We start from the raw sequence: 69013 nt of genomic DNA on the forward strand, positions 1-69013 counted from the left end.
ACCCAGAAAGCCTAGCTTTGGGTTGATGTCCCTGACGGTCCCCTTCCTCCCCAGCGCCCTCCCGAGTTACCCAGGCCTCCTGGTAATCAGGACTCCGAGGGAAGACAGAATGCTGGTGGGTCAGGTTCACGTCCGTTCTCTGCCCCTTCCCTCTCTCTACCCCAAGCAGGTAGCCAGACTCTACCCCCCCTTTGCCTCAGGGAACATTTGTCTTGTTAGCTGACTGTCTACGCCTGGCTGTTCTCCAGAATCCTGAGCATCTTGATGGGGTTATGCATAGGAGGGAGGGGGCAGTGCCTCGCAGGGCAGAAACGCAGGAGGGAAACTTCTGCTCAAGGGACCTCTGGGATACAGGGCCTCAGGGAAATGGCTTCTCGGTGCATGCAGGGAGGCTGGACACCAGGCATTAGGGCTCCCAGCCTAGGCAGAAACCCCCTCCTCACCTCACCTCTCGTGCCCCACGGGCCCAGGAGTAGTAGAGATGCCCACCTTCAAGGAACCGCGGGGACTGGACAGTGAGGGGAGCAGGGACAGTCACAATGGATTGAAGACCCTGTAGAAGGCCCTGCCCCTCCCATTCTTGAGTAACTCACAGGAAGAGGAGGGGCCCTTCAATAGCGAATGAGATTGGATTTTCCGTCACCTCAGTGGGATGGAGGGAAAAATGCAGATTCAAACTGCCGCTTCTGAGCAAACCTGCCCCGAGGTACACATTACACAGAAGACACAGCAAATAAGTGCACACTCTTTATTGCTAGTTAGAATCAGAAAACCTCTGACAAAGGTTGAGCTTGGTGAATGGGGATCTCCTGGGGGAACTCGAGGACACTTTTTGTTCAGCCTGGAGGCTGACCTAACTTCCCAGCCCCTGGGCTCAACCCTGGCTCCCCCTGGCTTGCAGCAGCTGCCTCAGGGGAGCAGAGAGCCTGCAGAGAACACACCAAGTGGAAGAGAAAGGCCCAGGGGCATTGTCAAGACTTAGGGTGCTTGTCCCAGTCCAGTTCTATTTTTAATCCAGTAGGTACTCCCAAGGGAAGCACCATCCATAGCACAATGCCTGTCCTTGGAATCCATTTTATTCTTCATTTACTCTTGACTGGAAAGGGGCTCGGGATGGGGGCAGCCTGAAGCTGAGGGTTCGAGTGTGTAGCCAACACTCTCCCAAAGCATTGTCTTTCTTAAAGACAACCCAGTGGTCTTTCAGACAACTGGGAAAATAGCTGTCCCTCTCAAGGGGGGAAATCCGCAGGAGTATGAGAAAAGTCCTGCCTATACTTTTGTGAGGCTACATTCCCAATATATGCCCCTGCTCATTCATTTCCACTGGGATTAATGTGATGAGCAGTTCAGTCATTCAAGTCCTTCCATGAAAGTCTCTTTGACATTGCCCCCAGAATCATAGAAATGGATCTTGACTTTATTTCAATTGTGTTTACCCAAAAGCCATACTATGTGTAAGGCAAAGAAGTCACTCCTGATATAATTTGTATGCCAAATTAGGCTCTCTCCTGTCATCTAACCAAACTTATCCAATTGAGTTAAAATGTGTGTACCAGATAATAACATACAATAGTAGTTCCTAGCACATAACAATCAATCACTATTTGTTCAATGAATTAATGAATGCAATTTGAAAAACTTTCTGTAACCCCTACAGTTTAATACTACCCTCCCACCCCACTCTTTGAAACTCTGCTATGTCTATCTCTTGTCCCCAACAGAAGCATTAAGTTTAACAAAATTTGTCTGCCCTCCCTTGTTGCAAGATGTGTGCCATAATGTTTACTTTTCTCTGATACTCTACCTCCAGCCAGTTGAGGTCTCACGGAGGTGAAGGTTGCTGAGAGCCAGAAGGATATTTCCTAAGGATTCACACACTGGGAGCTGGACCTCCTTCAGCTTCACACGAAGTTCCTGGAGTTTAGAGACACAAAGAACAGGCCCAAACCAATGAATGTTATAAAAACAAATCAAGAAACAAATATGAACACTGCTGCAGAATACAGCATAACAATAGCATTCTCAAGGAAAAGCAGTGTTCCTAGAATAAAGTGTATCTTATGTTCTAAGAGCATGGTTATTCTCAGCCAAAGACCTGGTATTATGGGAGAGAGGAGGTTAAAAGAATACAGAAAGGAGAAAAAGAGAATGTTTTTTATGGCCCACGGGCCCAGCCGCTCGGCGGCATGTGGGATCTTCCCGGACCGGGGCACGAACCCGCGTCCCCCTGCATCGGCAGGCGGACTCCCAACCACTGCACCACCAGGGAAGCCCAAAGAGAATGTTTAATCACATCAGCCTCTCGAGGGTATCAACCAATCGGTAGCAGCCATCCAAAGTCCACCAACCTGTGAACTTAAATGCAATTGAAGAAATTTTCCTTTAAAGGATTAATTAACATATGCAATAGAATCTCATCTTCTTTTAAAACAATGCACATTATATACACACATATACATATACATGTATAATATGAAAGTGGGAGAAAGAGATCCATATGTAGAAACAGATATATTATGTGTTAAAAATGGTTATTGCTTGATGGTAGGATAATGAAAATTTTTGTTTGATGGATTTTCAAATTTTTTTATGATGTAAATAAAAGAGTTAGTTTTTGATCAGAAGAGGGCCTTCAGAAATTGATTTCTCTTTAGACTATGTGTCCATTCCTTTTTCTACATCCCATCCCTGAATTTAATGAGGAGCTTGTTCTGGGCAAGACTTTCCACCTCACTTAGTATCTAGATTTTCTGGCATTTATTGCAAGGCAAGTATCAGGAAAAATTAATCCCACTCTATACCTTAGGCAGTCCCAATCCCTCCTCCTGAGGTCTGGGGCAGGTTTCTCCTCTTGCTGGGGTTTAAAGGCTTTCTTAACTCTGATGGCCTGGGCGTCTGTTCCTGAGGTTGTTGCTTCATTGGATCTTCTTGGCTCCAGCTGTGCTCCGAGGGAGGGGCCTCCGAAGTGGGGGCCTCACAGGACCTTCCTCTTGGCCTTGGATCCTCGGGTCCCACTGCAGGGCTACCTCCTCCTGGGACACGACTGCAGGCTGCATGCCAGGTGGGTAGATCCCCCCAGCAGGCATCCGGAGTGGGAATGCTGCTGCTGCGGCTGCTGCTTCTGCTTCTGAGACTACCCTAGGTGCGGGCGGCAATAGGCGTGGGAATGGCATGTGGAACGGCATGGGAGGAGGGGCTTGAACAACCTGGGGCCAGGAACTCGGGGGTGGTGGCACGTAAAGCACACCGCCTGCCGAGGCATTCTGGGCCTCCTCCATCTGCCCGCGCTGTGAAGTCGCGACCAGCAACGTGTTTCGCTCCTCTGGGGTCAGGAGCCACACGTCAGCCCGGAGCTGCTGGGCTTCAGACCGCGATACGAACTCCTGGGACTGCATCTCGGCCTGGAGCAGCTGCTTACGCAGGGCCTCGTGCTCTTTCAGCACCTGCTGCAGGTAGCTGCGGGTGCAAAGCAACTGCCTGACAATCTCCTCGCGCTCCTCGCGCAGGCGCTGCAGCTGCAAGGTCAGAGCCCAGGTGGCCATCTCCCGCTGCCCCACGGGCTCCTGCAGCCGCTGGACCTGGCGGACCTGCTGCTCCTGATGCCTCGTGGCCACACGCACGCTCAAGGCCAGCGCGCTCCAGGCACAGGCCCTCTTGATGGCCAGTGGCACCTGCGTGTTGGCCAGGATGGACTGCAGCTCGTCCTCGATCTCGTTCTAGGCCCGTGAGCGGAAGGTCAAGTAGAAGTCTGGGCCGCCTCCGTTACTGAGCACCTCTTCGTTGATGAACATAACTACCTCGTTGTGGCGGAAACCGCTGCTGGGGTCTCTGAAGTCCATGGCCATGGCCACCGGGGCCTCGTCGGCAGAGCCACTGCCTCTGTGGTGAGCGGTGGCCGCCAACCGATCCGCCTCTGCGCTACTCACGCAGTCCTCCTTCAGCCCTAGATCCGTCCTGGCCTCCTCCTCAGCCTCCTTCCCCTCTCACCCGTGCGTTCTCCTAACAAAGAGTGAAGCGACCCACTAGCCACACCAAACCCCCTCAGGGCGACGAGCTAGCACTTCCGAGATGTGGGCTCCGACTCACGCCGCAAAGCATGCTGGGAACCACCATACTCTACCCAGCGCCCCCTGTTGGGCAGACAAGTTGGGTGACTGCTCCAGGGTCCACCTGGGACGCGCTCTCCTTGGCACAGCACCTCCTACAGGGCAGGCTGGCTGGTGACTGTGCTCCCGGGGGCCGCAGTGCGCCTCACAATGATTTCTCGTTTCCAAGAGCTTCTGAAGGACGGCACCTGGATACGGCTCAACAAATTTCAAACCCGGGAGTCGGGTGAGTGGGCGTGGTGGTGGGGGGAGTCTTTTGGTTCAGCTCCCTCTCGCCTGTCAGCTGCTATCTCAAACTTTCTATACGGTCTCAAGCTGTCTGCTCTCTTCCCTCATCCTAAAGCAGACAACCTTGGAGTTCGTCTCATCAAGAAAATCGAGTGGCTGAGCCATGAAGCCCCTCGGTTTTCCTTGCGAAACCCTACCTTCATGCTCTAGGTCCCAGTCCCTCCTATTCCATTTCCTCAGGGACTTCACTACATCTTATTTCCCCTGTATTTCCTGCATCTCCGCCGCCCCTCCCCCCTCCTGTGCTACTGGATATTTTTTTTCTCCCAGAGGGTAAACCTGGGAGAAAGGTCCCAGAGCTGGTTCCTGACAGAGCTGGCAGCAGGGCCCAGGGTGCCCTGAAGCTTGTATTGACATGCTTGAGGCTGTTCCCTGGGCTAGAGCAGGCTTGCTGGTGGGCGGGGCCTGAGATTCTGAGGCTGGCGTCTGCCCACTGTTGGGTGGAGCTGGGTCCCAGGGTGTCTGGCCACAAGAACCTGGTGGTCCCAGATCTGCTGCATGCACTGGTGTGTGGAGCCTGCTTCTGGGCCCTCTAGTGGGCAGGGCCTTGTCTAGGGGTGGTTGTGGGCTTAGGGGATCTTAAGGCAACCTGTCTGCTAGTTGGTAGGGCTGCGTCCCCTCCCAGTTAGTTGCTTGGCCTGAGGTGTCCCAGTACTGGGCCTACAGGATGGTGGGCCTGGGCAGGACTGGGTCCTGAGGCTAATAAGCTCGAGGGAGGATTCCAAGATGGTGCTTGCCAGCACCAGTGTCCACATGGTAGAAAGAGCTCTCAGAAATGGCTGCCACCAGTGTCTATGTCCCCAGGGTTAACTGTAGTTGCCTCTTGCCTCTCCAGGAGATTCTTCAGATCAGCAGGTAGGTCTGACCCAGGCTCCTTTCAAATTACTGCTTCTGCCCCTGGGTCCTGGAGCATGTGAGATTTTGTGTGCACCCTTTAAGAGTGGAGTCTCTCTTTCCCACAGCCCTCTGGCTCTCCTGAAAGTAAGCCCCACTGGGCTTCAAAGCCAAATGTTCTGGGGGCTCATCTTCCTGGTGCAGGACCCCTGGGCTGGGGAGCCTAATTTTGGGCTCAGACCTCTCACTCCTTGGGGAGAACCTCTGCAGTTGTAATTATTCTCCCTTTTGTGTGTCGCCCACCCAAGGGTATGGGACTTGATTATATTGTGACTCTCCCCCTCCTACCCATCTTGTTGTCGTTTCTTATTTATATCTTTAATTGTAGAAGATGTTTTCTTGTAGGTTCTGGTCTTTTTCATTGATAAGTGTTCTGTAAATCATTGTAATTTTGATGTGCCCATGAGAGGAGGTGAGTTGGCCCGATCCCACTCCCGTAATTTTATTTTATTTTATTATTTTTGGCTGCGTTGGGTCTTCATTGCTGTGCACGGGCTTTCTCTAGTTGCAGCGAGTGGGGGCTACTCCTCATTGCAGTATGCGGGCTTCTCATTGCAGTGGCTTCTTTCGTTGTGGACCACAGGCTCTAGGCGCACAGGCTTCCATGGTTGTGGCACATGGGCTCAGTAGTTGTGGCTCGTGGGCTTAATTGCTCCATGGCATGTGGGATCTTCCTGGACCAGGGATCAAACCCACGTCCCCTGCATTGGCAGGTGGATTCTAACCATTGTGCCACCAGGGAAGTCCCCCACTCCTGTAATTTTAAATACTGCCTCTATCACAAGTCTAAGTATTTCCAACTTAGACATCTCTCATAAACATCAGATACATACATTTTTATTCCTTTCATATGTAGCTATTGAACACAGAGTAGAGTCATTTGACAAAAAGCAGTGAAAAAAATATTGAAAAGTATCCCATTGGTGAAATATTAAATGAAAAAAAGTAAATAAATAAGGTAATTATAAATTGTGATATGTGCTATCAAGTCAATACATAAGTTGATGTGGGAGGTAGGGACTACACAGGGGTTTCAGGTTGTCCCCTATAAATAAGGAATTAAGGGAAGGTCTCTATGAGAAAGTGACATTTGAACTGAGACCCAGAACTCCAGAGGCAAAAGGCTTGGTGTAGAAAAGCTTCAAATCTTCAAGGAATAGAAAAGATTCCAGTGTGGCGAGAGCATGATAAGTTAGGAAGGGAGTGAACGACATGATGCTGCAAACATAGACAAAAGTGTCATCTTGCATGACCTCAGAAGCAAGTATTAAGAAGACTGAATTTTATTATAGGTATGAGGAGGCAACACTGTAGTGTTTCTAGGGGCAGTAGCCTCAGTTCTGAAAAGTTTTACTCCAGATGTTGCATAGAATAGACTATAAGGCATCAAGTGTATAAACAGGGGTAACAATTTGGAAGCTGTTGCAGTTGACCAAGCAAGAAATGACTATGGGGGCTTCCCTGGCAGTGCAGTGGTGAAGAATCTGCCTGCCAAAGCAGGGGACACGGGTTCGAGCCCTGGTCCGGGAAGATCCCACATGCCACAGAGCAACTAAGCCCGTGCGCCACAACTACTGAGCCTGCGCTCTAGAGCCCGCAAGCCACACCTACTGAGCCCACGTGCCACAACTACTGAAGCCGCGTGCCTAGAGCCCGTGCTCACAAGAGAAGTCACTGCAATGAGAAGCCTGTGCACCGCAACGAAGAGTAGCCCCCGCTCACCACAATTAGAGAAAGCCCACGTGCAGCAACGAAGACCCAATGCAGCCAAAAATAAATAAATAAAATAAATTTAGTTTTAAAAAGGAATGAATTTTGAAGTGATTGGATAAGCCTCACAGAATCCAACTGAAGGAAGTACATCTGGGACTCAAAGGAGTAGAGTTAAATTATAAAGCTTCAACTGAGAATAAACAGGTGATAACTACCAAGAAAGTTTAGAAAAAAATAAATGAGTGATAACTTGTACTGCATTTATTAAGATGTGCTATAAAGCTAGGATCAAATGTTAGATGGATATAATAATAGACCAACAATTTAATGGACAACATACACACACACACTGTGTGTATTTGGTATTTAATAAAGATGTTCTTTATCCCCATAGACCCCGCTTGCCACAACTAGAGAAAGCCCGCATGCAGCAACGATGACCCAACACAGCCAGAAAGAAAGAAAGAATGAATGAATCATGATTTGGCTTAGTCTAAAGTGGTGTTAGTGGACATGGACACAGGGAGATAGATTGAGAATACATTTTGAAAGTAAAATTGACAGGTATTATAGATTGTTTGGATGGGGTTTGTAAAGATTGAGAGAAAGAAAGGAGACAAGGATGACCCCTAGTTTTTAGGCTTGAGCACTTGGGCAGATGGTGGTATCATTTCTGAGACAAAGAAGACTGGGGGAAGAAAGGAAAAGCAAGAGTACTGTTTCAGAGATGTGGTTTGTGATATCTTTTAGTGACCAGAGTAGAGATATCAAGCAGACCTTCTGGGATATACAGGTCTGGAGCACAGGGGAGAAATCAATGGCGTTTAACAACCATGGACTTGAATGAGATCCCCTAGGGAGAGGGGAGAGTAGGAAACAGAGGACTGAGTCTCAGTGCACTCTAATTTATAGACACATAGTTATAGTATAGTCAGTTATTAAAAGCACCAAAATGATTCTGTGCTAATTCCTGTTTAACCTTTAAAACCAGATAATTATGATGTATGCCATTCCAGCCATAGAAAAATATGAAAAGCTCCCCAGATCATTTTGTATAGCCTTTATAGTATCCAATGAGAAAAATATATTACCAAAAAGAATGCTATTGACCCATCTCATTTCTAAATATAGCTGCAAAGAGATTGTACCGACATCTATATGTTACTTTTGGTTAATATGTGAGAGCAATTCCTTGTTGTGAGATTCTTGTATTACATATGAAGGAGTATAATAACTCTTTTTAAAACATCTTTATTGGAGTATAACAGTTTTACAATAGTGTGTTAGTTTCTCCTTTACAACAAAGTGAATCAGTTATACATATACATATGTCCCCATATCTCTTCCCTCTTGCGTCACCCTCCCTCCCACCCTCCCTATCCCACCCCTCTAGGTGGTCATAAAGCACAGAGGTGATCTCCCTGTGCTATGCGGCAACTTCCCACTAGCTATCTAATTTACATTTGATAGTGTATATATGTCCCTGCCACTCTCTCACTTTGTCACATCTTACCCTTCCCCCTCCCCATATCCTCAAGTCCATGCTCTAGTAGGTCTGTGTTTTATTCCCGTCCTATCACTAATCTCTTCATGACATTTTTTTCCCTTAGATTCCATATATATGTGTTAGCGTACGGTATTTGTTTTTCTCCTTCTGACTTACTTCACTCTGTATGACAGACTCCAGGTCTATCCACCTCATTACAAATAACTCAATTTCATTTCTTTTTATGGCTAAGTAATATTCCATTGTATATATGTGCCACATCTTCTTTATCCATTCATCCGATGATGGACAATTAGGTTGCTTCCATTTCCTGGATATTGTAAATAGAGCTGCAATGAACATTTTGGTACATGACTCTTTTTGAATTATGGTTTTTCTCAGGGTATATGCCCAGTAGTGGGATTGCAGTGTCGTATGGTAGTTCTATTTGTAGTTTTTTAAGGAGCCTCCATACTGTTCTCCATAGTGGCTGTATCAATTTACATTCCCACCAGCAGTGCAAGAGTGTTCCCTTTTCTCCACACACTCTCCAGCATTTATTGTTTCTAGAGTTTTTGATGATGGCCAATCTGACCGGTGTGAGATGATATCTCATGGTAGTTTTGATTTGCATTTCTCTAATGATTAATGATGTTGAGCATTCTTTCATGTGTTTGTTGGCAATCTGTATATCTTCTTTGGAGAAATGTCTATTTAGTTCTTCTGCCCATTTTTGGATTGGGTTGTTCGTATTTTTGTTATTGAGCTGCATGAGTTGCTTATAAATTTTGGATATTAATCCTTTGTCAGTTGCTTCATTTGCAACTATTTTCTCCCATTCTGAGGGTTGTCTTTTGGTCTTGTTTATGGTATCCTTTGCTGTGCAAAAGCTTTTAAGTTTCATTAAGTCCCATTTGTCTATTTTTGTTTTTATTTCCATTTCTCTAGGAGATGGGTCAAAAAGGATCTTGCTGTGATTTATATCATAGAGTGTTCTGCCTATGTTTTCCTCTAAGAGATTTATAGTGTCTGGCCTTACATTTAGGTCTTTAATCCATTTTGAGTTTATTTTTGTGTGTGGTGTTAGGGAGTGTCCTAAATTCATACTTTTACATGTAGCTGTCCAGTTTTCCCAGCACCACTTATTGAAGAGGCTGTCTTTTCTCCACTGTATATCCTTCCCTCCTTTATCAAAGATAAGGTGACCATATGTGTGTGGGTTTATCTCTGGGCTTTCTATCCTGTTCCATTGATCTATATTTCTGTTTTTGTGCCAGTACCATACTGTCTTGATTACTGTAGCCTTGTGGTATAGTCTGAAGTCAGGGAGCCTGATTCCTCCAGCTCTGTTTTTCTTTTTCAAGATTGCTTTGGCTCTTTGGGATCTTTTGGGTTTCCATACAAATTGTGAAATTTTTTGTTTTAGTTTTGTGAAAAATGCCATTGGTAGTTTGATAGGGATTGCCTTGAATCTGTAGATTGCTTTGGGTGGTAGAGTCATTTTCACAATGTTGATTCTTCCAATCCAAGAACATGGTATATTTCTCCACCTATTTGTATCATCTTTAATTTCTTTCATCAGTGTCTTATAGTTTTCTGCATACAAGTCTTTTGTCTCCTTAGGTAGGTTTATTCCTAGATATTTTATTCTTTTTGTTGCAATGGTAAATGGGAGTGTTTTCTTAATTTCACTCTCAGATTTTTCATCATTAGTGTATAAGAATGCCAGAGATTTCTGTGCATTAATTTTGTATCCTGCTACTTTACCAAATTCATTGATCAGCTCTAGTAGTTTTCTGGTAGCATCTTTAGGAGTCTCTATGTATAGTATCATGTCATCTGCAAACAGTGACAGCTTTACTTCTTCTTTTCCTATTTGGATTCCTTTTATTTCTTTTTTTTCTCTGATTGCTGTGGCTAGAACTTCCAAAACTATGTTGAATAAGAGTGGTGAGAGAGGGCAACCTTGTCTTATTCCTGATCTTAGTGGAAATGGCTTCAGTTTTTTACCATTGAGAACAATGCTGGCTGTGGGTTTGTAGTATATGGCGTTTATTATGTTGAGGTAGGTTCCCTCTATGCCCACTTTCTGGAGATTTTTTATCATAAATGGGTGTTGAATTTTGTCAAAAGCTTTCTCTGCATCTATTGAGATGATCATATGGTTTTTGTCCTTCAGTTTGTTGATATGGTGTATCACGTTGATTGATTTGCATATATTGAAGAATCCTTGCATTCCTGGAATAAACCCCACTTGATCATGGTGTATGATCCTCTTAATGTGCTGTTGGATTCTGTTTGCTAGTATTTTGTTGAGGATTTTTGCATCTATGTTCATCAGTGATATTGGCCTGTAGTTTTCTTTCTTTGTGACATCTTTGTCTGGTTTTGGTGTCAGGATGATGGTGGCCTCATAGAATAAGTTTGGGAGTGTTCCTTTCTCTGCTATATTCTGGAAGAAGTTGAGAAGGATAGGTGTTAGCTCTTCTCTAAATGTTTGATAGAATTTGCCTCTGAAGCCATCTGGTCCTGGGCTTTTGTTTGTTGGAAGATTTTTAATCACAGTTTCAATTTCAGTGCTTGTGATTGGTCTGTTCATACTTTCTATTTCTTCCTGGTTCAGTCTCGGCAGCTTGTGCATTTCTAAGAATTTGTCCATTTCTTCCAGGTTGTCCATTTTATTGGCATTCAGTTGCTTGTAGTAATCTCTAATAATCTTTTGTATTTCTGCAGTGTCCGTTGTTACATCTCCTTTTTCATTTGTAATTCTATTGATTTGAGTCTTCTCCCTTTTCTTCTTGATGAGTTTGGCTAAAGGTTTATCAATTTTGTTTATGTTCTCAAAGAACCAGCTTTTAGTTTTATTGAGTGTTGCTATCATTTCCTTCATTTCTTTTTCATTTATTTCTGATCTGATCTTTATGATCTTTCCTTCTGCTAAATTTGGGGTTTTTTTGTTCTTCTTTCTCTAATTGCTTTAGGTGCAAAGTTAGGTTGTTTATTCGAGATGTTTCCTGTTTCTTAAGGTAGGATTGTATTGCTATAAACTTCCCTCTTAGAACTGCTTTTGCTGTATCCCATAGGTTTTGGGTCATCGTGTCTCCATTGTCATTTGTTTCTAAGTATTTTTTGATTTCCTCTTTGAATTCTTCAGTGATCTGTTGGTGTGTATTGTTTAGCCACCATGTGCTTGTATTTTTTACAGATTTTTTCCTGTAATTGATATCTAGTCTCATAGCATTGTGGTCGCAAAAGATACTTGATATGACTTCAGTTTTCTTAAATATACCAAGGCTTGATTTGTGACCCAAGACATGATCTATCCTGGAGAATGTTCCATAAGCACTTGAGAAGAATGTGTATTCTGTTGTTTTGGATGGAATGTCCTATAAATATCAATTAAGTCCATCTTGTGTAATGTATCACTTAAAGCTTGTGTTTCCTTATTTATTTTCATTTTGGATGATCTGTCCATTGGTGACAGTGGGGTGTTAAAGTCCCCTACTATGATTGTGTTACTGTCGATTTCCCCTTTTATGGCTGTTAGTATTTGCCTTATGTATTGAGGTGCGCCTATGTTGGGTGCATAAATATTTACAATTGTTATATCTTCTTCATGGATCGATCCCTTGATCATTATGTAGTGTCCTTCTTTGTCTCTTGTAATGGTTTTTATTTTAAAGTCTATTTTGTCTGATATGAGAATTGCTACTCCAGCTTTCTTCTGATTTCCATTTGCACGGAATATCTTTTTCCATCCCCTCACTTTCAGTCTGTATGTGTCCCTAGGTCTGAAGTGGGTCTCTTGTAGACAGCATATATATGGGTCTTGTTTTTGTATCTATTCAGCCAGTCTGTGTCTTTTGGTGGGAGCATTTAATCCATTTACATTTAAGGTAATTATCGATATGTATGTTCCTATTACCATTTACTTAATTGTTTCAGGTTGTTCTTGTAGGTCTTTTCCTTCTCTTGTGTTTCTTGCCTAGAGAAGTTCCTTTAGCATTTGTTGTAAAGCTGGTTTGGTGGTGCTGAACTCTCTCAGCTTTTGCTTGTCTGTAAAGGTTTTAATTTCTCCATCAAATCTGAATGAGATCCTTGCTGGGTAGAGTAATCTTTTTTTTTCTTTTTTTTTTTTTCTTGCGGTACGCGGGCCTCTCACTGTTGTGGCCTCTCCCGTTGAGGAGCACAGGCTCCGGACACGCAGGCTCAGCGGCCATGGCTCACGGGCCCAGCCGCTCCGCGGCATGTGGGATCTTCCCAGACCGGGGCACGAACCTGTATTCTCTGCATCAGCAGGCGGAGTCTCAACCACTGCGCCACCAGGGAAGCCCAAGAGTAATCTTTGTTGTAAGTTTTTTTCCTTCATCACTTTAAATATGTCCTGCCACTCCCTTCTGGCTTCATATTACATATGAAGGAGTATAATAACTTTTAAAAAAATTAATCTATTTAGTTTTGGCTGCATTGGTTGGGTCTTTGTTGCTGCGTGTGGGCTTTCTCTAGTTGCAGCGAGCGGGGGCTACTCTTCATTGTGGTGCACAGGCTTCTCATTGTGGTGGCTTCTCTTGTTGCGGAGCATGGGCTCTAGGTGCGCGGGCTTCAGTAGTTGTGGCTCGCGGGCTCTAGAGCGCCGGCTCAGTAGTTGTGGTGCACGGGCTTAGTTGCTCCACGGCATGTGGGATCTTCCTGGACCAGGGCTCGAACCCGTGTCCCCTATCATTGGCTGGCGGATTCTTAACCACTGCGCTACCAGGGAAGTCCTATAATAACTCTTAAAGGTGCAATGTTAAAGATGCATATTGTAATTTAAAGAGGTATATTCCACACCATAAAAAAGATGGACAGCTCCCCAGTTCATTTTGTGAAGCTAATAAATTTAATAGCCAATCAGAAAAATAGTGTACTAATTAATACTGCATAAATACACTGATCCATCTGCAAAAATTCTACACAAAATATCTGAAAAGGGACAGTATCACCATTCATATGACAGATGTTGCTGTTAATAACAGCAAATCCTACTTTCTTCCTTGCTAACAGAACCTCTACATTGCTTAGTCAGTGGTATGTGAAGCCCTGGGCAGAATCTCATGATTGGTTTAGGGGTGGGCATGTAACCCTGTGCTGGTCAGTGAGATGTATCAGGAAATTTGCTGGGGATTTCAGGGAAGGATTTTCCTTTGTGATTAGAGAGAGGACCACTGAAGTGAAAACCTTTCACCATGAGCCTACATCCTTGGGATGCCCGTATAAGGATGTGTTGTTTAGAGCTCAAGGTAACAGCAGTTACCGTGAGACCATGAATGACAGACATATGTTGTGACCATCATGTAGGGTGAACCAAATTTGGTTCTGATGTCAAGACTGATGACATCACATACACAGTAAGAGGGTATGAAAATATTTATTACTTATATAAGGGAGTTTTCTGAGGAGAACAGCCAGGCCTCCCAAGTTGGTCCAAAAATGGCTTGAGAGAGCAAGGAAAGGAGACTGGCTGGGGATTTTAACTGTAGTTAGGGTTGGGGCTGGGGTGACAGTTCCAATGTGTGGGTGGGGGCTTGTGGCTTGGAACTCTTGCCAGTACCGAAGGAGGAAGCACTGAGGCTTTCTTACTAGCTTTCCCAGATGAGGGGCACAAGGTGAGCATGAGGCTTGAAGCCTAAGGGATGTCAGCGGTAGTCAAACATCAAAAAGTGGAGTCAGACTCTTCATGATAATTCACCCCTGATGTTTGAGTGATGACAAAAGTGTACCATGCTTCATTTAAGTGAATTTGAGCTTGTTTAAATAAGCTATTATGGCACTCTGAAGCCTGAAGCCTGTAGCCTGTAAGGAAGGTGAAAGTTCCATTGAATGTCTTGTTCAAGGGCCCTGTATTGTGTATTCTGAGAAGCGAAATGAGTGTCTTAGTCACTGTCAGTAATGCCTGAATTCCAAAGGGGAAAAAGAGTGTCTTGGTAAGGTCTTCTATTGTGGTTTCAGTATATGTACAAGAATGTGTGACCTTGATTTATATTTAGGGTATCTATGAGGCAAGAATTCTTTACTCTAAAAGGGGAATCCTTGGACAAGAAATTATTGTTGCTGCCATAGGCTGGATCAGAGAGCCAGACCATTGGCAGCAGTCTTAAGAGTCTGTAAAATGGTGCAGATGGGGCTGATTTTTTTTTTTTTTTTTTTTTTTTTTTTTTTTTTTTTTTTTTGCGGTACGCATGCCTCTCACTTTTGTGGCCTCTCCCATTGCAGAGCACAGGCTCCGGATGCGCAGGCTCTGCGGCCATGGCTCACGGGCCCAGCCGCTCCGCGGCACGCGGGATCTTCCCGGACCGGGGCACGAACCCACGTCCCCTGCATCGGCAGGCGGACTCCCAAACACTGCTCCACCAGGGAAGCCCGGGGCTGATTTTTAGCCAGGGAAAACAGTGCCTAGATACATGCCTGAAGTTTGGCCAATTGTGTTGAGCCCTCTCTTATCCTTTATCAGGGGTGTCCTGGTTAAGGGATAAAAAGCAGTAGCTCTGGGCTTCCCTGGTGGCGCAGTGGTTGAGAATCCGCCTGCCGATGCAGGAGACACGGGTTCGTGCCCTGGTCCGGGAAGATCCCACATGCCGCGGAGCAACTAAGCCCGTGAGCCATGGCCGCTGAGCCTGTGCGTCCGGAGCCTGTGCTCCGCAACGGGAGAGGCCACAACAGTGAGAGGCCCGCATACCGCAAAAAAAAAAAAAAAAAAAAAAGCAGTAGCTCTCCAGTGAACTTCAGTTACATGTGGTGGTGGCAACAGCATGTGAAACGTGTACAAGCTCCCACTGCTGTTTACTCAGTTGATTCCAGGGGCTCCCCAGGTAGCAAAGGGGTCTAGTAGAGAGGCTGCCTCCTCCAGTGCCATGACATCTGGCAAGGAAATGAGGACAGGGCAGCCAGTCCTCCTGCAGATGGGATATGGAAGAGGGCCTCAGTCTGGTTCTGTCCTGCAGCAAAGGAGGTCTTGGTGGCCTTGGAAATCTTGTCGGTGCTGTTCCCATGACCCAATGCATAGTGGGCAGCTGGGTATGGAGGGTCATGGGCTCAGGGCCTGTGGGACCTCTGTTTCCAGGAAAGCCCAGGATGTAGTCAGCAATTGCAGCTCTAATGGCATACAGCACAGGGCTGAGGAGGGCAGTTTTTGCATCAGAAAGCCATAAGTGACTTGTGGCCAGTATGGGTGGTCCAGAGACTCCAGGAGGCATGAGAGAAGGTTGCTAAAGCTTCAACTGTGCAAGGAGTCTAGCTGAGGGGCACTAATGAGACTGGCTGTTGTATTGCAGTTTTGACAGAATCTAGAGCCTTTGTTGGAAGGGGCTCCATTCAAGGTGGGCTGATTTGCAAATAATTACGTTAATGGGCTAAAGTAAAATTTGTAAATGAGGAATATGTAACCTCCAGAACCCAAAAGGCCTAAAAGGTATTGGGCTTGTTTTAACATTGTGGAGGTTGAGAGGGTTAATAACTGTTTCTTGACAGTGTTAGGTACGGAGGGGCCCTCCGTTTGCCAAATAGTTTTCAGGAATTTACAGAGGTGGTGGGGTCTTGTACAACGTGTGAGGCAATGGCCCATCCCCTTTTTTGAGCTCCCTTGTGAATATTTGTATGTCCTGAATAAGTGTGCCTGGTGAATATCCTCAGAGGAAGATGTTATGAATATAAAGCCATACCTGTGCCCCTGGAGAAAGCTGGATGTAGTTAAGATCATGTTTGCAAAGACTGTGTGTGATGGCAAGACTGTTGAGGTGCTCCATAGATAGCCAGGTAAAGGTGTGTCACGTACCTTAGGAAGTGAAGGCAAACTGTGGGTGAGAGGCTTTTGAAATAGGGACTGAACCGAACGTATTAGTCAAATCTATTACAGAAAAATATTTACCATTTGCTAATTGGATGGAGTCAGTAATTTCAATAATTCTGAATATGGAGGCCTTAATGAATGGGACCACAGCATTGAAGCTGCTACAATCTACTGTGAGGCACCATTAATTCTTTCCAACTTTAAGAACAGGCCACATTTCATTTAAAGAAAGATGAAATCTTGCCATTTGCAACAACGAGGATGGACCTTGAGGGTACTATGCTGAGTGAAATAAGTCAGAAGGAAGAAAGACAAATACCATATGATTTCACTCATATGTGCAATATAACAAACAAGCAAACTAAATGAACAATCCAAAGAAAAACAAACATGTAGATACAGAGAACAGAGTAGTGGTTACTGGAGGGGAAGGGGCGAAGGTAGAGTGGGGAGGGCCGAATGGGTAAAGTGGATTAACTGTATGGTAATAGATGGAAACTAAATTTTTGGTGGTAAGCACACTGTAGGGTATATAGAAGTAGAAATATAATGTTGTACCCATGAACCTTATACAATGTTATAAGCCAATGTTACCTCAATTTTTAAAGAAACAGGCCAAATTGGATTTTTAAAGAGAGCAGCAGCGGTAACAATCACTCCTTTAAATAGGTCCTGTATAATGGCTTTCAATTCTTGAAGCCCCTATTTAAATTTACATTGGACCTTATTAGCTGTTTTAACAGGGATGGGGAGGGGAGAAGGTCCATGTGGTCCCATTTTTAAAAGCCAATTTGTAAGTGCCACAGATTTAGGTTTTTTTTACTTGAAGGATAGTTGATTTACAATGCTGTGTTAATTTCTGCTGTACAGCAAAGTGATTCAGTCATACATATACATATATTATTTTTAATATTCTCTTCCATTATGGTTTATCACAGGATATTGAATATAGTTTCCTGAGCTATGTAGTAGGACCTTGTTGTTTATCCATTCTACATATACCAGTTTGTATCCGCTAATCCCAAACTCCCAATCCTTCCCTCCCCCCTCCCTTGACAACCACAAGTATGTTCACAATGTCTGCCACAGATTTAGTTTTAACTTATTACCCATTGGGTCAGTGCATCCATGCCCCCACTATGGGATATTTTAGGGCAATGGGTGCTACCATCATGGGGAATTTAGGAAAGGCTATTTTTCTGATAGTTAAGGTGAGGCATAACTGTTCGTCTTCTATTTTATATTACAGTAACTCCCCTAAGATTAGTGGGGTTGTGTTGTTCAAATTTAGAAGGATCCTCAGGTATTACTGTAATTTGAGCCCAACTGTTGACTAAGGCCATCAAGGTTTGCCAATTGGTGCATTTCAGCAGATGTTAAAATTAATTCAGAAACTATGTTGTAGAGGTGCAAAAGCAAATCAGTATACTTTTATCTTCTTTTATTAAAATTTTTATTTATTTATTTATTTTCGGCTGCGTTGGGTCTTCATTGCTGCACGTGGGCTTTCTCTAGTTGCCTTGAGCGGGGCTACTCTTCCTTGTGGTGCACAGGCTTCTCATTGCGGTGGCTTCTCGTTGCAGAGCACGAGCTCTAGGCACGCGGGCTTCAGTAGTTGTGGCATGCAAGCTCAGTAGTTGTGGCTCGTGGGCTCTAGAGCACAGGCTCAGTAGCTGTGGCACATGGGCTTAGTTGCTCCATGGCATGTGGGATCTTCCCAGACCAGGGCTCGAACCCGTGTCCCCTGCCTTGGCAGGCAGATTCTTAACCACTGTGACACCAGGGAAGTCCCAATCTTTTTGTTTTATAAATACTTTTAGTGAATTTTGGATTTCCAATTGGCCCAAATTGTGGACCTCTGTTTCAGTATTTTATTTCCTCCCCTGTATCCAGATTCCTCCCTCCCTTCCTTCTTTCCTTCCTTCCTTGCTTCCTTGCTTTCTGTCTTTTCTTTCCTTTTTTTGTGATTACTGGATATACTTTGGCGAAGTTCTCTCTACCCTGTTTGTATTTATACATTTCTTCCTCCAGAGAGCCTCAGACAAGCATCATCAGTGTTAGGGTCTCTCCCATAGCAAGGGTTCCTTTATACAGCTTAAAGACCTCAGGCTTAAGTTGAGCTTTTTTTTTCTCAAACTGATGAGGATGATTATATTTTTTTTGGCCTGAAACATTACTGATTCTTTAAAATAATTTTTATTGAAGTATAATTGACTTACAATATTTGTTAGTTTCAGGTGTACAACACAGTGATTTGATGTTTTTATACATTACAAAATGATCACCATGGTAAGTCTAGTTAACATCTGTCACCATACAAAGTTATTACAGTATTATTGACTATATTCCCTATGTTGTACATTACATCCCCAAAGTTGACTTTGAATTTACCCTTTTGTTGTGTGCCATGAGGGTACGATGGGTGATTTTCCCTATAACCCTGAGGATCAGGATCTTTGTTGTGGCATAGGCAGCAGCAGCAACAGCAACAGCAACAGCAACAGCAAAAAAAAGCATCTTGCAGAGTCCTAGTGAGCCCTCTGCCTTTAGGTATGTGGATTCAATAATTAAAATATTCAAGTGGGACTTTCCTGGTGGTGCAGTGGTTAAGAATCCGCCTGCCAATACAGGGGACACGGGTTCGAGCCCTGGCCCGTGAGGCTCCCACATGCCGCGGAGCAACTAAGCCCGTGCGCCACAACTACTGAGCCTGCGCTCTAGAGCCCGCGAGCCACAACTACTGAGGCTGCGAGCCACAACTACTGAAGCCTGTGTGCCTAGAGCCCGTGCTCTGCAACAAGACAAGCCACTGCGATGAGAAGACTGCGCACTGCAACGAAGAGTAGCCCCCCGCTCGCCGCAACTAGAGAAAGCCCACGCATAGGAACGAAGACACAACGTAGACAAACATAAATAGATAAATCAATAAATAAAATCTTTTTAAAAAAATTCAGGTAGTAACTCCTTTTCAAATAGTGAATGATCTTCCTCCAGATGAGCAACCACCCAATGGGCCTGTATATTGCACATGACTGCTCTATAGAACAGTAGGTACTGCTGTTGAGACATACAACCAAATGACCTCTTTCCCCTGAGCCTAGCATTAGTCAAAGCTTATGCTAGAATCAAGACAGATGATTCATTCTAAGACGCACAGATAGGTCTGGGCCAAGACACAACCCAGGGTCACTTTAAGGAGGGTCCTGATCCTATACTTCTATTTCTAAATGCCAATTAATTACAGAAACTTCTGGCTTAAGCCAGTTAAGTCAATAACAGAGGCTCAGTAGGACTCAGCAAATGCAGCACAGCTCAAAGGGCAAGCTAGCCAGCAGGCATCAGAGTCAGTTAGCAAGTCAAAGCAAGAGGAGACAGACCCCTGGTGGTGGTGGTCATTGTCTCAGCATTCTGCTCACAGTACCAATTGTGGACGCCCTACAGAAACAGGATGGACCCCCACCCCAAATTTGGTTTTGATGTCAAGACTGACACATATCTAGAGGATATGAAAGGTTTATTGCTTACATAATGAGGCTTTCTGGGGCAACCAGGGCAGGCATCCCAAACTGATCTGAAATGACTTGAGAGAGCAAAGAAAGAAGACTGGCTGGGGGTTTTTATGGTGGTCAGAGGGTGGGCTGGAGTGAAGGTTCCTGTGCATGGGATGGGGCCTGGGGGGTTGAATCTATGGCTGGTGCCAAAGGAAGGAGAACCCAGGCTTTCTTATCATCTTGCCAAGATGTGAGACACAAAGGGAAGAGGGAGGGCGAAGCTTGAAAGCTGTCAGCCAGTCAAACATTGTAAAAGGGATTCGACTCTATTAGAGCATACTTCTGATGGCAGTATGGAAAAGTGAGATAACTGGGTCCTTGATGAGTTTATTCAGCCTCTCAAAAGACCTTGTAACCACCTGCTCCAGACTTCTAGTGTTGCTGAATAATTCAGTGTCTTTATGGTTGAGGCTATTTTTAATTAAGCTGTCTGTTACTTGCAGTCAAAATAATTCTGAACTGTTATAATGTCGAAGATATAATCCATTATTATCATTTTGGATATATTCAGGGAATACAAAGGTGTTTCAATATAAATAAAGCTATACTTGTAATTCATAACAATGAATTAAAGAAGAACATCATAGGGCATATTAATAATATACCTTAAATGCTTTCATAAAATCCAGTAATTGTCTCTAATAAAAACACAAGGTAAAAGAGGAATAGAAAGCACCTACTTAAAGTCTCCTTACTAAAAACTAACAACAAATATCATTCTAAAGAATGAAACACTAAAAGCATTTCCCAGATAACCAAGCATTACACAGAAATGCTATTATAATCATTATTCCACATATTCTTAGATATTCTAATAAATGCAATAAAGGAATAAAATGATTTAGCATAATAAATATTGAAAAAAGAACCGTAACTTTTTCTGGTGTGAGTATATACCCAGAAAATCCAAGAGACACTAATAAATACTAATACAATTAATAACATCATTAAGGTTGTTGGATACAAAGTAAATATTTAAAAGTTAAATTTTCTTTATAGTAGGAATAAATGGGTATAAATAGAAATGGAGGAAGTACTTCATTCACCAAAATGACTTAGATTATAAAATACTTCACGGTAGGTTTATAATGAGTTAATTTCTTTAGGTTCAGCTACATTTCCCAGAATTCCTTTTCCTTTATGTTTCCAGCTAGGGTGGGACACAAGAGAGATTATTGTGGGAGACTCGGAGAACAGAAGTGAAGCAGTAGCCATTTTGTAGCTTGATCACGTTGCTGTTTTTCTGCTGACTCACCTCATTGGCACAAGGCAGCAACTGGGTTTGGAACTGCCCCCATCTTCCCCTGGATTCTCCTTTAACTCCTCTGACTCTTGGGTCAGGTGTATAAGTTTAGTTTTGAGACAGTGTCTTGGCCTCTACTGGATGCCCATTCTATCAGGGTCGGAGGAAACGAGAAACTGACGCAGGTTTCAGTTTGTCCTTGGGAGCGCTAGCTCATGCTTGTGGGTTCCAGTTTGTTTTTGTTCTCTCTCACTTTACATCTATGTCCATCTTGCCTTCCTGACTATCTGCACCGTGGACTTCAAGTTCCAGCATCAGATGTGAAGATAACAGCCTTACAGAGATTTCTTAACTAGTTCCCACAATTCTGTAAGGTAAAATCTCTGTAACAAATCCCTTAAAAATTACACACATACACTCACATGCACACTCACATGTGTGCACATGTGCACACGTACACACACACGCACACACATACACAGTGTAGTCCTGCTACTTTGATTGAAGCCTGATTGGCATACTTTGAAATAAAATTTAACAAAAAAGGAGGTAGATTTCCGCTACTGGCCAAGGTGGTAATAGCAGGGACTGGATTTACTCTCTTATCAGAAAAAGAAAACTACACTTTTACAAATGGACAACAGATATGAAATAATAGTTTTCAAGTCACTGGACATCAAGAAATGAAGGACAGTGATCCCTAAGAAATGGGAAACAAATGAGGTGAGCCCCATGTTTGCTCAGCATGCTGTCTGGAGAGTTTCCAGGACATAGCATAAGGAGAGGGAACCAGGTGGAACCTGAAAAACTCTATGAGTTGAGGAGATGGAGTGAAGAATCTGTGGAGACTAAGGCAGCTATGGTTTGGAAGACAGAGTAAGATATATATCTATATCATCTATATATAGATATAGATACCTATCAATATATATATACATATATACATATATATAACTCCAGAGACCTGCAGAGGGTTCCCTCAAGTACTGATGTGCTCACACATGTGAAGAGACTACCCAAAGCTAAGGAATTAATCACACAAAAGGATTGGAACACAAATAGACGTGGAAATAGTGCCTGTTCCCTTTAGCCAGACTGATAAAACATGGAACATTGGATAGAATACTGAGGTTCTTGCCTAGGTAGTGGAGGATATTTAGACACAGACTGAACACTGCTCTCAATCCACCTAAAATATCATAAAAGCAAGATCCTAAAGGATTCGACTGTTTCCATGTAACTTAAGTGTTTCTGAGGAAAAAAGTTCAATAATATTTGTAGGATTACAGAAACAACTAGTACTCAACAAGTTAAAATTCTCAGTGTTGTGTAACCAATCAAAAATTTCTAGGTTGGGCTTCCCTGGTGGCACAGTGGTTGAGAGTCCACCTGCCGGTGCAGGGAACGCGCGTTCATGCCCCAGTCCAGGATGCCACGGAGCAGCTGGACTCGTGAGCCATGGCCGCTGGGCCTGCATGTCCAGAGCCTGTGCTCCGCAGTGGGAGAGGCCACGGCGGTGAGAGGCCCACATACCGAAAAAAAAAAAATTCTAGGCATGCAAGGAAGCAGGAAAACATAACTCATAATGAGATAAAAAAAATCAACCAATCAAAAGCAGCCCCCAAATAACACAGATGTTGGAATTAGCAGATAAAGGCATTAAAACAGTTACTATAACTATCAAAACAGTTATAACTCCATATCTTCAAAAGTTAAGACATGTATAATATAAAAAGACAGAAATCAAATATCTGGAGTTGAGAAATATGCAATTTGAAATAAAAATATACTGGATGGGACTAACAGTAAATTAGACATTGCACAAGAAAAAAATTAGTAAATTTGAAACTATAGCAATGGAAACTATCCAAAATGACACACTCAGAAGAAAAAACATCCAAAGAAATGAACAAAGCATCACTGAGCTGTGAGAAAACTGTATTTGTGTAATTGGAGTTCCCAAATGAAGGAGTTCCCAAATGAAGGGAGTACAGAAAATAGTTGAAAATTTCCCCAAATTTCATGAAAACTATAAACCCACAGATCTAAGAAGCTCAAAGAACCTCAAGCACACACAAAAAATTGAAGAACACTACACCAAGGCATGTATGATTTTTTTGTTTTGTTTTGTTTTTAATTTAAATAATTAATTTATTTATTTTGGCTGCACTGGGTCTTAGTTGCAGTATACGAGATCTTCATTGCAGCATGTTTTTTTAGTTGCAGCATGCATGTGGGATCTAGTTCCCCAACCAGGGATTGAACCAGGCCACCTGCATTGGAAGCACAGATTCTTACCCACTGGACCACCAGGAAAGTCCCTGTTTTGTTTTTAGTTCTTTAATATTTTATTGGACAAATATTGTGACTCTTTTGAAATATATGTTATCAACACGTCCTTTCAAATAAAGTTTTTAGATTTTGCTAACTAGAGACTCCAAGGTCTACCGTCCCTTCCTCTGCTGAGCATCATGAGGTCTCCTCTCCCTACCTGAATGTCACAAGACTTCCACCTGCTCTACCTCACATATATGATTAAAGGCATATATGATTAAGTTGCTCACAATGAGTGAGGAGAAAAAAAAAAAATATATATATATATATATATTGGCTGTGCTGCGTGGCATGTGGGAAGTGAGATCTTAGTTCCTCAACCAGGGTTTGAACCCGGGCCATGGCAGTGAAAGTGCCAAGTCCTAACCACTGGACCATCAGGGAATTCCCCAAGAAAATCTTAAAAGCAACCAGAACAAGACATAGGTTACATAAACTGATGATAGTAGATCTCATATCAGAAATAATGTAAGATGACAGAGGAGCAAAACCTTTAAAGTCTTGAAATTAAAAAATGATTATCAACCTAGAATTTTATACTGAGTGAAAATATTGTTAAAAACAAAATTCAACTGAGTAAAATTTAAAGATCTTATTGGCTTTATTCAATGATTCATGAATCGGGCAGCATCCCATCTAGTAGATAGAAAGGAGCTCTGAGGAGCTGTACAAAATGAAAGACTTTTATAAGCAGAAGGGAGCACGAACAAGGAAATTGGTTGTGGCAAGGTCACTTTCCTTTAGGGAAAGGCAGCGGTCTATCAGGAAGAAAGATGACCTCACTAGTGCTGATCAGGTAATTCCTGACTGACTGGCTTAAGATTCCATTTCTGGGAAAGCTGAAACTAATTAAGTCTCGGTTTGGTGATGCGGGGCTTAGCATAAGTGACTCCATTTGTGACCTGTTGTCTTGTTTTTAACAATATCAAGAAAGAAGGTGAAATACTTATTCAGCTATACAAAAGCTGAAATAATGCATCATTAGCTGACCCATACTATAAGAAGTGTTAAAGGAATTTCTTCAGGCAGAAGGAAAATGATAGATGGAAATATAGATTTATACAAAGGAATAAAGAGCACCGGAAATGGTTACAACAAGGAGATATACATATATATGATTTTTTATTATTTAAATATCTAAAATTTAATTGTTAAAATAATACTAACAATCTAGTGTAGGGTTTATAATATATGTAAAATAAAACGCATGACAAAAATAACATAAAGGCTAGGAGAGACGAAATGGAAATGTACTATTGTAAGGTTCTCATATAATATGTGAAATGGTATAATATCACATTAAGGTAGACTGTGATAACTTAAAAATGTATACTGTAAACTCTAAAGCAACCTTAAAATAACAAAAGAAAGCTAATGCTAATAAAAGCAACAAAAGTAAAAAAGTGAAACCATAAACAACATGGAATTAATTTAAAAAAGGAGAAAAAAGGGGCAAATACACCATTGAGGTTGCACCCCAATAAGTCAGAGATTCTCAGAGTGCATTTAAAACCAAGGCCCAGCTCTAAGTTGCCTACAAGAAACACACTTTAAATATAAAAACACAAATAGTTTAAAAGTAAAAGAATGGATTTAGCAATGATTTCTAGGATCTGACACCAAAACTGAAGGCAACAAAATTTTTAAAATATATATATTACACTATATTATATTATATTATTTGATTTTAAATCAAAATTTAAAACTTCTGTGCATGAAAGGACACAAAACAGATTGAAAAGGAATCCCCATGGAAAGGGAGAAATATTTGTAAATCATGTATCTGATAAGGGATTAATATGTAGAGGATATAATGAACTCCTACAACTGAATGATTTAAAAAAACCTGATTAAAAAATGGGCAGAAGGAGGGAGCTTCAAGAAGGCAGAAGAGTAAGACGTGGAGATCACCTTCCTCCCCACAAATACATCAGAAATACATCTACGTGTGGAACAACTCCTAAAGAACACCTACTGAACACTGGCAGAAGACCTCAGACCTCCCCAAAGGCAAGAAACTCCCCACATACCTGGGTAGGGCAAAAGAAAAAAGAATAAACAGAGACAAAAGAATAGGGACGGGACCTGAACCAGTGGGAGGGAGCTGTGAAGGAGGAAAGGTTTCCACACACTAGGAAGCCCCTTCGCGGGTAGAGACTGCGGGTGGCGGAGGGGGGAAGCTTCGGAGCCATGGAGGAGAGCGCAGTGACAGGGGTGCGGAGGGCAAAGTGGAGAGATTCCTGCACAGAGGATGGGTGCTGACCAGCACTCACCAGCTGGAGAGGCTTGTCTGCTGACCCACCGGGACGGGCGTGGGGCTGGGAGCTGAGGCTCAGGCTTCTGAGCTCAGATCCCAGGGAGAGGACTGGGGTTGGTGGCGTGAACACAGCCTGAAGGGGGCTAGTGCACCACAGCTAGCCAGGAGGGAGCTCTCACCACTCTTATTCAACATAGTTTTGGAAGTTTTAGCCACAGCAATCAGAGAAGAAAAAGAAATAAAAGGAATCCAAATTGGAAAAGAAGTAAAGCTGTCACTGTTTGCAGATAACATGATATTCCTCATAGAGAATCCTAAAGATGCTACCAGAAAACTACTAGAGCTAATCAATGAATTTGGTAAAGGAGCAGGATACAAAATTAATGCACAGAAATCTCTTGCATTCCTATACACTAATGATGAAAAATCTGAAAGTGAAATTAAGAAAACACTCTCATTTACTATTGCAACAAAAAGAATAAAATATCTAGGAATAAACCTACCTAAGGAGACAAAAGACCTGTCTGCAGAAAATTATAAGACACTGATGAAAGAAATTAAAGATGATACAAATAGATGGAGAAATATACCATGTTCTTGGATTGGAAGAATCAACATTGTGAAAATGACTCTACCACCCAAAGCAATCTACAGATTCAATGCAATCCCTATCAAACTACCACTGGCATTTTTCACAAAACTAGAACAAAAAGTTTCACAATTTGTATGGAAACACAAAAGATCCCAAAGAGCCAAAGCAATCTTGAGAAAGAAAAACAGAGCTGGAGGAATCAGGCTCCCTGACTTCAGACTATACTACAAAGCTACAGTAATCAAGACAGTATGGTACTGGCACAAAAACAGAAATATAGATCAATGGAACAGGATAGAAAGCCCAGAGATAAACCCACACACATATGGTCACCTTATCTTTGATAAAGGAGGCAAGAATATACAGTGGAGAAAAGACAGCCTCTTCAATAAGTGGTTCTGGGAAAATTGGACAGCTACATATAAAAAGAATGAAATGAGAACAATCCCTAACACCATACACAAAAATAAACTCAAAATGGATTAAAGACCTAAATGTAAGGCCAGACACCATCAAACTCTTAGACGAAAACATAGGCAGAACACTCTATGATATAAATCACAGCAAGATCCTTTTTGACCCACCTCCTAGAGAAATGGAAATAAAAACCAAAATAAACAAATGGGACCAAATGAAACTTCAAAGCTTTTGCACAGCAAAGGAAACCATAAACAAGATGAGAAGACAACTCTCAGAATGGGAGAAAATATTTGCAAATGAAGCGACTGACAAAGGATTTACCTCCAAAATTTACAAGCAGCTCATGCAGCTCTATATTAAAAAAACAAACAACCGGATCCACAAATGGGCAGAAGACCTAAATAGACATTTCTCCAAAGAAGATATACAGATTGCCAACAAACACATGAAAGAATGCTCAACATCATTAATCATTAGAGAAATGCAAGTCAAAAGTACAATGAGATGTCATCTCACACCGGTCAGAATGGCCATCATCAAAGAATCTACAAACAGTATTTGCTGGAGAGGGTGTGGAGAAAAGAGAACCCTCTTGCACTGTTGGTGGGAATGTAAATTGATACAGCCACTATGGAGAACAGTATGGAGATTCCTTAAAAAAGTAAAAATAGAACTACCGTACGACCCAGCAATCCCACTACTGGGCATATACCCTGAGAAAACCATAATTCAAAAAGAGTCATGTACCACAATGTTCATTGCAGCTCTATTTACAGTAGCCAGGACATGGAAGCAACCTAAGTGTTCATCAACAGATGAATAGATAAAGAAGATGTGGCACATATATACAATGGAATATTACGTAGCCATAAAAAGGAATGAAACTGAGTTATTTGTCGTGAGGTAGATGGACCTAGAGACTGTCATACAGAGTGAAGTCAGAAGGAGAAAAACAAATACCATATGCTGACACATATATATGGAATTTTAAAAAATGGTCATGAAGAACCTAGGGGCAAGACAGGAATAAAGATGCATACCTACTAGAGAATGGACTTGAGGATACGGGGAGGGGGAAGGGTAAAATGTGACAAAGTGAGAGAGTGGCATGGACATATATACATTACCAAACGTAGACTAGATAGCTAGTGGGAAGCAGCTGCATAGCACAGAGAGATCAGCTCGGTGCTTTGTGACCACCTAGAGGGGTGGGATAGGGAGGGTGCTAGGGAGAGAGATGCAAGAGGGAAGAGATATGGGGACATATGTATATGTATAACTGATTCACTTTGTTATACAGCAGAAACTAACACACCATTGTAAAGCAATTATACTCCAATAAAGTTGTTTTTAAAAAATGGGCAAAAGGGAACAAGGGGACCTCCCTGGTGGTCCAGTGGCTAAGCCTCCATGCTCCCAGTGCAGGGGGCCCAGGTTTGATCCCTGGTCAGGGGACTAGATCCCACATGCTGCAACTAAGAGTTCGCATGCCACAACTGAAGATCCCACATGCCACAGCTAAAGCTCCCACATGCCGCAACTAAGACCCACTGCAGCCATATAAATAAATAAATATTTAAAAAACCCCACCACAGTGATTGTCTCTGCAAAGGGGAACTGAAGGTCTGAGGCAGAAGGGGGACTCACACTTAAAAAAATTGGCAAAGGGAACAGGATGGTGGACAAGGAAGCCACAGACCCTCTTTTCCCCACAGAGACAGTGCGTTAACAATAGCACACAGACCAGAATACCTCTGTGAGAACTCTAGATACCAGTTGAGAAGCTACTAGGCCCTTATAAAACCAAGAGGGATTCCAGTGAAAGAGTAGGAAAATTCGTGGCATTTTTGTTTACTCATTCATGTCACTCCTCCTGTTCTGCATAGTACAGAGTAATCAGGAGGAAACCCTCCATATTGGAGCTCCTGCCTCCAGCAGGAATAAAAATGGACCATATGTCCAACATTCTGACTTGTCTGGGACTGCCAGAGGGACTAGTTTCTCTCTTTCCTGACTCAGAACACTAATGGGACCAGCACCAGAGTTTGGAAGCTTCTGAGAATAGAGAACAGCATATTAGGGCTGTAGTTCTGCAAGGAGACACGGGGGGGAGCAAGAGATCAGAAAAGCTTTGAGAGGTCCTAGAACCTCCAGCAGGGATGCTTGGTGAAGGTCTTCCCTTGCAAGAAGCTAGCACTTAAAGATAGGGAGAAGTGGTTGTTTTTCAAATGCCCAAAGCCCAGCAAAAAATTACAAGGTATACAGAGAAACAGGGAAACATGGCCCAATCAAAGGAACAAAATAAAATTCTAGACATCAACCCTAATGAAGCACAGATCTATGAGCTTCCTCACTCTCATTAGCATGGCTACTATCACAAAACAGAAAATAACAAGTGATGACAAGGATGTGGAGAAATTGGAACCCTTGTGCACTGTTGGTGGGATTGTAAAATGGTGCAACTGCTATGAAAAGCAATATGGAGGTTCCTTAAAAAATTAAAAATAGAACTACCATATTATCCAACAATCTCACTTCTGGGTATGTACCCTGAAAAATTGAAAGCAGGGCCTCAAAAAGATATTTGTTCATCCATGTTCATAGTAGCATTATTCATAATGGCCAAGAGGTGGAAACAACCCAACAGTTCATCAGCTTATGAATGGGTAAACAAAATGTGGAATATACATACAATGGAATATTTTTCAGCCTTAAAAAGGAAGGAAATTCTGTCACATGCTACAATGCGGATGAACCTTGAGGGCATTATGCTAAGTGAAATAAGCCAGCCACATGAAGACAAATACTGTATGATTTCACTTATATAAGATATCTAAATTCATAGAAACAGAAAGTACAATGGTTGTTACCAGAGGCTGGGGGAAATGGGAAAAGAAGAGTTGTTTCATGGGCACAAAGTTTCATATTTGTAAGATGAAATAGTTTTGGAGATCTGTTTCACAAGAATGTGAATTTACTGAACGGTACTGAACTATACACTTAAAAATGGTTAAGATGGTAAATTTTATGTTGTGTGTATTTTTTTGCCACAAAAAACTGTCCTAAAGAAATAATCAGAAGTGTGCAAAGAGATTTCAGTACATGAATTTTCATTGCTATATAATTTTTAATATCAAGGAAAAAACAGATAACTTTAATGCATAATTTGGAATTGATTAAATAAATTTTGATGCATCCATACTCTGGATAGTACCTAATACTATTTAGCTATTAAAAGTCATGTTAAGAACAGAAAAATGATAAGGGTTAAAGCAAACATAATAACAATGAAGTGTGGTGTTTATAACATACATAGAAGAAAAATGTATGATAAGACAAAGATGAAATGGAAGTTAATTGTTGTAAAGTTCCTATACTATACATGAAGTGGTGTAATATGACTTGAAGGTAGACAGTGATAAGTTAAAGATATCTACTATGAAACCCTAAAGCAATGTCTAAAACACACACACACACACACACACACACACACACACTCAAGAAATAAATGAAGCAATATAGCTAATAAGTCAATAAAGTAGAATCATTTTAAAAACTCAGTTAATTCCAATAGAAGACAGAATAAGGTACAATCATTTTAAAAACTCAATTAATTCCAATAGAAGACAGAAAAAGAAGAAAGGGGGAACAATGAACAGATGGGACCAACAGAAAACAAATAGCAAGATGGTAGATTTAAATACAACCAAATCAATAATCACATTGTATATAAATGGTCTAAACAACTCAATTAAATGGTAGAGATTGTCAGGATGAAAAATATGAAAGACCCAACTATGTGTGGTCTACAATAAACCCCCTGAAATATAAAGACACGAATAGGCTAAAGTATAAGAATAGGAAAAAATTACACCATGCTAACACTAATCAAATAAAGCTGAAATGGCTGCATTAATTTTAAGCAGAGTAGATAGCAGAGTAAATAATATTACCAGGGAAAAACAAAGTCATTTCATAATGATAAAGGGATCAATTCATCAAAAAAACATAACAATCCTCTCTACACCTGAAACTAACACAATATTATAAAGCAGCTACACTTCAATAAAAAATAAAGTAAAATAAAAGGGAAAAAAAAGACATAGCAATCCTATATCTTTATGTAACTAACATCAGAGGTTCAAAATACATGAAGCAAAAACTTAGAACTGAAAGGAAAAATAGACAAATCCAAACAAATTATTGTCAGAGATTTCAACACCACTCTCATAATAATTGAACAATTATTAAACAATTAGAAAATCAGTAAACATATAGATGTGAAAAATATGATTCATCAATTTGACTTAATTGATATTCATAGAACACTACACCCACAAACATCCAAATACATATTTCAAGTGATCATTTGCCAGGATAGACAATATTCTGAGTTATAAAACAAGTCTTAATATATTTTAAATTATTTATTTATTTATTTGCAGGTTTTTTTGTCAGGTATATTTAATTGAAATTAATTTATTCAACAGACTTTTATTAATACTTATAATATAAATTATTTAAATAATATAAAGTATGTTGTCTCACCACAGTGGAATTAAATTAGAAATCACAGTAAGATATCTGGAAATCCCTGAGTATCTGGAAACTCAATAATACACTTCTAAATAATTCATGAGCCAGGAAGATATCAAAAGGGAAATTAGAAAGTGTTTTGAAGGGAATGAAAATAAAAGCACAATATATTAGAATTTTTGAGGTGTGGCTAAAGCATAACTTACTTAGAGGGAAATGTAAACATGACATGTTTAAATCTAAATATCCTTGGACATTCATAGAACTAAGCACTTACATGAGAAAAGAATAAAGTTCCCAATTCAGTGATCTAAGCTTCCACTTTAAGAAACGAAAAACATAAGAGCAAATTAAACCCAAAATAATAAGAAAAAAAAACCCAATACAAATCAGAACAGAAATCAATGAAGTAGAAAACAGTAAAACAATAGAAGAAAATCAATGAAATTAAAAGCTAGTATTTAAGGAAATCAATGAAATTGATAAACCTCCAGCCAGATTCTAGGGGAAAAAAAAGCAATAAGACACAAGTTACTAATATCAGGAATGAGAGAAAGGGCATCACTATACTATGGATTCATGCAGACATTAAAAGGATTATAAAGAAATCTTATGAACATAAAAAGAGAGACATGGAAGATATAAAAAGAACCCAAATCAGACTTGTAGAAATGAAAACTACAATATCTGAGATGAAATAAGCACTGTATTAGCTTAACTATAGGTTACCAGTTGTAATGGAAAATATTAGTGAAGATATGAAAATAGAAAATATTCAAAATTAAACATGGATAGAAAAAGACTGAAAAAAAGATCAGAGTATCAGTGAGTTGTGGGAAATTTTTTTTTCAGTCCATATTTTTAAAAATAAATTTATTTATTTTATTTATTTTTGGCTGCATTGGGTCTTTGTTGCTGCATGAGGGCTTGCTCTAGTTGCAGCGAGTGGGAGCTGCTCTTCGTGTTGGTGTGCATGCTTCTCACTGCATTGGCTTCTCTTGTTGTGGAGCACAGGCTCTAGGTGTGTGGGCTTCAGTAGTTATGGCACATGGGCTCAGTAGTTGTGGCTCGTGAGCTCTAGAACACAGACTCAGTAGTTGTGGTTCGTGGGCTTAGTTGCTCTGTGGCATGTGGGATCTTCCTGGACCAGGGCTCGAACCCATGTCCCCTGCATTGACAGGTGGATTCTTAACCACTGCGCCAAGTTGTGGGAAAATTTTAAGTGACCCAATATATGGTGTATTTGGAGTCCCTGAAGGAGAGGATGGGCTGGGAGTGGTAGCTGAAAAAATATTTGAAGGAATAATGGCTGAGTTACTTCAAAATTTAATGAAAACTATAAGCTTACAGATCCAAGAATATCAATGAACTCCCAGCACAAGGCACATGGAAACTATGCCAAGCACATAATATCAAGTTGCTTAAAAATGGTGATACAGAGAAAATCTCACAAACAGCAGGGGAAAAAATACGTTATGTACAAAGGTTGACATCAGATTTCTTGGAGAAACAAGCCAAGGACTTCTCTGGTGGTGCAGTGGTTAAGAATCCACCTGCCAATGTAGGGTCATGAGTTCAAGCCCTGGTCTGGGAAGATCCCACATGCCGTGGAGAAACTAAACCCATGCACCACAACTATTGAACTTGCGCTCTAGAGCCCATGAGCCACAACTACTGAAGCCCTTGCTGAAGCCCGTGCTCCACAAGATAAGCCACCGCAATGGGAAGCCCGCGCACTGCAAAGAAGAGTAGCTCCCACTTGCTGCAACTAGAGAAAGCCCGTGTGCAGCAACGTAGACCCAACGCAGCCAAAAATAAATAAATAAATAAATAATAAATTTATAAAAGAAACAAGCCAGAAGACAGTGAAGCAACATCTTTAAAGTGAAAGCGAGCACGCTTAATCAAGAATTCTATATTCATCAAAATATTTTTCAAAAACAAAGGCAAGAATAAAGACTTTCAGGCATACAAAAGCTGAAACAAACCATCACCAGCAGTTCTGCACTATAAAACACATTAAAGAACATCCTTCAAGCAGCATGAAAATGGAAATCTGGTTCTACTCAAAGGAATAAAGAGAATTGGAAATGGTAACTACATAATTAAATATTAAGAATTTTTTCTTATTATTTAAATCTTTAAAAATAGTTTACTGTTTAAATAAAAATAATAGCAATGTGTTGTGGGGCTTATGATATATGAATAAGTAAAATGTATGATAACAATAGCAGAAAGGCCCAAAGGGGAGAAATGGAAGTATACTATGGTACGGTTCACATACAATATGTGAAGTAGTATAATATAACTTGAAGGTGGATTGTGATGTTAAAGATATATACCCTAAACCAGTGGTTCTCAATCAGGGGTGATTTTGACCCCTGGAAGACATTTAGGAATGTCTGGAGACATTTTTGGTTTCCCAGACTGAAGTGGGTACTACTGATATATATTAGATAGAGGCCAGAGATGCTGCCAAACATTCCAAAATGCACAGGACAGTCCCCAAAACAAAGAATAACCTGGCCCAAAAAGTTAACAATGCTGAGATTAAGAAAACCTGGTATAAACTCTAAAGCAACCATTGAAATATAACCTTTCTTGCAGAAATTGACAGGCAGATCAAAAAATTTATATGGAAATTAAAAGGATGCAGAAAAGCCAAAAAAAATCTTTAAAAAGAAGAACAAAGTTGGAAGACTTACACTTCCCGAGTTCACAACTTGCTACAAAGCTATAGTGATTAAGAGTGTGGTAACTCAAAATGGTCATAGATCTAAATGTAAAAGCTAGAGCTATAAAATGCTTAGAAAATATAGGAGTAAATTTTCATGACCTTCAGTTAGGAAAGAGTTTCTTAGATATGACACCAAAAACACAGGCAACAAAAGAAAAAATAGATAAATTGGACTTTATCAAAATTTAAAACTTTTGTACTTCGAAGGATTCTATCAAGAAATTGAAAAGACAGCCCGTAAAATGGGAGAAAATTTTTGCAAATCTTATATTTGATAAAGGTCGAGTATCCAGAATATATGAATAACTCTAAGAAATCAAGAGTAAAAAGACAACCAAACTAAAAATGAGCACAGAATCTAAATAGACATCTCTCCAAAGAAAATATACAAATGGCCAATGAGCACAAGAAAAAAAAATGCTCTATGTCATTAGTCATCAGGGAAATGCAAATCAAAACCACAATGAGATGCCACTGTACTCCCAGTGGGATGGCTCTAATAAAAAAAAATAGACAGTAAAAGTGTTACCAAGGGTGTAAAGAAATTGGAACCCTCATACATTGCTGGTGGGACTGTAAAATGGTGCAGCTGCTTTGGAAAACAGTCTGGCAGTTCCTCAGAGTTAAACATAAAATTACCATATGACCCAGAAATTTCTCTCCCTCTCTCTCTATATAGATGGATAGACGGACAGATAGATAGATATTCTCATGCCCATTAACAGTCACTGTCCATTCCCCCTCCTTCCAGCCCCTGGCAACCACGGATCTATTTTATGTCTTTATGGATTTGCCTATTCTGGACATGTCATACAAATGGAATCATACATGTGGCCTTTTGTGTTTGGCTCCTTTCACTTAACATAATGTTTTGAGATTCATCCATGCTGTAGCATGGATCAGTATTTCATTCCTTTTATGGCTGAATAATATTCCATTGTATGGATATGTCACACTTTGTTTATCCATTCATCAGTTGGTGGACATTTGGGTTCTTCCCATTTTGGGGTTATTATGAATAATGCTGCTATGAACATTTGTGTACATGTTTTTGAGTGGACATGTTTTTAATTATCTCTCATGTATATTTAGGAGTGGAATTGCTGGGTCATTTGGTAAACTCTATGTTTAACCTTTTGAAGAATTGCCAAACTGTTTTTCCAAAGTGGCTTCACCATTTTATAGTCTCTCCAACAGTGTATGAAGATTCTAACTTCTCCATATCCTCAACACTTCTTACTGTTCTTTTTTAAAGAAAAATTATTATAACCATTGTAGTGGATGTGAAATGGTATCTCATAGTAGTTTTGATTTGCATTTCCCTAATGACTAATGATATTTAACATCTTTTCATATGCTTTTTAGCCATTTGTATACCTCCTTTGGAGAAATATCTATTTAGATTCTTTGCACATTTTAAATTGGGTTGTCTTTTTACTGTTGCGTTGTAAGAGTTTTTTATATATTCTGGATACTAGTCCCTTATCACAGCGGTCCCCAACCTTTTTGGCACCAGGGACTGGTTTCTTGGAAGACAGTTTTTCCACGGACCACGGGTGGAAGCAGGGGTGGGGCGATCGTTCAGATAATAATGCAAGCGATGGGGAGCAGCAGATGAAGCTTTGCTCACTCGCCCACTGCTCACCTCCTGCTGTGCAGCCCAGTTCCTAACAGGCCAAGGACTGGTACCGGTCCACAGCCTGGAGGTTGCGGACCCCTACCTTATCAGATATGTAATTTACAAATATTTTCTCCTATTCAGTGAAATATATTCTGTGAAATATATTCTCCTATTCACTTTCTTGATAGTGTCCTTTGAAGCACGAAAGTTTTTAATTTTGATGAAGTCAAATTTATCTATTTTTCTTTTGTCACTTGTGCTTTTGGCATTATATTTAAGAAACCATTGTTTAATCCAAGGTCACAAAGATTTAAGTCTAGGTTTTCTTCTAAGAGTTTTATAGTTTTAGCTCTTACATTTATATCTTTGATCCATTTAGGGCCACATTCTATATATGGTGTGAGGTAAAGATCCAAATTCATTCTTTTGCATGTATATTGTCCCAGCACCATTTGTTGAGGAGACTATTATTTGACTATTGAATGGATGTAGCACCATTTTGAAAAATCGATTGGCCATAGATGTGTGGGTTTATTTCTGGACTCTCAATTCTATCCCAGTGATCTATATGCCTATCCTTATGACAATTACTCTAGCTTTGGAGTAAGTTTTGAAATTGGGATGTATGAGTCTTCCAGATTTTTCTTTTTCAAGATTACTTTGGTTTTTCTGGGCTCCTTACATTTCCGTATGAATTTTAGGATCACCTTGTTAATTTCTGAAGAAAAAAGGAAGTTGGAATTTTGAAAGGTTTGTATTGAATATGTAGATCAATTTGGGGTGTATGACCATTTTAGCACTATTAATTTTCTAATCCATGAACACCAGTGTTTTTCCATTTTTTTAGTTCTTTAATTTATTTCAACAATATTATGTAATTTTCAGTGTACAAGTCTTACACGTCTTTTGTTAATCTTTTTCTAAGTATTTTGTTCTTTTATTCTATCGTAAATGGAATTATTTTGTTAATTTCATTTTGAATTGTTCACTGCTAGTGTAGAGAAAGACAAAGACAACTGATTTTTTATTTTTAAATTTAAAAAAATTTATATTATTATTATTTTAAAATAAATTTATTTATTTATTTTTGGCTGCATTGTGTCTTTGTTGCTGTGTGCAGGCATTCTCTAGTTGTGGCTAGTGGGGGCTACTCTTCATTGTGGTGCACGGGCTTCTCATTGTGGTGGCTTGTCTTGTTGCAGAGCACGGGCTCTAGGCATGCGGGATTCAGTAGTTGTGGCACGAGGGCTCAGTAGTTGTGGCTCATGGGCTCTAAAGCACAGGCTCAGTAGTTGTGGCACATGGGCTTAGTTGCTCTGTGGCATGTGGGATTTTCCCAGACCAGGGATCGAACCCGTGTCCCCTGCATTGGCAGGCAGATTCTTAACCACTGTGCCACCAGGGAAGTCCCACAACTGATTTTTTTATACTGATGTTTTATCTTGAGACCTTAGTGAACTTGTTCTTTAGCTGTAATAGTCTTTTTTAAAAAACATCTTTATTGGAGTATAATTGCTTTACAATGTTGTGTTAGTTTCTGCTGTATAACAAAGTGAATCAGCTATACGTATACATATATCCCCACATCCCCTCCCTCTTGTGTCTCCCTCCCACCCTCTCTATCCCACCCCTCTAGGTGATCACACAGCACTGAGCTGATCTCCCTGTGCAATGCAGCTGCTTCCCAGTAGCTATTTATTTTACATTTGGTAGTGTATATATGTCAGTGCTACTCTCTCACTTCATCCCAGCTTACCCTTCCCCCTCTCCGTGTCCTCAAGTCCATTCTCTATGTCTGTGTCTTTATTCCTGTCCTGCCCCTAGGTTCTTCAGAACTTTTTATTTTAGATTCCATATATACGTGTTAGCATATGGTATTTGTTTTTCTCTTTCTGACTTACTTCACTCTGTATGACAGACTCTAGATCCATCCACCTCACTACAAATAACTCAATTTCATTTCTTTTTATGGCTGAGTAATATTCCATTGTATATATGTGCCACATCTTCTTTATCCATTCATCCGATGATGGACACTTAGGTTGCTTCCATGTCCTGGCTATTGTAAATAGAGCTGCAATGAACATTGTGGTACATGACTCTTTTTGAATTATGGTTTTCTCAGGGTATATGCCCAGTAGTGGGATTGCTGGGTCATATGGTAGTTCTATTTTTAGTTTTTTAAGGAACCTCCATATTGTTCTCCATAGTGACTGTATCAATTTACATTCCCACTAACAGTGCAAGAGAGTTCCCTTTCTCTACACCCTCTCCAGCAATTATTGTTTGTAGATTTTTTGATGATGGCCATTCTGACCGGTGTGAGATGATATCTCATTGTACTTTTGACTTGCATTTCTGTAATGGTTAATGATGTTGAGCATCCTTTCATGTGGTTGTTGGCAATCTGTATATCTTCTTGGGAGAAATGTCTACTTAGGTCTTCTGCCCATTTTTTTGATTGGGTTGTTTGTTCTTTTGATATTGAGCTGCATGAGCTGCTTGTATATTTTGGAGATTAATCCTTTGTCAGTTGCTTCATTTGCAACTATTTTCTCCCATTCTGAGGGTTGTCCTTTTGTTTTGTTTATGGTTTCCTTTGCTGTGCAAAAGCTTTTACGTTTCATTAGGTCCCGTTTGTTTATTTTGGTTTTTATTTCTATTTCTCTAGGAGGTTAGGATATTCTATATACAAGATGATATCATCAGCCAGAGGATTGGAGAGGAGGGAAAGGATGTGACCCTCCTCCTGCATCTCATTTGTGAACATGTTTGTTCTGATGGAAGTCAGATACTTTTATGATTCAAGTTAACTGTTTTATGAAGGTTATATCATTCTATTCTGGGAAGAAAATGTTTGGTGGAAGCCAGACTCTGAATGCAGATTTAAATTTTGGAATTCTCTTTGGTAAAGACAAAGTAGAATAAATCAAGACGGTTTCTTTCTCTCTCTTTCCACCTTCCTTTTCTTCCAAGCAAAAGGTGTTGACAAAATGCCAGAGTAGAGTGAAAGGACTGTTCTTTGGAGATCTTAATGTTAAAATTTTGAAAATATTTTAGTCTAAAAGTTCAGATACAACCATAAGTAGGTGTACGATTTGACAGGACACTGACGAAATGTAGTGGACATCTGTTCTATCTTCCACTTCCCATCCGCACACCCTTCTTTGGTAACAACACTTCAGTTTTCCTCAGGAGGATCACCTCTCCCTGATTTTCATTCCAGGCAGGTTGAGTGGTATTGATATCATCCCAAGATCCAGGGCTGGGCATGTGACTCAAACCTGGCCAACAAGAGAAGTTTCCCCCTGTGGCCACAGAGGCAGGTTCAGGGATGGACACAGAGTCCAATTCAAGCCAATGAGAGACTCAGAATTTTTATTTGACCTATCAAGAAGAGAAGCTCTCTTTTCAAAGGGGAATTAGCCTTTAAGGATGTCGGCCTGGCAATGCTGGCAGCCATCATGCATATCTTGATTTGTAGAGCCTGAGAATGAAGCCAATGTGATGGAAAGCAGAATAGAGAGATGGAGAGAGACTGGTTCCTAATGACATCTTAGAGTTCCTGGACTTTTCAGTTATGTGATTCAGTAAATTCCTTTTTATCCTTAAGTCAATTTGAGATTTTTAAAAATTCATTTGTTTATTTTGTCACTTACAAGCAAAAGAGTTCTAAATGATATACCAGATTAGGAAAGTATGAAGGAGGACATTTGAAAAGGAAATGAATATTAAAGAATAGAGAAAAGAGTTTCTGTAATGGGAAAGCCTACTGCCTCTGACCCCATAGCCATGGAGCAGAGTATGCATGAAGATAAAATTGCCCCAATCACTGGAGTCGGTTCAGTAGATAGTTCCAGCACTATATCAGGCTCTGAGGAGTCTGTCCTCAGAATCTCCAAATCTTGATGGCTGTGCTAGGTATTTCGTGTTTGCCCCTCCAAATGCACTTTCTACCCCTTTCCACCCTGCTTTCTTCCTTGGGAGGCTGACCTGTATGGACCACATCGGTGGGCTTCTGACTTTTGGTTGATTTGGAGCAATGGGAATTACCAGCAGGAGATCATAGGGAGGGAGGAAAATTAAGTCAAAGTATTTATTCTCCTATTTCCCCACCTACAAGGTCACCTAGAGCTAACTTAGTCCTCCAACAAGCTCGCCACTCCTCTCAAAGCAGTCAACTGGGCACAGCTCAGTCCTTTGGGGTTCTGGGAACCACTTGCTACCGTTGTCCCTTAGGGTCTGGGGAAGGCTAGAGTTTAGCTTATTCTAGCCTGGGTTATTGTGCTATTCTTTGTGGTTCCCTACATCTACACATTTATAAGTAATCTCTTTGTAAAGAAATCCTCTTCCAATTATTCCATTTTGTCAAGTGTGCTATCTACTTCTTGTTGGAACCCTAACTGAAGCTATGGCCATACAGGAGCCTGCCAAGAAGTATATCCTGGATACTGTGCTGTCAGACTGAGAGCCTATCACATCCTTCTTAAACCTTTTGGATCCCTCTATCAGCTTTTCTTCCCTCCTAGCCTGAAACTGCAGAACTTTGTGAAGTAGGCAGGGCTATTCAGCCTCTCAACTCCATTTTCCTTGCCCTTTGCCTCCATCCATCCTAGGCCCCCCCACATACCTCAACACACACACAAACCCCCCAAACCCTATTTTCTGCCTGGATAAAATCACAGTGTAAATCACACTTCTGTATGATTTGATTAAATTGCTTTATCATGTTTGAAGTCAGTAAGGAAAAATGACTCTAACAAAGAACCTAGATGGGGGAAAGACATTGGGATCACAGACCTCACTCCAAGTCAAACTATATCAATCTAGTAGAACTTAGCTCAGGGCAGCTTCCAAAGAAAGGGATTCCTACTGCAGCCTAGCCTCTGAGTCAAACAAGGGAGTGGAAATATTTCTGTCTTTAGTTGCAGTTACAACTAGAGATTTGCTCTGGGAGACAGTTTGGGGTCAAATGTGCCCCGAAGTCACTTAGCTAGACTTTCATCAAGCAATTGCAGCTTCTCTTTGAATTTTGCTTCCTTCTCCCCACCTCAAAGTTTCTCATAGTGTTCTTCTCCTACACAAAGAGAACAATTTATACTGGAACTCAACCTTGATGAAGAAAGGAAGTTTACTCTGACAAAGTAGTCTTCCGAGAAACTGGAGCGTGAAGACTGCAAAAGGAAAAATGCTCAGAAATGGAACAACTTTTAGTTTTCATCCTCCTGTGGCCAAATCCCAGGAGTTGGGGGGAAGAAAAAGGTGGGAGGGAGAAGAAAAAAAGTCTTAAACTAATAGGCTGTCAGTTGTCGAGTTTTCCACCCACACGTCTGCCCAGTGTTCCTATGGGAAAATCAGTGGTACAGTTTAGAAAGAGGAAATCATACGCTCCTTTTTTATTTTAATTTATTGCTGTCAACAACTCCCCAAGACAATATTAATGTCTTCTATATGAAGATTCCCAGCAAACAGATGCCTAAGAAAGGTAACTTCAGGATAATAATTTCAGAGGGATAAGAAGTAAAAAATCCTACGTCTAGCATGGACAAAATCATGAAGGCATTTGGAAGTAGTATTTCTCATTGACAATCAAGTAAAACCAAGTGCACTGCAACAGATGGTATACAAATCAAATCCTGGTACAGCACAGTTTGGGGGACTATTTAAATTGATCCATTAGAAGTTTATTGAATTGTTAGAATCCAATTTTAGTGACTATATTATAATATCCAGTTCTGTATAACAAAGTTATTTTTAAATGTCCTGGCTGACATCCCCAACTGCCCTAATACTATTCATTACTGCTTTGAAACTGTGGACACGATGGACTCCACTGAATGAGAAATACTGTATGACAAAAGATTCATAATTCCTTGTCTGTTTAATAGTCAACGTATTTAACAGGATAATGTATTATGTATAATATATAGCACCAGTTGAATTCCTGTGAAATGTTAACTATTCTAACTCAAATTTGACATATGTTTTAAAATGTTTGGGATATCATTCATTGATTTTTAAAAAGATGGTACTTCCTGGTAAGCAGCAGCTCAGAGTAGAAAGAGCACTGGACCTGGAGTCAGATGCAATGCAGGTTGTTTTCACTAAACGCTCTAATATCCTTTCCAGACCTAATGTTCTATTACCTTTTACTACTAAATCTCGAGAGTTTGGTTATTTGAGGTAATTTTTAGGTGGCTTTAAAGTTGTTATCTTCAAGTTTGTTTCTTTTTAAAGGTTAGCTTTGAAAATGGAATTTGGTAAGGAAAGGCGTTGGGAGGAGACAGTTTCATCGTTTTTTGTATTTTCCACAAATCTGCTGTCGCATGTCTTTTAATCACTTGTTAATAGCAGTCAACCCCCCAGTCACTAAAAGTTGGAAAGGTGTCTGGGAAGGAGATTCCAAAGAGCAGCAGCAGTCCTTTCTGCCATAAGCCAAGAGAGAAGCACTACCTGAGAGACTAGATTGCTGTGGTGTGTTTACATAAGTGGCTCAAATTCCCATGATTAAATAGCTTAGACTTTATTAAGAGAGTTCACTTAAGTGAATGCTGCTTTTGTTCTCAGGTTTCCTTCTTCCCAACCCCACTTATATTTACATCTCCACATCAGTGTCTGACCAATAGAAATCAAAAGCCTAAAGTGTCCAAAAGTGATCTCGACATCTTCCTCTCCAATCCTGCTTCACTCATGTATTTCCAGTCTTAATCAACAATATTGCTATCCCACTGGTTGTAGCCAAGCTCAAAACCTTGGCGTCATTCTTGACTCCTTCTTCCTCGCTGCCCGTTCCCCAGTCTTGCCCCTCTCCAATCCACCCTTCACATTGTGGCTGCCAAAGTGCTCTTTCTAAAGAGTAAATACGATCACAGAGCTTCCCTGCATAAAATGCTTTAATGACTCCTTTTCACCTACTCGATAAAACTCAGAGTCTTCTTTCGGTACCTGTATACATTTCCAGCCCAGTCCGCCGCTGCTTCCTGCCATTGCTCTGAGCCCTTTACACTCCAGCTACATGAACTGCTCACAGTTACCCAAACACACCATGGTCTTTCGTGATTGTGACTTTGCACGTGAAATTTCCTCTGCTACTTTCTCAGCTTACTTTTCCTCGTGTTCCCACAGCATTTCCACATACTAGTATTATAACTCTGGTCACACTATATTGTAGTTACTTCCTTACTTGTCTGTCTTCACTACCAGACCGTCAGTTCCCTGTTCTGGGAGAAGGTAAACATTGTAGAGGAGATTCAGACTCTGGATACTTCTAGGTGGCATTTAACCCTGCTTTGGACCCTGAGACACTATGCTCTTCTCTGATGCTTTCTTTTTCTCCTTGTCCCAGCCCTCCCCCTGGTGGAGGTGTTAAGGAGGAGTGGAATGGTCACATGGCCAAAGATAAGACAAAGCAGCCTGGCTGATCCACAACCTGGATAAACATCTGCCTCCTGTCATTTTTTAAGCAAGTGAAAAGCTGGCTAGTGGGCCTTGAATTTAGGGTGGCCTGGCAGGAGCTTTCTGTCTTACCACGTATCGGTTGGGAGACCCTGATTTCAATCCCCAGCTCTGTAGCGAGGTGTGGGCGGGGACAGTCAACACACCTATCCCTCATGGTCTCAAAGAACGTCACACTACTGTCAAACAAAGAGCTCAAGAAGAATTAGTTGGTGGAGATCTTCCTTGTTATCTTCCTGTGTCTGAAGCTGAGACAAACCTTTCTGCAGGAACATTTGCCTTTGGATGATTACACCATAAAGCAAGGAATCTAATACCAGTCACCTCCACATGGTAGGTGTTCTCCCCAGTTGCAATGGGCCTCACCTCCCAAAAAAAGTTATAGGGAAGGTCTATGTTCTGGTCTATCCCAGGACAATATCCAGTTATCACTGACTTCTGTCCCAGTTGAAGATAACCTAGTCTGTGAATCAGTATTTAGTTGTCCATGTGAGGCAGCCAGTTTCACAAGCACACCTGGATGTAGAGTTCCCTAGGTATGGTGGCCCTAGGTTGTATTCTGGATTGGTCTGGTTGGTGATTCTCAGGGAAGGCCCTTGCCAGGCAGGTTAACAAAAATGGTTAGTTATCAGCCTGGTTGGGAGGAATCTTACCTCTAAAAACAACAAATTTTTAGAAAACATGATGAACTTATAATCATTATGGAAATTCTCCTTCATGGCTACTGTGAATTTTATCAGATACTATGTTACACTACAATGAGACTTCTAGCAGCAAGAATGGGTTTTAGTTTTAAGTGGGAGAAAAGGAAATTAGTATAAGCTATTTGTCATCAGGAGAGACTACCTTTAAAAATCAAATAGCTCCCACAATGCCATTTCGAACATATGTCAAAGGCAAGGAAAGATGATCTGCTGTCTCAGGTGTCCACTTGGCTGTGTCCCAATTGAAGAAAAAGAATTCAGGTGCTACTAGGGTAACATGAAATAAAACAGAAACAGAACTGGTGGGAGTGGCCCCCCGAAGTTCTTAGGTTTCTATGTTCAGAGTAAAGATTACCCTACCCACAAAACGATCATTGATGACATCATTTATGATGCCTTTGCCCTTCAGTTGGCACTGCACAGGCACCGCTTGGTTCTTCACTACATCTGTAAAGTGCATTGCCACCAGCGGGGAGGTGTAGTTAACCTGTAGGTGGAAGAACAATGAATTCTAAGTGTGAGGAGGGGAGGGTATGTAGGGGAGGGCAATAGGATGGAAGTGATCAGATAATCAGTGCAGGAGGATGGAACAACCTCCACAAAAGGAACTGAGTAAATCCCATGATGCCAAGTCAGGTTTCTCTCCTAAGTCAGTGTCAGTTGTCTGATTGTCCTCTGGGGACAACCAATTCTAGCTCAGCGTGATATGATTTTCTAGATATCAGACCGTGACTCAAACCAGAACTAGTATTTATCAAGTCTCCATGCTGGAGATGAAGTTTTCACTGCCCCAAGGCTCTAAGTGGGAGAAACAGGAAAGTGATTATTTGGGCATAATTTAGTGCAATGGCAAGTGATTTGTCTGCTCCTGGCTCTGCCACTAATTAACTATGTGACCTTGGGCAAGTCACTTCCTCTCTCTGAACCTAATCTCTCCATCTGTAAACTGAAGGAGTTAGGCCAGACCGTGTCTGAGATTCCTTCAGATTTGGAAAGGAGCGGTTGGGATAGGAATTGGTAGAGGGAACTTCTAGTCTGGGCCAGCAGCTATTCACCCCTTCGCTACTACCTGCTGCTCCCTAATTCTCATAGATCCCAGCCAGCCCTTCCTTTGTCTCTGAGCCCTTTCTGACAGCAAAGACTGAAGGGAATACAGACTTACGTGAGTCAGTTTGCCATAGTAAGGGTAGTAGCGGAGGTCAAAAGAAGCCGACTCTGGGTAGTAATTGATGGATCGGATGTCGTTTTCGTCACCTCTCTGTAAGTAAAAGCAAGTACATATCAGGTGCTGGGTCACTCAGTGAGTTGGAGCCTGAGCTAAAGGGGCCTGTGTCCCAGGTGAAATCACTGTGTGACCCACAACTGTCTCAGGAAGACCACGAAAGCTATGACCAGGAGTGTTTCCAGGGAGAGACTGTGCTTTGGCTTTTCAGTGCAAAGAACACTGAATAGAAGGCCCAGACCACAGAGGCTGAAGGTTCTCAGTATGGCTCTGTGCTGGCTCCTAGGGGACCCAGGCAGAAGGGCTCCAAAGGGCTTGCAGTACCCAGTGTTGCTCTGGCAACAGGGCCAACCATGCCAGCCCCTCTCCAAAGAATCACACTGGTCCTGGTACCCAGGCTTGGACTTTGGAGCTGAGACAGGTGTAAGTTGGAACATGCCTAGTAAATCCTACTCCACAACAACGTGCACACGGTGTGCTCATTTCTGGTTGAGGTCAGACCCCCGGTGCACAGGGACCGGATGCATAGGGACACAGCCTGTAGTTGGCTCACCTAAATGCATGTCTCTGACCACATTCTCTGAGGTGCTTAATTACAGGAGGTGGGGTCAGGAGGATAAGCAAGGGGGGAAATGATCAAATAAACAAGTCTACCCTCATCATATCATGTCAGGTAGGGGATTGCCCATTCTGTCCATGTGTTAAGCTTGCCCTAAATAGCAGAGGTCTAGAGGTTACTAGGGGACAAATAGTGCATCACTACTAGCAAATCACTCACTCGGGTCATGTGATTACTTCTATCGATATAGTATAATGGCTCTTAGTATAAACTGAGCTCTCCTTAATTTATTCTAATAATTACCTCATCATGCTTGATTTCCACAAGTGGGTGTGGATTTGACCAGTGTTGATTATTATACAATGTATAATGACTCAGTGTTTCTTTTTTTTTTTTTTTAAAGGACAGTCCTCAGCAAGGTTCGATGTAAGCTGAAAAATGAATGGTTTCCACTAGGGAACTATAAGCAGGACTCAATCCAATTAATATGCTGGTTTAAGACTGAGTTCGTCTTTATGGTTTATTTATATATTCTTGTAAAAAGTAATGAAATTCATTTTTTTTGTGAATGGTGTGTGGAATCAATTCCACCGGTTTGCAGTCACACCTCACATGTGTGTATGTTTATACATGCTCACGTATATGTGACCAGAATGAATGTCCTTCCTACCTTGTTCACCTAGCAAGCACTGCCTGACCTTTCAAAGCTCAACTTCAGTGTCACCACCTCTCGTGTGGAACTAACCTTTCCCTCTTTAATGTCCCCACTGCACCTTTCATAGCACCTGTATTACTTGATGGCCCTGATTTCAGAGACGGAATCATATTTATCTTGGCACCCCCAACACCTAGCAAAGTACCTGGTACTTAATAAGTGATCCATAAATTCTTGCTGAATGTGAACTATTGACTGAATAAATGCTGCCTTTTGCTGCTTTCTGATCTGCCACAATCAAGACTGGAGTTTTGAGCGGCATTTCTGGTACTGAGAATGGGGTTACCCGCCTTCACACATTTGCAAGACAACCGTCCAGGACTGGGGGTGTAGTAGGTGTTACCAAATAGGAGGGAGCTACTGCCAGCTTTAAGAAGAAGCAAACCCCAGCAAACCCAAGATCTTTGTAGGCTTTTTCCTACAAAGGACCTAATTGGCACAGATGAGATAGGAGTTAATGGTCCCTTGAAGGACAGTTAATTAGCATATTAATGGGGTTCTGTTTATACTTCCCTTGTAGTCATTTGTTATTGCAACACCCAGTGCCACTGGTCATTGCTGCAAAAAGTGAAATCAGTTTAATTAATTAATTTATTTATTTTTGTATTGCTATATATGTTATATTGTAAAATATGTCAAAGAGTATGGAGGCTACACACACACACACGATTTAAAGAAGAAGAAAATTGACCCCTGAAGACCTCCACCCAAGTTAAGAAACAGATCAGAGCCTGTCTTTCCACAAACACTACCTAACTTTTGTGATATCATTCCCTTGCTTTTCTTTTGTGAAATCAGTTTTAAAAGCAGGGACTAATGACTCTAATGAAAGCTGCTTGTTTAGTTCAAAGAAACGAGTAATTAGAGCTAAAAGCAAAAGTGTAAACAGAATTCCCGTTAATGACTTGGCACATTGTTGTTTCCTGCTGTGGCCCTTAGCTGAGGTTCAGTCTTTGGCTTTCACAGGTATAAATCAGAACACACACACACACACACACACACACGCACACACGCAAACACTACACACACGAATACACATGAATGGAATGCTTTCTGGAAACAGGGAGGCCCGAAGGTATAAATGGAGGTGTAGTTATGAAACGATTAACCCTTTCCCTAATCCTTAGGCAACCATCCATAGTAAAGCCCTTGGAAGGGATGACCCACCCTTTTGCATGAAACAGGTGTGCTCACAGTACTTACTCAAAAGGGCACTTTACCTGAACTTTGCAGGAAACCTTCACAGGATCACCAGGCTCAGGACGAAAGCCAACAATCTAGCAAAAGAAAACCAGCGTTTTTTTTTTTTTTTAAAAAAAAACAAAAACCCAAACAGATTTGACAGTAAAAATACGGCTTTTCTAAATCCCCCTTGAGTTGTCCTTTCTTTAGGCATAAACTTGATCTATTTTGCCCTCTCAGAAATGTTACAGAAAGCAGAAAATGCAAAGTATCCTCAGAGCTGCTCAGCTCAGCTTACTTCTTATTTTATTTGTGCCTGATATTCATACAACGGTAACTGCAGCAGGATTACCCTGAAAATGTAAAGAACGTACTGGGTCAAGAGGAGTGTGCCTGGTAAGGCTCTGCCACACCTGAGGCATGGCAGGAGAGAAGGAAAATGCATTTCTTGTGATATAAGAATTGTCCCCCATGCCACCCCCATGTCAGTCCCCTGTTCCAAACAGCTCAAGATCTCATTCCTGACAGAGCATCAGAGGTTTAGGGGTGCTGGAGAAGAATCACAATAGAACGTGTTCAGGGAGAAAAGGTATTATTGCTTGGTAGGTTTGTCTGGTTGTTTGTACTAGTGATGCTCTCGGTAAAAATGGCCAAACGTACAGTGTATGAAGGCAGAGCCCAAGGGAAATGGAGCGGCCAGAGCCCTCCTACCCAACTCATCCACTTATCATAGCCGGAGTGACAAGGGCCAATATACCCGGTTCATCTTTAGAAGGATGCAGGGCTGTCCAGTAGAGTAGCCGAAAGTAGGGTCCTCCAGGCCAGAGCAGTTCTTCAGGAAGGAGCGCTTAAATTGGCAGGCCTTCTTGTCCTCATCCTCGTCACCATCTTGGATGAAGTATTGGCCCGGGGGGCAATCTACATTCATTTCCTCTTGAAGACTGTCATTATAACCTAAAGTGTGGGCGGCAAAGGGTCACGTTAGATAGGTACTACAGAGGAAGGCCATGTTTTCAGTAGTTCTCTTCCCTAGTTTCCTTTCTCCAGCTTGCTTGTGCCCCTCTGAAAGCCCACTCAATTTGTCCTAGGGCCTGTGACCTGGCATCAGGTGCCCAAGGCCCTTCATCAGCCACATCCCTCCAAGAAGCCTTCTGGGCTGGTCCCCTCAGCCCACTTTGATTGCCTGTCCCCTTGCTTTTCATTCCCTTGAACTTCTTCGATATCTGTCTCTGGATTGTATGTTGATCGCTTTATCATTTTTGTCTATTTTTCATTATTTCTTTTCTGATACGGTAAATTGTAAACTTGGAGGACTGCCTTCTCTACTTCTGGGAGAGTAATAGGCAACATAGTAGATGGATTTTGGAAGAAGGATTGAATCATATCAAGGCATGGCATATATAAGGAGGCAAAGCCCCTGGGTTAAATCTCTTTAAGTTCAGCCTAGGAAACATCTCTCTTTGAGGTCAATGAGAGGCACCCGATGCAAGACAGTGAAAACTGTGTGTTGTGGGACAGGAGGAAGGGGGAAGACGAAGAGGAGGAGATAAACCAGCTCCTCATTCTTTACAGAGGGAAGTTAGCACTGCAAAATAGAAGCTTAGGTTGAAAGACAGAAAACAAAGACAACCATAGGGGTCTCCACTGAGAGGGTGAGGGGGTGAGATCTTGTCTACTGAGACCCGAGGCACTCAGAGTTAGTGTCCCTTTACGCTGGATGGAACTTAACATGTGCCCAAGGTACATATATCAGGGAGAGAGCTGGAAAGGGCCATCTGTGAGCTGACTCTTTGGGCAACTAGATGCCAGAGAACTGGGCTTTAGAAATTACTGCATTATTTCCAGTTTGGTTCTAAATGATGGAATCCAGTTAGTCCTGTTAGATCCAACCCCCATGCATTCATGTTCCAGGTAGCTCAGTTTTTTAGAGGAGATTGTGCACCTGCGATCCACCAGCGTTAAAACTCCAAACGTATTGCTGGATCCTCATCTAAACAGATTGTGACTTGAGGTTGATATTAGAAGCAACTGGGAATTTAAAATCTATTCTAATTATGGCTAAGCCTTTATTTGTCCTTTGACAAAGCTACATTCAGTTCAAGGTTTTGTTTTAATCTCTCTCTCTCTCTCTCTTTTTTTAGAGTAAACTGTGTTCAAATAACAACTTTCTAAATAGAAGCTCTAATCATGTGCTCCTTGTTTCTCTCGAGGTAGTTCCATTAAAAATACTGTGACATGGACATGACCCTTATTGCAAAATCCCTGTCCTCATGGGAATGAAATTGATACTCTGGGATGTCTATTTCAGAGATGTGTTCCTTTTTAACAGGGCATATTACCTACACTTAGGAACTAAAAAAACCCAATGCTTTTCCTAATGTTCCCCACCTGTGTCATCAGGTCAGCATTGATATTTCTGAATCTACTACCTTCTCAGAGGAATTTCCTCAGCAGAGATTCTGGCAGTACATTTGCAATAGCTCACAAACATTTTTGAAAGAAAAGAAGATATTGTGCTGGCTGTGATGCCCGAAACGTTTTTGGCAGCCAAAAGTGGAACTACACGGATTCAAAAAGAACCCAGCCCCTCTAATTTTACAGACGAGGAATCTGAAGCCCCGACTTAACCAAGATGACACTGAGCATTACCAATACAAAGCTGGGTTTCTAACTCCTGGTCATATGGCAGCAACAAAGAATTATGAAAAGCAGAACTTCTCGAGCTTTAATGGACATACAGATCACCTGCGGATCCGCATTCAGCAGGTCTGGGGGGAGCCTGAGATTCTGCCTTTCCAACAAACTCCCAAGTGATGCTGATGTTGCTGGTCCCTGGGTCACACTTTGAGTAGCAAGGGTGTCGAGAACAGAAACAAGGGTTTAAATTTAAACACTACTGCTACTGGGAGACTTTGATCACATTTCTTCTCTTTCTGAGCCTTAGTTCCCCCGATGGGGACGATAGACTCTGCTATGCAGGGTTAAAGTTCAGTGACAACATTTACACATTTAAATAACACTTCCTATCCCACAAGAGAATCCTCTTAATTCAGTGCACATTCTGTTGGCCACCCCCATCTCCCCACGTCAGCCAGTCCAGGAAAACCAAACCTGGCTTTTTTCCACAAATAATAGGTGTGCAGTAAACCCATGGGGGCTCCTCTTTGATAGCTGGATAAATACAGAGACTGTGTGCTCTGTGTTTAACCTTAACCAAGCTGCTACCTCAGTTTTCACCCTGTGTAAGGGCTTCTCAGAAAGCCATTCATTCACCCCTGAAAATGTATCTGATGACGCTATAGAAAACACTTGCTGTCAAAATGTTGGAGTGAGTGCCACCCAGAGATTCTTCCTCTAACTCCCTTTGGGACTGCTATTTAAATGAAGACCCTTTTCCTCCTCCTTTAAGATGGATCATCTCCAAGAAATGAATTCTCTTACCTTGAGAAAACATAGGAGGCAAGAATCTTCCTGTTCTGGAGAACACTCTTCTTTTCTCACCACTACCTCCCCCCCCCAAATGATCTTTTATAATTGATCATTATTGAGCCATCTGGATGTGCCCAGGACATAACTAGGTGCTATAGGGTGTTCAGGAAGAGAAACCAAGTTCTCTGCCCCAATGAACTTATCATCTTACTGGCTTATATACTTTCGAGGCAACATACAATCACAAACCACAGCAGTTTTGATTGTATCTGCAGGTGCTGAGGGGAATGCATGGTAAGGAAAAACCAGAACGGGCAGTGCTAGTAAGACTGGGATTTCTGAGCCAAGTGAATTTTGAATTTTGAGTTCCCACCCATCACCTTTCCAAAGAGATTCTCACCATTCAGAGGAACTTACCCTGGAGAAAGCCATTTAGACTAATCACATAATGCTGCCAAGTGTCAGGTTCAGAAACGTTGAAGTTGAAGTTAAGGCTATGGGCGAAGGGTCTGATCATAACTCCTGGCAATGAAAACAGGTCTTGGATATATTAACCCATTCTTGGGATAATTTTTTTTTTTGTATCGATTCCCATGAAACCATTTCCCCCCAGGCAATCAAAATGAAAAGGACCATAATTTGCTAAGTACCATTTTACTTTTACTCTTAATAATTGAATCCCTAAGTCATTACCGGGAAGAGCCAAAGTTAATTGAAACTGAACCTGCCGTGCAAGCAGATTTCTGTCCAGCAAGTTCCGACAGCACAGGGTATCTGGGCACTCACCAGGAGGCTTCACCCTCTCCGTGAAGGTCGGCATGTAAGGACTGATGGTCAGAAATAGCGTGTACATGCAGAGCGTGATCACAGCGGCCAGGGAAGCGTAGAAGAAGAAGTAAATGACTAAGATCAGGCCTGCAGAACAATCACAGATGCGGGTGGTCAGTGCTGGCCAACAAGCCCTGCCTCTGCATTCGAACTCATGAACCAGAAACAACCCAAACACGTGGCATGGCTTTTAAAAAAGATTCCCCAGATTCAGTATGTCCTTGCTTATTCAGATTTCACCAATTTAAAATTGGTGAGAACTGCGTCAGAGGTCTGATTGCAGTTTACCTTTACGGCATCTCCGATGGAAGGGCTTGCTGAGCAAATGATGACCATGGACAAGATTACAGGGGAGTGGAGTTGAAAGTACTGCAGAGGGCAAATTGCTTGGGAGTCCTCTGGGCAATGGTTGATGTCCTAAGTACAAACCATTCTTCGCTATTCATTAAAGTAGGTGCCCTAAAGAGTCCTAGCAGCTTGGTTCCAGTGATGATATGTATTTGCAAGTGATGAAAACAGCATTTCTTTTCACATAGCCTATAATTCAAACCTTTGATTCGTTTCCACCGGATGTGCCTCTAATGAAGGCAAAGTGAGGTTTCACTTTAGGTATTTCAAATCTTCTTCATCTTTGGCAAAACTCTAAGTGACTGCTTTTCAAAAAGAACACTAAAGCAGGATGGGGAAGGGAAGAGGGGGAAACTGTACTTAACTACTGACACCTGCTACCTGTGAACTCAACCTGTGAGCTATAGGTTATAGAACCTCCTGGCATCCCCGATTCCTCGCAGGTAAAATGGGGATAAGTTCAGCACTCACCTCATATTCTGATCAATATCCCTAACAATATTTGAAATTCAGCCTTTCCTTACATCCTGTCCTGACTCTACCACTTCCTAACTGTTTAATCTTAGACATGCTATTTACCTCTCTGGGCTGCAATTTCCTCATCTGTAAGATGAGGATAATAATAGTACTTCTTAACATTGAATAATGCATATAAATAGCATAGCACAGAGCCTGGCGTATACTAAGTGCTCTGTAAGTGGCAGTCTTCATCATTGTTATTATTAATATTATTATTGCCATAGGACCAGAAGCACGGTTGTGCGAACTCTTCCTCTGTGGGCTGGATTAGCACTAGGTTTGCCCCAGGATTAGGCAGCACGGAATGAATGAATGAGCATGAGATTGCTGCTGAGAAGCTCTTTCAAGTCCTCCTTGGGGCTCTCTCAGAAAATAATATCTAGCTCTGCTCACAGCAGTGACATGATGTCGGAGCTACAGATTTGAACTGAATCATGAACCAGAAACTGGAACAAACCACATAACTTTGCTATACCCCAAACCAAATCCAAATATTAATTTTTTATAAGCAGATATTCATTTTTAATTATTATTTATTTATTAAATATTAATTTTAACTTTTTTTTTTTTTTTTTTGCAGTACGCAGGCCTCTCACTGCTGTGGCCTCTCCCACTGCGGAGCACAGGCTCCGGACGCGCTGGCCGGGCAGCCACGGCTCACGGGCCCAGCCACCCCGCGGCACGTGGGATCTTCCCGGACCGGGGCACGAACCCGCGTCCCCTGCATCGGCAGGCGGACTCTCAACCACTGCGCCACCGGGGAAGCCCTAAATATTAATTTTAAAGTTGAACCATGAACCAAATAAAATGAACCAAAAAAAAAAAGGAGAAAAAAATTCTTAGTAATCTAACTAGAAGCGAACCTTTATGTTTTATAAGATGAACTAAAGCAGAACTGGAATATGAACACATTGATTCAGTTGAAGTCCCTGGAGAAGAAACAGCAGCACCTCGTGTGCCTGTGATACTTGGCTGCTGCCCACCTGCTGTCCTGATGGGATGTGCCCTGTGACTCCTCCTCCATCCCTCTATACCCCCATCCCCGTCCTGGGAACCGATCAACAGCTGGAGCCATCCTGGGGGACCAGAAGGCTCAGTTTCATGGATGAGAGGAAACCAATAGAATACAGGTACATTCCCCTGGAGATATCTTCCTTCTTGCCCAGGAAGCTGTAGATGGGAGAAGGGCACTAGCAAGGAGTCCCCTCAGCTTTGCCCAGGAGTCTGTGCCCTGGAATCTGTGATAGGCTAACTGTCTCAGCTACACCACCCCCTGCCCCCGGCAAAACCAAGCACTGCACCCACCTGAACCCATTGATATTGCCAACCCTTTCTGCTCCAAATGTCCAAGTTTTACTTGGGCTGCTCCTCTAGGTAATCCAGGGTTTTCTGCTGAACGTCCCACCCAAGCTTGGATAGACCATTATATCTTGAATAGACTAGGTACCCACGATCCCAACTCTTCAGTCCTTCCACTAAAACACCCCATCAGGTCCTGAGGCCCTATCCATCAGGGCCTTGCTCATTGCTAGAGTTCATGAAGACAGCATGATGTTCTGGCAAGAGAATGAACTCCAGTGTTCATCCAACCTGGGTTTGAATCCCAGTACTGCCACTTTATTAACTGTGTGACTTTAGATAAGTTACTTACCCTCTCTAAGCCTCAGTTTCTGCATCTGTAAAATGGGGATAATAATATTACTACCTCATACAATTCTTGTCAGTACCCAATAAAATAACATAAAGCTCCTAAGAAAAGAAGTTGCCCGGCTATCAGAGGAAAAGCCCAGAATATAATAATAGGCTGGGTGAATATGTTGGTCATTTTGATGTCCAGGCTGGGCCAGTGTTAGTAAGTGCTTAAGAGGCACCTAGTTCTCAAGCAGGAGGGCAGCAAGGCATGTGGCGGCCTAGGCATTAACATCACTATTTGCCCTTTGCCCAGGGGTAGCCCGGGCTCTCCTTAGACCCGCTACCCCGAGGCCTGGATACGGCCTACCGTGCAGTGTCCCCACTGCCATATCTTCCCTGGGCACTTGAACCTTCCTCCCTCATCCCCACTTGTTGGCCTATGGATTGTTCTCCGCAGGCACAGTTGGGATCAGCTCATCTGGTTAAGTTCCAATGGCTGGCCGTTTAAGGGTTAACGTAGGGCTCCCTCTCCCAGAATCACACTTGCATTTCACAAGGCCTGTTTTTCCAGTCCTCTTTAGGCAAAGGAGAAACAGCTGTGCCCCCTTTTGGAGCCCCAGTGAGTGTCCAGCATTTGTCTGCAGCTTCCAGAACGTTGGAATGTTCCTTGAATGGTACATTTGTTCCAGTTGAGAGTTCGAGGGATGGGCAGGGGTGGGGCTGGGAACTGAAGAGGGGTGAAGGGAGGTGGGTGTTGTTCAGAGCCCCACACCTGCTATTGCTAAATTCCAGGCAGCAGGGCTGGCTGTTTCACCCTGACTGAGCTGAATTAGAAACATAAACTACAAAGGAGAGAATTCTCAGCCAAAGGGGCCTTTTGAAGGCATGACCATCGACTTTAGCAACCTGGACCCTTGGCACTGGGGGACTCTTATTTTATCCATAGAGTTATCTATTTTTTTCTTCTGTGGGTTAAGTGAATTCAAACCAGCAGCTGCTCTTTTCCTGGGATGTTCAGAGACAATGGCGAGTGTGAATTTTACCACAAGCTAAATCTCCTGAGAAGGATCAGCATTAATAGTTCAAGAGGTGAGTAGGACCCTGGGAGAAGCATGCTGAGGAAGCTGTGAAGTAAAGGTGGGGGCAGCATGTGGTACAAAGAGGAAATGCTGGGGACCGCAGTTCTGTCATTGATCAAGCAATATGGGGACTCAGCCTTAAATTGCTAGAAATGATCCCTTTAACCCATTTCTCTCTATACACCATGGGATCGATCGCAAAGCACCTGCAAGCTGGGGCCAGGGGCAGCCGTAGCTCTCCTTCACTGATATTACGAGGTGAAATGATGAGGCTGTACAAACCCTTGGTCAGGTTAGCAGGGACTTGGGTCTCGTATCCTGGGAATAGTCTTCTGCATAGTACTTTGTACTTTACAATTTTAACATCTTATTGGAGCCTCGGGCTGATCCTGTGAGAGAGGTAAGGCAGATACTGTTTCCTTCATTAAGCAGGTGAGGAAACTGAGGCTCAGAGAAGATAAACGATGAGCCCGAAGTTACAGATCGAAAGTGACAGGGCTGGGGCTTCAAAGAAATCTGCACTTCTCCAACTCATTCTTACTGTCTCTCTGCACTGCAAATGTGATTGAGTCCAGTGTATTTCAGCTATACAGTCAAGTTTGCTCACCCACTTGGGAGTTTGTTCTGATGAGATCTGCCCATTATTTCTATAGGCAGTGATCCTGTTACATGAAGTGCTAGAGAACTTTGCAGACAAGCCCATCCAACGTACGGTAAAGGAGTCCTGGACACCAAGCCAAAAGCAAAGGACACCCGACTGGGGCATTGGGACAACTGGGACTTACTCCAACTCTGACCTGTTCGGGCCAGAGACATCCTTTTCTCCGGATCCCACAGGTATTCGTTCACGATCTGCCATTTCCGCCACCAGGCACTGCCTGTTTCCTGAGCCTGACTCTCTGCCTCCTCCTTTTCCTCTTCTTCTTTCTCCTCCTCTTCTTCCTCCTCTTCCTCCTCCAAATCAGGTACCACCATCACCCGAGCCTCTTCTTCTGCTTCTTCCTCTTCATCTGCTAAGTAGTTCTGGTTCACTTCATCCTGATCATCCTGAAACAGTGACAAAACACAATCCCCTTTTTGGAGAAGAAAATTTCCAATAGCACATCCCACCAGCCAAAATAAATGGAAAACGACTCAATATTTGGAGATGCTTCAGATGTCCACTTACCCATAAACATACCTGTTGTTACAAGAGGCAGATTTCTTTCTCTCTGTTCTTTTGCAGGAAATATCCTTTCTATAACCCATTTTGACCCAATATTCTTTCCATAGAGGTGCAAGTTTTATTCTCAGCTTCAGGCATTTGGGCGCTTCCCCTAGGACTGCTCATGTCATTACTCTGTCCTGGGGCCTTGGCTTCCCTCTTAACTTTGTCTGGCCTTGTCAGGGCAGAGCTGAGCTCAACACTGGAGGATGGAGTAGTTTTAGACACTTATGTCCGTGATGGCAAATTCTCAGTCCAAGCCAGCTTTGTCCTAACACCCTGTACACTTTCAGCTGCTCAACCTCACCATCCTAAGTTGTGGCTAAAAATAGCCTGGGACAGACATCAGGAGGAGAGGCCAGCTGCTCTACCCCTCCTCAAAACTTAGACTGCCTTCCCAACAGAAACAAGAGATGGGGGCATTACTTGCTGCTTCTCTGACTTTTGCCCACACTGGAACCTCCTCCTGCCTTAAGCAGGTTGGACAGACCACCTGAGGGCTGGCACGGCAACGGATACTTCCTTCATCTTCCCCCCCACCAGCCCCATACCCTAGGCAGCAATCTGGGCACGCAGTAAATGCTCAGCACATATTTGTTGATTGACTGATTGCAGCCATTACTTGAGATCTGAAACTGTAATCTTCTTCGAGTGGTTCTAAGAAAATTAAACAAACAAACAAAAAACAACAACAACAACAAAGAAAAACCCAGACTTCACCAAATGGCATTTCCAATGCCTCCCAGCCACGGGCTGGAGGGTTGGAGCTTTGCTCTTTGTGGGTCTGAGGCCACTGTCCCTTCTCTCCACTGTCCAAATCTGAAGAGTGGCGGGGCCTGTGCACCTGTTGGGGTTGGATGTGTCAAATGATAGAGGCCAGGAGGCTCTGTGCTGCACCCTCCCTGCCTGATTCCTCAAAGGCCATTTAGAGGACACTCAGCTAAAAGGGCTTCCATGGCCGGGGGGAGGGTCAGAAAACTGGATTGTTCAGAATCAGTAAAAGTGATACAGCGTGACAAGGCTATCCTCTCAGCGTTCAGTCTGCCCGGCGCTATCTAGCTCTTGATTATAAGCACTCTTGAATTGCTCTCTAGTTTGTTCAAATGTACAGCTTTGTGTCACGTGCCATATCAGCGCTGACAGGGACCTTGAAGATTCACTTCTCCTTGTGAGGCCCAGAGAGGGGACAGGATCTAGCCAAAATCACTCAGCAAGGTCATGATAGAGCCGACAGTCTCAGAACCATGCTTCCTGATACCCTGGACACTGATGCTTCTCACACTGAGCACAGGTGCCTAGAGGCGGTTTAGCAGAGGTTGTTTATGGAGCTCGACCGATGTGTTAGATTCTGTGTTCCCAAGAGACTGGAGGTGCTTGTAATCAAAGATTTCTAACTCTGACAAGGACTCACAGAGTAAGGCTTAGGAAAATAAAACCTCATCACTCAATGTTGAATGGATTAATAAATGTTCTTAAATCTCTTTCCTTTGTGTGAACCTCCAGAATGACATTCTGAGCACCCGCGGGCAGGGTCCATATTTTCTCACTCCTTGATGGCTCTCCACAGTGTGGAGCCCGCAGCTGGGTAACTAGCGGGTACTGAACAAACGTCAGTGATAACTGCCTGACTGAAAGCTCCTGAACCAGAGTTCTGGGGGAGTGCTCTCACAGAGCTTGCTGCTCTAGCCTCAGCACTCATTTGGACTGTAGTGGGTGGTCATCATGGCCCCCAGAGAATCTAATGCAACTGAGAATCTCAGAGAATTTGAAGTATAACATTTCAACGTGGAGACATTTATATTCCCTTTATATTTTCTGTAAAACTTCCTTTTCTCTCCTTGTTGCCTCTTTGCCCGCCCTCCACCGAGGAGGCAGCTGGCTTTGGCCTCAGCCTGATCTTATTTGTAGATACGAGCTCTCACGATAATCCCATTAAAGATGGCTTGTCATTAAACTTTACCCTCCCAGGAAGAATTAACCTTCTCAGAGCTAATTTCCCCACGGCTCTCACGCTGCCTGAGCTTCAGGAACCGCAGATATCTTTTCCCTTCTCCCCTGCTTCCAGGTATAGGAGGACCTCACGTTGTACAAGAGAGGCACTTTTGTGCAACTACCTGTTTAACGGAATCCAGCAGGGAATCCTTTGGTAATGAGAGGGTCTGTTTTTGTCAGTTTCCTAAAGTGGCACTGCCCTCATGTGATAGTGTGTGTGAGTGTGCTGGGGCCATCGTGTTGCCCTAAAAGGAGAGTCTGAAGGGCAGAAGGTGGCTCCATTTTGAGCCCTCGAATTATATAAGCATATAAACAAATATATAAACAAACAGTATGACCTGAAAGATCAATTTGCGCCCTGCATTAAGTAACACCCTGTAAACATTCGAACAGTTGGTTAATTGTCAAAGAGACATTAGCACCCAATTATTCACCGCATCAAATAATTTCTTTTTAAATTTGATCAAGTAGCCCCTATAAAGAGCAAGATCCCCTGATGCACTTAAAATCCAAACCAGTTGACAAATAATTGAAATTATACGCAACGCTTTAGCAGCATTATAGAGAAAAGATGCCAAGTAAGGAATCGTTATGTATGCCCTATAGACTGTGACTGCTCTGAGACGTGGTAGGGACTTCGGGGATGTCAAAAGAGAGATTCTACAAACTGTGGCTGGAAAGTTACGAGAAGCCCTCCGCAGGTTGATACGGGGTTGGAAGAATTCGTGTCTTCCTCTGCTGGCTGTTGACAGTGTCCACTTAGCTCCCCGGTTATATAAGTGGACATTCCCCAAGAAAAATGGATTAAGCTTTGTTTCTTCCTGGGGCCCAGATCACAACCCTCTCTGGGGGAGATTTCAGAATATACCTCCCCGCAAAAAAAAAAAACTACTGCATGCGGCATATATTCACGATTTCTAGCAGAGTAAATGCAAAGAAACTTTGGGTTCAAAAAAATGTCTAATGCACCCTGGAGATAAATGGTGACATTGAAGGTGGGGTGCGTGAGTGTTGGGCATCAGAGGGCTAAGGAGTGGCATGCTGCAAATATGATGGAAAGAGCACAAGATTCGAAGTCAGGAAACTTACATTCTCGCTTTGGCTCTTCCAGCAACTTGCAAGTCACTCCTGTGCTCTGAGCCCCAGCAGCCTCCTTTACATAATGAGGGGTTCTGGAGAGATGATGCCTAGGACTGTTCCCAACTTCTATCTAGGATTCCATGCTTTTAGCCATCGTTTGGGATTTCTGCTTTAGAAAAGAGCAGCTGGGTTCCTAAGAAGCTACCACCCAAAGCGACTGAGACAGCTGGGTAGGCAGCGCCTTTCATTTCCTCTTCCCCTTCCCTTCTCTCTTGGCTAAATTTCTTGCTGTCGGAATGAAACCTCTCTACCCAGACTCCAAAAGGTCTGTTCAAATTCTAGACTCCCACGAAAAAATTTTAGGAGCCCCCCTTATTCTCTGGCATCTTCCCCTTCCCTTATGTGTGTTGCCCAGGAAGAGGGGCTTCCTCTTTCAATCCAGCAATTTAGGGTGCAGTGGGGTACTGGGAGTCACTGCTCGAGCTTGAAACAATGGGCTTCCTTAAACTTCACTGTTCCTGCCCATCTTAAGGAGAAGCAGCCCTAAGCCACCACCTACACAACCCCCAACCCACCCCACTAAAAAGGGACAGCAAAATATTCTGCTCCCTGGGACTCACAAGTCTGTAGCGATAACCGTAAGGAAAGGCCGGAGCCCTTCTGGACCGGAGCTGCCTTCTCATGGCTGTTCAGTGGGCAAAGACGTGGCAGAGGCAGGCAAGTGGCTGAGAGCTCTGGAGCTTCTGCTGGTACAGGAGACACTGGTTGCTGGGGATACTTGGCGCCTAGTAAAAGTGAACACTCCTGGCATGAGCCCTTCCCCAAAATAATCTAACATGCCCCTCTCTCATTGGTTGGCCCCTTCCCTGAATCAAAGGAAAGCCCTTATGGAAAAGCAAGCTCATCATTACAGGGAGGGGGAGATATTCTGGGTCACGAGGATGAGCGACTCACCCCCCCCCCCCGCCCCGTACTTCATGTCTCTTCCCACTCCCTGCTCTTCTCTAGCGCCTGAGCTACTATGGGCCCAATGGAAATCTTAAGTTGTGTTCTTCTCAACTGAGAGTTGGATATCAGTGTGTGCAGGGGGTGGGGCGTGGGTGGGAGTTGGGGGTGAGGGGAGTTGGCCAAGAATAACTTTCTTTTTTCATAAGGCTGATCTCATGCAAAAGGATCTAGGGTGTCAGGAAAGATTCCATCTTTGCTCTCCCCACCTCCCCACAAACACACACCAAGCCACCTACGATATTCCTTATTTGTGTCAATCAACCAGCCCCTTAAAGGTGGATTATGTGTTCTGATTTTAGAGGCCAGGCTCCTGCTTTGTCCCTCCCTGCCCAAAGAGGATCTTGGACATAAGAAGCCTTTTTCTAGCCTACATGTCAGAATGACCCCATAAGCACTAGCCCTCTCACACACACCCCTTGGAATCCTGGCCAAATTTCTGTAGTGGTTGAGATCTATATTTATCCCTTAGCATCAGGGCAGGGAACAAGCCAGAACTTTGCAGTGTCAGTTTCCCAGACATATATAACTCCTGAAGCCAATGTGGGATCCAACAAAAGAAAAATTAGTAAAAACAGCCAAGAACATTGTATAGCATTTTTGGTTTGTTTGGTTCACCCCACTGGAGACTGGGTGGCTAAAAGGCCTAGGAGGAATACGAGATCCTTCACAAATCTCCTCCCCCCCATTACACCCAGGTGACTGATAATGTTGCAGGTACTGAGATTCTGGGCATATTCATAACCAAGAAAGCCAACCCATCCTCTTAGATAGACAGGTTTATTCATAATGCCAAGCCTAGGCTATTCTGGTGAAGACAGCTTCAATAGTGGTTAATTTAAAATATAGACTCCATTTATTAGAACGTTATTACTCAGGATTCTTTCTTACAGTCTCCCTCGATACCCTCATTTGAAGAGAAAGAGAACACTGACAAAGAAAAGAGAAACTCATTCCTCTTTCTGGATTTTAATAAAAGCACAATATATTCCAGGGGATAACCTGGTCTCAGTAGACATTGAGCTTTATCTTTACACTTTCTCCACTCGAGATTTTTGTGTGATTCCTGATGTTAAGTATATGAGTAACCTGAAGCCCTTGGGAGCCTCAAAAACCAGACAGAAGATAGGTAAATTGGTCTTGTCTTACTAAGGCAGAAAAGACAGTACAGTCATGTTAGCAAGATTTAAAAAACTAGGAGTAGGAGGTAGCATTATTCACAATAGCCAAGATACGAATGCGTGTCTTGTCAACAGATGAATGGACGAGGAAGGTGTGGTATATATGCATACAACAGAATATTATTCAGCCATGAGAAAGAAGGAAATCCTGCCATTAATGACAATATAGATGGACCTTGAGGGCATTGTGCTAAGTGAAATAAGTCAGACGGAGAAAGACAAATACTGTATGATCTCATTTATATGCGGAATCTTAAAAAGCCAAGTTCATAGAAATAGAGAGTAGAATGGTGGTTACCAGAGGCTGGGGGGTGGTGGGGGAATTGGGGAGATGTTGGTCAAAGAGTACAAACTTCTAGTTATGAAATGAATAAGCTCTAGGGAACTAATGTATGGCTTGGTAATTGTGGTTAATAATACTGTACTACATACTTGAAAGTTGCTAAGAGAGTAGATCTTAAGTGTTTTCACCATAAAAAATAAATGGTAATTATGTGACATGCTAGAGGTGTTAGCTAGCACTATGGTGGTAATCATTTTGCAATATATATGTGTATCATATATATTGCACATATATACACATATATATGTGTATAAAATCACATTGTACACCTTAAACTTACATAATGTTGTATGTCAATTATATCTCAATAAAGCTGGGAGAAAAAACTAAGAGTGGGAGATAAAAGAGGATTTGGAGCAATGTGAGCTCAGGTAACAAAATGTTCCATTCTCCAGAATCTCTCATTCCCTAGCATTCTGGGTAATTTGGGGTTTGCCATATCCTTAATATATTTGCAGTGTATTATGACTATAGCCCAGGCTGCCTTCTGGAATGCCAGCTGTTGGGTGGGGTAAAATAACAAAATCCCATAGGATCTCAAAGACAGAAATCTGTATGAGCTCACACTCAAAAGACTAAAGGAGAAACCATTCCTGCCAACTTTGGAAAAAAGCAATCTGCTTAACAGTGTAGCAGACTGGAGCCAGAAGTGGCCAATGGGGCTGCAAATGAAGCAGTGGCTACAGAGGCAAGAGAGGAGGAAGAAAGGAGAGGCTTTGAACTTGATAGCAAGTTCAAAGGCAGATGATTCAAGTCCCTAAAACTATATGGCCAGTCCTTGTGCACAGATGTTAGCAGCTGCTTCTATAAGCCCCTTTTCCTGGTTGCCTGCCTCAGGAAAACCACATGGTGGCTGATAGGGAACAGAAACAGTCTTAGGGGCTGGGTTCCCAAAGGAAGGAAGAGAAGGTAGCACTTTTGAGAGATTCTTTGCTTCTGAGAGGGGCTAGTTTAAGGCATCTATTCCTGTGGTCTATTTACACAATCGTGTGTGTGTGTGTGTGTGAGGGGGAGTGTCCCAGAGCCATGAAAGAGTGCTTATGTACTTTCCCTGCCTAGGGATTGGCCAAGTCTTCAGGGAGTCTCTAGGAGGTCATGTGCAGTGGAGCTTAAGAGTTGTTTGCCCTTGGAGTCACCCAAGCATTGCTGAGTGCTCTCTAGAACCCCAGTCCCTTCCAGCAGTAGTGACCTTGAGGTCTCTGAAGTCACTGGTAAGGAAACTCCAGGATGGCCTAGGACCTGAGGCTGCCCATGAATGCTTCCCAGCATAGGGTGTCATCTTCAAAATTTGTGGAGGAGGGGAAACTCATTTGGGACTGCAAAGATCAGGGAAGGCTTCCCAGAATAGGCGGGGTTTGGGCTGGACCTTGAAGGGCAGTCCTTCGAGCTGGAACAGCTACTGCTCGACTTTGATGATGCCAGTATGGTCCCCAGTGCCCAAAGTTCCCCTCCTGAACAGCTAGCCTCTGAGCAGTGGCCAGCAAGCGTGGCCAGCAGGCTCACTGGCTAAGGCCAGAGGGTTTCTTTGACCTGAATGGTCCAGATAATGGCCCCAGATCCTTATTTCGCTGAGTTCCAGGAAGAACCCTTAGCACATCACATTCCTGAACAGAGTTTCCATCTGTCGAGTACAGTTGTACAGTGAGCGATGCTTTCATTTCGAGGGACTGAGGGCTCTAAGTTGGTGACTATATAAGCTTAGACCCCTAGGGAAACAATGAAGGCTTGGGAAATAGTGAGGTCCTTGTGGAGTTTCAAGCCTATTTCCAGTGGCTAAAAGGCACTAATGAGTATAATGCAGGCAAGAGACGTTGGTTCAAACAAACAACTAATTGGAATTAAGAGAAGAAGTGTGCAGAGGCCCCTAATGAATGGATATGCTAATTGGTCTTCTTTGCTAGCCCCTTGGGCTTCGGCTGTGACATAGACTAGCCTATTAGATGCCTGCTCTGTAATAGCTGCTGAATGCTGGGGCCCTTTATTGCCATGGTAACATTGATGTCGAGAGTCTAGCTGAGCCCCGGATCTCTTAATTTACTACTCAGGCGGCTACAATTCTTTGGGTTTTATTATACTTCATGCCCCGGGTGCCAGAGTGGCAGTGAATCATGCTTATTCATCCTCTGCACCACCCACGGTGTCTTTGAATAAGTCAGGGTGTCTCTTACTGTGTGTGATGAGCAGATTATTAAGTTCGAGCCTGTTTATGCCTTAGCTAGACTAGTGCCTCTCAGAAACCCCATGTACCTTTCTAACCACTTGCTTACCTGATGCATCAGGTGGCTTTTGGCAAGTGGGCTGGCAGAGGCCCAGCCTCCCAGGGGCTTTGTGCTTGCTTGGTGGGCAGGGAGAAGCAGAGCAATACAGGTGGGACAGCAGTCAGAAGGGGAGAAGAGTCACTGCAGAGAAGGTCCTGGCTGGGAACTGTGGTGCTGGAAGTTTCAGTCTCTCTAGGGTCGCGGGGGAAGGGCCTGGGTAGAAAAGGCGATCCCTTGTTCTTCGTGACTCCAGAGGAAGGGAGCAGCCCCCCAAAGCTAGAAGTTACTAAGAGGATGGATTTCACTCTATTTTCTCAAAGACCCTTGTTTTTTGTTTTTTTTTTTTTTAAAAAAAGCTGGTCACAGAGACCAGCTGCCTCTGAAATTTAGTAAGTAACTTGTCGCATGAGCTGCCCAAACTTTGGTCTCTCAGTATAGAGATGTTCTAAGATGTTCTAAGCGTGCACAGCCAGGGGGTGAAGAGTAGGATGGAGGGTTTGCTAGATGACCTCTTAGGACTCTTCCAATTTTGAAATCTTTTGTGTCTATATATGAGGTTGTTTAATTTATCAGGACATATGCTAAACTTGGGTGATACTTTATATGCACATGTGCTTGCTTTAACGGCGCAAATGCTAAAATTGGGATGATACTCTATATGTGTTTGTCTGTGTCTATCTCCAGCCATAGATGAAACCTTGCAACAGGTGCAGAGGTATTTTCCTGACACCCCTGTTGCTAAGAAATGGGCAACCTGAAACTAAAGATAAATCGGTCAGTAACCCCCCAAATTACAAATGACTCTTGCTAGCAGGAGAGTCTTGGTTTGTTTGTTTTTTTTTCCATTTCACTGCAGCGTTTGACTGGGCATCCTCATGGGAGAACTGGCAGACTAGAGAAAACTGTGGGCTACACAAATTCAGAGCACCTTTACAAGGTTTTTCTTTCTGTTTATTGGGAATGGAGGGTGTAGGGTGAGGGGAAGAGGTTTTCTTGAGCTAACTAGAATCTAAGAGGTAGCATTTTCCCCTGTGACAGGCTGGACAGAGAGCTGTAAACATAAAGACAGTCAATCAAGTGTGCAAAGCACAGAAAGGGGCTGTTAGGCAACACCGGTCTTTTCCACCAAAGCCTGCAAGCCTGTTTATTATCAAGCAGCAGCATTTCCCCACACAAAGGACAATGATATTAATCCAACCTGAACCCACTCTGGATTCAGCAAGCACCAGTCAGAAATCACAGTGGCTCTCAGCTGCCTCTTAAATCAAAATCAAATTCATAAGCAAGAGCTTAAGGTCTCTCCATCAACATCCCTGCTTGGTTACACACTTGCTGTAAGACCACAGGAATGCCAATTGATTTCTCTATTAAACCATCTCTCCACCTTTAAAGATAATAAGTCCAGTGTCCCTGCTTCCTCACTCTCAGGAAGGCTGTGGGCCTAGAACTCTTCAGAAGAAAATGGCAAGAGAATTCTGAAGTTGGGTGGAATTATTGCTCATTAGGGAGTATATAGCTTAGTGTTTAAAAGCATGGGCTTTATAAGTGGTACTGGATTTGAATCCAGTTCCCACTCTTAATAGCTGTGTAAACTTAGAGAAGTTACTTCACTTCTCTGAGCCTCAGTTTTCCCATCTGTAAAATCATCAGATTGGCATAGGATCAAATGATGTAGTTTATGTACAGTGCTTGGCTTAGTTCACTCAATTATTATTATTATTGATAATAATACAAACCAACCAAACAAAAATACCTTGTCCGTTTCAAGGGCGCTTCCTCACAAGGCCAATGACCAGAGTAGGGGAGAAAGCTCCGTCGGGTTATAGGCAATGCCCCCATCTGGCCTACTAATGCCTCTCATGCTAGGGATTTGGGGCCAGGCAAGAGGGAGAGGGTATTTGGAGGTGGAGTGAGAGGTGAAATGTGAAGGCAGATATGCTAAGCCTGAGGTATTTTGGAGGCAGATAAGGCCTTTGAGGACCCTCTTTCACATCACACCATGTAAAACAGCAGTTCAAACTGCAGTGCACTTAAGAATCACCATAAGAGCTTGTTAAATGTGCTCATTCCCGATTACTCCGCAGATTACTTATTAATTTCAAAGGGAAAATGTACCTTTGCAATGAAGAGTTCTAGAAGACACCACCTTACATAAGTGATCAAATTTAGCGTCACCAATAACAGGGCAATTGCATGTGAACCTCCTGATGTGAAACAATGGGAAGTAAACAACATTACCTCTGTAGTATTCTTGCCAAAGATGTTTAATATGAATCTAATCGTAAGGAAACAATCAGACGAATCCAGACTGTAAACAAGACAAAGGACCTGGACTCTTCAAAAATATCAGTATCATTAAGAAAAAAAGCCAAAGGTACTATTCTAGAATCTAGATTAAAAGAGACTAAAAAGAAAAGACAATCAAATGAAATCCATGATTCTTGACTGAATCCTGTATCAACACAAACAGCTAGGATGTTTTAGAGATAATTTGAGAAATGTTGATATGGACTCAATATTGAATAATATTATTCTACAATGTTACATGTCTTGGATGTGATATGGTGTTATTATTATGTAAGAGAATGAGAGAATGCTTTTGTTTGTAGGAAATACATGCCGAAGTATTTAGGTGCAAAGTGGCATGATACCTGCAAGTTAATTTCAAATGTTGTAGCCAAACACATACATGTTTTTATTACATGTGTGTATGGAGAGACAGCATATGTGCAAATCTAAAATGTTAATTTCCAGATGAAGGATATGCTGTTATTTAATCATAGTTTACTTTCATATTTTTCCAAATAAAAAGTTGGGAGCAAAACATAAATTCTTTCCTACAGCTCCATCCCACATGTGCCTTCTCATAGCCTCAACACTCCCTTGCACCCCAGTTCTTAGATGCCTAATATCACCTACTGCATAGCATCAGGAGATAGTTGGAGTTAAGGAGACATGAAATCAGGGAAAGCTCCATGAAGGCAGCTACACCTGAGCTTGGCCTCCAGGGTTGGGGCAGGATTTTGCTCAACAGAGATAGCAGGAGAAGAACTAGAAGAAAGAGGCAGCACCTCAAGTGAAGCTTGAAGAATATAGAACAGAGGTCCTCAGCTTTAGTGGACACAGAGTCATGTGAGGAGCTTGTTACCTATGCAGATTCTCTGATCCCGAGTCCAAAATTCTGATTCTGTAAGCCTGAAGTTGGGCCCAGAAATCTGAAGGTTTAAAGCACGAAGACGACTCTCCTGCAGGGGTTTGAGGACCATGATTTGGGAAACACTGGCACGGGCAGCTGCCTATTCCACATACACACAGAACTGGCCCTGTCTGTCTTGTGTTCACCTATGAATCTCTCATAGGTGAGTTGTCACCAAGGCTGATGTAAACCTTCAGGGGAAGTCCTCTGTACTAGACCTGTTAGTCACGGTGTCTGCTGTGTCCAATACTCTGTTCACTGCCTCCTGGTCAGGAAAGCAAATCCAGCCAGTTGTGGCACAGGGGTGACCTTGACTGTGCCAGGAATGGGCCGCAAGATTTGGTGACAGATAAGGTAGCCAGGCATAAAGAGTTCTGTCCAACAGGATTGATGGTATCAAGCTAAGGCAGTCAGACCAGCAACCTGTGGAACTGTTCATATAGACTACGGAGAGAACTTTCTAGTCCCTGGCAAGAGGAGAATAGAGCAGACTTACAGAGGGAAGCAGGGACATTATACAAGAGGAAGGGAACATGATGCTGAGGACTAGAGCTGCTTTGGAATCTACTAGTCTTCCAGGCATTGTGTATCGTCATCATAATCTTTCTTTTCTTGAGGTATCCTAAATAGACCTCTGTTACCTATGATAAAAGGATTAAATTCACGTGCCTTCTATGAGGTTCGCAGTTCTTAGAGAACTGCTAATGCCCACACTGTAAAAGAAAGTGTCTCTGGGGCATTTTGCTGCTTACCTGAGGAGCTGGCAGGACAGAAATAAGCTAATTGTTTCCTTGTCTCTTGCCTCTTCAAACAGACATACAGCTCAAGAAAAGAAACCCCGAGTCTACTTTCTCGAGACCCTCCTTATTTCATACATGCCTGCATCCCAAATGCCTCCCTTTCCTATCCCCAGCCCTCCTTGCTTGGTTCACCACGGTGGAAACTCCAAGTTATGTAGCCCTTTTCTGAACTGTTGGCTTCCCATCAACTCTGGCTCCAACCCAAGCGGAGCCCAGCTTGGTAAATCCATGCCTAGAAGTCAAGAAATGAAACAATCATCCTCTGTTCAGACATAGAGCAACAGCTGCTAGAGGGGGTCAGGAAGGGGAGAACCGAAGGCTGTGGGGAGCTTAATTCTACTGCTCGAAACTGCCAGTGGACCATTCGGCCAGGAGAACTGGTTATCTGGCTGGACTCTCAGACCCAAAGACACCAGCACGTTGTAGGTTTTGGATGCAGGGTGGTGAAAGAAAAATTCATGGTCCAGTGAGACTTTAGGACTCCCAGTCCTCAGCTCTTTGCAGTACATCAGTCCTTACACCACCCTTCCACCCTGCCTTTGTGGAAGGAAACATGATGTGGCTAGGCATTGACGTCCTGCCCTTTGCCTCCAGAGATTCTGTCTTATGGCAGGATGACCGGAAGCTGTCAAAAGGAAGATTCCTCATCCTAATCCTCATCCGACTCCTCTACCACCTG

The 69013-nt window shown here is 42.5% G+C and overlaps 1 protein-coding gene and 1 non-coding gene across 3 annotated transcripts; both read right to left on the reverse strand.

Annotated features, from left to right (window-relative positions):
* Positions 1-23752: 23752 nt before the first annotated feature.
* Positions 23753-23824, reverse strand: TRNAE-UUC (transfer RNA glutamic acid (anticodon UUC)). The gene has a single exon. It is a non-coding gene; the product is annotated as a tRNA-Glu (tRNA).
* An 18277-nt stretch (positions 23825-42101) lies between these two features.
* On the reverse strand, positions 42102-60574 carry ATP1B4 (ATPase Na+/K+ transporting family member beta 4). Of its 2 annotated transcripts, none has more exons than XM_059050072.2 (8): positions 60172-60574; positions 56061-56322; positions 51656-51784; positions 51287-51391; positions 48198-48394; positions 47479-47535; positions 44925-45020; positions 42102-44249 (listed from the first exon to the last, which is right to left on the reverse strand). In XM_059050072.2, the coding sequence occupies exons 1-8, from the start codon at positions 60232-60234 to the stop codon at positions 44088-44090; spliced, it is 1071 nt and encodes a 356-aa protein (XP_058906055.1). In that variant the 5' UTR covers positions 60235-60574; the 3' UTR covers positions 42102-44087. The 2 variants fall into 2 exon arrangements, with proteins under 2 accessions (XP_058906055.1, XP_058906056.1); XM_059050073.2 differs by having other exon boundaries at positions 56073-56322; positions 60172-60347.
* Positions 60575-69013: the final 8439 nt, after the last annotated feature.

Source organism: Kogia breviceps, chromosome X, assembly GCF_026419965.1.
Source record: "Kogia breviceps isolate mKogBre1 chromosome X, mKogBre1 haplotype 1, whole genome shotgun sequence".
Classification (NCBI taxonomy): domain Eukaryota; kingdom Metazoa; phylum Chordata; class Mammalia; order Artiodactyla; family Physeteridae; genus Kogia; species Kogia breviceps.

Excerpts from the sequence above, each read along its gene's own strand:
- ATP1B4 (XM_059050072.2), bottom strand. The coding sequence starts at position 60,234 with ATGAGAAGGCAGCTCCGGTCCAGAAGGGCTCCGGCCTTTCCTTACGGT. Across the intron at positions 51,785-56,060 it reads CCGAACAGGTCAGAGTTGGA|GCCTGATCTTAGTCATTTAC; the intron begins GTAAGTCCCAGT and ends ATTGTTCTGCAG. Across the intron at positions 45,021-47,478 it reads AGGTTTCCTGCAAAGTTCAG|AGAGGTGACGAAAACGACAT; the intron begins GTAAAGTGCCCT and ends TTTTACTTACAG.